The sequence below is a fragment of the Cyprinus carpio genome, chromosome B11 (assembly GCF_018340385.1).
Source record: "Cyprinus carpio isolate SPL01 chromosome B11, ASM1834038v1, whole genome shotgun sequence".
Taxonomy (NCBI): domain Eukaryota; kingdom Metazoa; phylum Chordata; class Actinopteri; order Cypriniformes; family Cyprinidae; genus Cyprinus; species Cyprinus carpio.
Window position 1 is genome coordinate 14404777 of NC_056607.1, and position 72089 is coordinate 14476865.

At 36.5% G+C, this 72089-nt stretch overlaps 2 protein-coding genes and 1 long non-coding RNA gene across 7 annotated transcripts in view; 1 reads left to right on the forward strand and 2 right to left on the reverse strand.

Annotated features, from left to right (window-relative positions):
• Positions 1 to 337: 337 nt before the first annotated feature.
• LOC122138910 lies at positions 338 to 5424 on the reverse strand. The gene is made up of 3 exons (XR_006155883.1): positions 4035 to 5424; positions 2495 to 2566; positions 338 to 2243 (listed from the first exon to the last, which is right to left on the reverse strand). It is a non-coding gene; the product is annotated as an uncharacterized LOC122138910 (long non-coding RNA).
• A 2142-nt stretch (positions 5425 to 7566) lies between these two features.
• On the reverse strand, positions 7567 to 34660 carry hdac11 (histone deacetylase 11). Of its 3 annotated transcripts, XM_042734054.1 has the most exons (14): positions 34435 to 34660; positions 33921 to 33981; positions 33577 to 33725; positions 33004 to 33104; positions 31767 to 31793; positions 31272 to 31388; positions 25492 to 25534; positions 24511 to 24587; positions 23696 to 23758; positions 17404 to 17500; positions 15233 to 15411; positions 11121 to 14276; positions 10915 to 10990; positions 7567 to 8565 (listed from the first exon to the last, which is right to left on the reverse strand). In XM_042734054.1, exons 2-12 carry the CDS (start codon positions 33953 to 33955, stop codon positions 14037 to 14039), a joined length of 1128 nt encoding a protein of 375 aa, XP_042589988.1. In that variant the 5' UTR covers positions 33956 to 33981; positions 34435 to 34660; the 3' UTR covers positions 7567 to 8565; positions 10915 to 10990; positions 11121 to 14036. The 3 variants fall into 3 exon arrangements, with proteins under 3 accessions (XP_042589988.1, XP_042589987.1, XP_042589989.1); XM_042734053.1 differs by having other exon boundaries at positions 10915 to 14276; XM_042734055.1 differs by lacking the exons at positions 7567 to 8565; positions 10915 to 10990; positions 31767 to 31793 and having other exon boundaries at positions 11283 to 14276; positions 34435 to 34659.
• A 30335-nt stretch (positions 34661 to 64995) lies between these two features.
• LOC109098853 (IQ motif and SEC7 domain-containing protein 1-like) overlaps positions 64996 to 72089 on the forward strand; it is a 158465-nt gene continuing 151371 nt past the window's right edge. For all 3 annotated transcript variants that reach the window (XM_042734056.1, XM_042734057.1, XM_042734063.1), the window contains exon 1: positions 64996 to 65495. In XM_042734056.1, coding sequence (XP_042589990.1) covers positions 65209 to 65495 — 287 coding nt within the window. In that variant the 5' untranslated portion in view covers positions 64996 to 65208. The remainder of the gene's footprint in view (positions 65496 to 72089) is intronic.

The window sequence follows — 72089 nt, forward strand, 5'->3', positions numbered from 1 at the left end:
TGCGATGGCAAAGCTGCATTTTCAACAGCTATTACACCAGTCTTGTCTGTGTCACATGATCCTTCAGAAATCATTCTAATATGCTGACTTGATGCTCATGAAACACATATTATTATCAATGTGAAGACAACTGTGCTGCTTAATATTTTTGTGGAAACTGTGATATTTTTACAGGATTTTCTGATAAAAAGAAAGTTAAAAAATAACATTATAAATGTCTTTACGTTTGATTAATGCATCCTTGTGAAATAAAAGTATTCCTTTTTTTTTTTTTTTTTATTATTATTTTTTTTTTTTATAAAGTCTTACTGACCCCAACTTTTGAACAGTGGTGTATGTCAAATACATCAGTTGAATCAGTTCGTTCAAATAGTTATTATGGTTGCTTAACCCATGGCAAGAAATTTATCAAAACATAAGGCACTTTTTATACCCACATCTGAAACATCTGGGGCATTTTTGCCCCAAGCCCTGGTACTCTCTGACCTTAATACTGTTATCAGGCCTGCCACTAGGAGGCTAATGATTGACTCCATTAATGTGATACTGAGATTTTGTCTTTGGGCCAGAATCTCCACATAAAAATGTTCCATTTGACGTGAGCAGACAAACTTGAGTTTAAATATAGAACATATCACATGTAGGATGTGCGTCATTTTTAATTTATGAGGCTTTTTCCTTCATTAAAATGATAGTCCACCCAAATAGTTTTTTTCCCAGCCTCATGTCATTCCAAACATGTATTCTCTCTTTTACAAAACAAAAACGAATAAAGTTGATACAGTAAATACATTATAAATGCTAATTCTGAATGTGAAATTCAAGCAACCGCATCGGACAGTTTTTGCTGTAAATTTAACTGTATGTTTTGTTTTGTACATTTAGAAGGCAGATTTGCCCCCTAACATGACTCACTTGCTTTGAGTCCAGGGCAGAAGGCCAGTCATCATTAGACTATCAAATAAAAAACCCTTTATTATACTTGATCTCATTTCAACATTGTCCACAAGATGGATTTTACATTTAGCTCAAGCACTTCGCTAAGCGCTCACATTAAATTCCCTTTAAATAACCCATGACCTGGAATAGTCTTTTATTCAAAGGCACTGAAGGGCAATTTGATATGATCTCATTAAAACCCCCAGAAATATCCAGCATCTGGTAATCAAACTGTTGTGGAGACATTTTCAGTGTTTAACTATTAACTATTATGAATGTCTTGATGAAAAATATGTCGGACTCCCATCTGGACACTGAAGGTGTCTGTTTTTCTCTCTTGCCTTCATTAGATGGGAGGACTATCTGCTCGTTGCTCCTGCTTTTGCCAGATATTGTGCGAGCTGGAGCTGTGTGTGTCTGGAGGGATTATCTTCCTCTGTATTTTCAGTTAATAAAAACAGCTTTACATGCTCTCACAACTGTGTGCACACAAAACAAGTTATAATTTAAGGGTTGCAGGTAAACATATTTTTCATTTTGATTACACTACAACAATGCAATGTATTGCTTTCCTACCAGTAGGTTTTATGAGAAAGAAATGTAAAATTGTTATAATTTCCGGTGTATATACTTTAACAGGTTGAACGAGGTCATCAATCAGAGAGACAATGAAAAACATATTTTTTATGTTGTATTTATATTTGCACATTTTTACACAAGGGAGCACAAGGACATGAATTTTTGTTTTGTGTGTGTGCATATTTAATCTAATTAATTAAATGATAAACTGTTTAATTAATCAAATTAATTGCATTTATGAAAATGAAGATGATTTGAATGATTTTTTTTTTATGGCAGATGACTAAAGCATTGAATAGATATTACAAAATGTGGCTTTAGAAAATCAATATATTTTTATATCAGTGAACATAAGCTTACTACAGTCCACAACAATCCACTTAACAATTAATAAATATTATAACTTCTAATTAAAAAAAAAAATAATAATCTGTTACACTTTTTTAATAACTTCCATAAAAGACTATGACTTACTTTTTTTTAACATTTAAATGAATAGTTCTCCCAAAAATGTGAACTATTATGTTGTTTTTACCAACCTCAATACCTCGCAGAGCTTGAGCTTTGGCTTTTTTGTGTTCTAGATGTTTTTAGTGGGAGCTAACAGGTGGAAACCTTAATGAATTAATCTTAATGTTTTTATCAGTTGTTTGATCTCTCATTCTGATGGCACCCATCCACTGCAGGGCATCCATTGAGTGATGTAAGGCAAAATTTCTCCAAATCTGTTTTGAAGAATAAACAAAATCATCTGCATCTTAGATGGCCAGAAGGTGAATACATTTTCAGTAAATTTGCATTTTTGGCTGAAAGATTCCTTTAAGATGGCATTTCAGTCAAGAAAAGTTTATTAGATTATTAATTTGACTAAATTTCCCCACAAACTTGATAGTCGCTATTCATAAGCACAAAGAATATTATACACTCTAGCAATGTACACAAGCCGTGTTCAGTCCATTTATAATTCCTGACATACCTTCAATTCATTGAGCGGCAGGTTTCAATTTCTGTCTTGTCTTGCCACGAATTCCTCCACCGACTGGAAGAGCTGCAGAAAGACAAGACGACACAGACAATCCCATGGTGAAGCCCCAATTCCTCCCAGTGCAGATGATTGCTGTGATCAACATCTGTATGTATTTGGCTCACTTTTATATCCTGCCATTTCTGGGGCAAAGGATATACATGAGTGTTACACTTATATAGGATATTTGTTCCTCCTTCCATAATGAACTGCACATTATCAGTAACCAAATAAATGTGTGCTGCAGTCAGGAAGTCATGTGATGTATCTTTTCTAGTCCACAAGCACAGCATTGTAAATTATGGTGTGCTAGTGACAATGCTACTGTCCCATTAACACCAGGACTGAAATATCAAAAAAAGTCACTGCAGCAATTAGGTCTTGTGAACACTGAAAAAACATTGAAAAACTGTGATCCTGAAATCTGGGGCTTGTTGTGATTAAGTTGTCAGAACGTTTTGATAACACAAGGGATTACAAAGTATTCACCTTCAGGTTTTCTGTTGCAAAATATCTCAAAACTACAGACCCCTAAAGGGACATGATGATAGAAAAAATGTTATGGGAGAAAAAATTATATTTCAATGCTTTTTGTGTTTGCTGACAAAAGTATTGCGTTTCCCCAAGCAACTTTGCATTGATTCGCAAAACTTTTGTAATGGAAATAAATGCAGTTGGAGGGAAAACTATACATATATCAATGCTTTTGCGAGTGAATGCGAAGTATCTTAGGGGAGAGGAATACTTTTGTGTGAGGACCATTCAAAGTTTGAGCTCAGTAAGATTTTATTTTGAAAGAAATTAAACTTTTGTTACAGACACTTATAATATCATAAAACATTTCTGTTTTAAATAAATTTAGCTTTTTGAACTTTGTGTTCATCACAGAATTCACAGAAATATTAAGCAGCACATTGATAATAAGAAGAAATGTTTCTTGAGCACCAAATCAGCATATTAGAATGATTTCTGAAGGATCATGTGACTGGAGTAATGGCTGCTGAAAATACAGTTTTACCATCACAGAAATAAATTACATTTTAAAATATATTAACATAGAAAAGTTATAATGCAGCCATTGTGAGCATAACAGATTCCTTCCAAAAACGTATCACTTATATTCTCCAGCGCTATTTAAGTCATACCTAGATATGCCTACCTCACAGAGCTTGAGATTTGGCCTTTTTGTGTTCTAGATGTTTTTTTAGTGGCAGCTAACAGGTGGAAATCGTAATGAATTAGGTAATTGACCTCTGCTTCTTTCATCCAGACCTCCAGCCTCAATCTCCCTTACCTAATAGCTCTGATCACATGCATAGTCTCACATTCTTTCATCTTTTTATTAACTTTTCATTCAAATTGGTTGCTGTGCACAACAGTTGCACTACAAAAGTCTAAAACATCGATGAAAGGTAGACAGGGTCAATATAATTAAAATATCTTTCTGACATAAAAAAAATGGGCCAGAGAACAATATGTTAAACAAACTCACCATTTTCATGGAGATTTCATGCTGTATACCTTCAAGGCATGAGTTCTCCGCTCTCTGAGGGAAAACAGGGGCTTTGTGTTTGTGCATCTTGGCTGGTCAGCCTTGTGATTGATTATTATTTGGGTTTTATCCAGAGGTAAGGGCCGTTCACAGGCTCTGATGGGTCTTTAATGATGAAAGCTGTGTCTGAAGGTCTGTGAGCCTGCAGTGCCGCAGTCTCTGTTGCTTTTTCCATCGCAGTCATACCTTCATTTTGGAAGGATCATATTTTCAGCTACAAAAAGGGACGCTGGAAGCCATCTCCACCCAACGGGGCAGACTTCAACAAAAACAATGTACTGTATGTCAGACTTTGGTGTGCTCAAACTGTCTGAATGTCTTTGCTACGAATGGCACCTTTCATTAATTTATAGCTATGGTGGAGCATGTTTGTCTGGCAAAAAAGAAAGGCAGCTCTCTTGAACTGAGCCAACCATCACAATAGGAGATCACGGAACATTTTGATATTTCTCTGTGGAATTCTGCCAAGAGATCATGCTTTAATATCCCACAGCCAACGCCTTTTCTGCAGCTGCAAAGCAGAACATAGTCATTAATACACAGTCATAAGTTGTGAGGCAATGTTACCGTAGTACTCCTCTGGGATCCGGTGAACGGACCCCATACAGGAAAGAAGAAACATTGAGAGGTTAGAAACAGTGGGTTATTGTGAATATACAGACCGTTTCCTAGTATGAGTTGAGATAATAGAATACTGCACTGTGATTTGACAGCTGAACAACCCTTTCTGATGCAAGCAAAAATTGGCTACAACAATACATGAGCAATTGCAACAACTGCTGTCATAACTTGGATTGCAGTTCAGGACACAGAGAGCCTTAGTTGTTGTTTTCCTCGAGCGAGTTCATCATTCAAACAACATAATAACACTCTAAAAACCTAGAGAGCTACTTCAAAGCCTATGTACTGTACTGTAGACAGCATTACTGAAATGTAACTGCATGGGAACAGTGAATACATTAATGATCCTGGTTCCTTAAGATTCTATTAATGCTTAAGTACTTTAGGGAAATAAATATATATAAAAAAAAAAATGAATGCAATTTGTATACACATACAACCAGTCAGTTATTACACTGCCTTAACGTCTCAGTTGTAAACTGTATGTGTTTGGATCAGATCACACAGTTTGTGTTGTATGTTTTTGATCCACTAAAAAGAGCCGACTCATTAGAATCTTTCACTGTGTATTCACGGACTGACATGGAAAATAGGAAATTGTTGAATAAAGTTGTTATTTTTGTTTTCTTTGTGCACAAAATGTATTCTTGTAGCTTAATAAAGTTACAGTTGAACCACTGATGTCACATGGACTATTTTAACAAAGTCCTTACTGTGGGAAGTCGTGGCCTAATGGTTAGAGAGTCGGACTCCCAATCGAAGGGTTGTGAGTTCGAGTCTCCGGCTAGCAGGAATTGTGGGTGGGGGGAGTGCATGTACAGTTTCTCTCTCCACCTTCAATACCATGACTTAGGTGCCCTTGAGCAAGGCATCGAACCCCCAACTGCTCCCCGGGCGCCGCAGCATAAAAAAATGGCTGCCCACTGCTCCGGGTGTGTGTTCACAGTGTGTGTGTGTGTTCACTGCTCTGTGTGTGTGTGCACTTTGGATGGGTTAAATGCAGAGCACGAATTCTGAGTATGGGTCACCATACTTGGCTGCATGTCATGTCACTTTTCACTTTTTTTTTTTTTTTTTTCTGGGCCTTGAATGTGTCAGTTGTGCTGCTATCTACTGTATGTTGTGTCTGTCTATGCAGGGTCAAAAAGCTCTCGTATTTCATCAAAAATATCTTCATTTGTGCTCTGAAGATGAACGAAGGCATTACAAGTTTGAAACAACATGAAGGTGATTCATGACAGAATTTTCATTTTTGGATGAACTATCCTTTTAATTTCATAGGCTCATAGGAGTCATTCATTCAGGCATTGAACTACACTGGTTGTGCTGTATGTTTCTGATTTACTAAAAAAAAATCCTGATTCATTAGAGTTAATTGAATCTCTCGTCATGTAATCAGGTTACAAGAAAAGCTCAGTTCGATTCACAAAAGAACCGGCTCATGGGAATCATTCAAGAATTGGAGTATAATGATCACGCTGTCGATTTAGTAGTGGATTAATGGTGTTGCAAAATTCCATCACACCACAAGTGATTTCTGGTCTCAAAAAAAAGTCTCTCAGCTCTGTCCTCCACCAAGTGCATTTCTGGCCTGAGGAGAAAAAACTGATCTTGAATCTGCCCATATGGAGCAACTGCTCACAGAATCATGTGCTGCGTGGGACTGCAGTCCACATACACACTCGCCTCCTGCAGCCACCTGCTGGTCCGCTGATCATATTGCAGTCCTGATGAATAATGCATATCCATCTGGAGACAACTATCTACAATAACAAAACAGGCAAAACAAGTAAACTGATACTGTACACTGTCATTCACAATTAAAAATAAAAATACAGCTGCATCATTCCATTCTGAGCAAAGATGGCAGATTACAAACCTGCACCAGAAAAGCAACTGCTATTGAGATTAATGCTAACAGTATGGACCTCCGGTCGCCGTGATTTTGCCAAGTAAGATATGTTCCTGGATCAACATCTTTTGTTGATCCTGGATCAACATAACGGTCCAAAAATAGACTTTACCCAATCCCTATCCCTAAACCTAACCCTACCCCTAATTTGTTCCTAAAATCAGTGTGAAATGATAGCTGTTTAACAAGGGAGTAGAAGCACCTAACCCTGATCGTAAGCCTAAAACAGATATTTCCTGAAAAGTTATCCCTCAATTCTGATTGGTTGATAGGAATGTTGTTCCAGGATCAACAAGGATGTTAATCCAGGAACATGTTGTACTTGGTGAAATCACGTTCACCATAGACCTCCATGGACAGGTGGACTATTTATTTTTAATAACTAGTTTATGAATATATCTACACACTCACACAAAAGGTAAATAATTTGTGTGGCTTCTCTTGATAAAAAGTTTTTACTTTGAAGGATCAGGAGTCCTTGGCATTTTCCAGTAGCTGCTTCTGCCTCACGAATGCAAAACACGTTACAATCCTGAGCAGACCGGGGACTTAAAGCTCAAAAAAAAAAAAAAAAAAAAAAGAGTATGTGTGTCACATGATGATTTGATCCTGCTTTTCTCCTTCCCTATATTCTCTTCTCCACACTTTTTGAGAGCTAAGTGGATGCATAGAGAGTTCAAAAGAGAGAAAGGGACAGAATGAAGGCAGAAGCAGAGTAAAATCTCACCATCACTGTCTCGCTAATGGAAATGGTCACTGCTGGAAAGCGCTGTGATGGTGTTGAGAAACATGGACCAGGATTTCCTTTTAAGGGGATCTCTCAGATCCGCTTCTTTTGTAACCCTCCTTTGAATTCATATATACTGTATATATGAGGAACTATGGTAAAAGAGACATAATATTCATTTCTGCCAAAAATCTAACCTGCTGAGTAGACTAGTTCAAACCAGCCTGGAGTGTTTTTTTTTTTTTGGCCAAACTGGTGTTCTGCTGGTTTATGTATCCAAAACCCTTTGAAAACATCAAAATATGCCTGACCATTAATAACTAGTCCATAGAAAAGATGGCTTCATGTATGCTTTGGACTTTAATGGGCATCAAACAACATTTTAAAGAGGCCGTAATGAAGTATTTGTTTCACTCAAGTTCTGTTTGTCTACTGGCATCAAAAACAGCCGTGATCTAGTCTTTACCTATAAATTCCGAATCTTTTAAATAAACTGTCTTTTTTACTTTACAGCAGGTGTCTAAAACCTTTAAGACACCAACATGTATATGTACCTCTTTTTTGATCGGCTAACATCTGCGAATTTTAGTATCACATTTCTCTTGTGCTTTATAATGCCCACTTTATTAAAAAAGAGTGCATAGATTGAGGATGCTTGCATCAGAATGTGCTAAGATAATATTGTGTATCCAGCCTACTTGAAATCTCCAGCATTCAATGTACTTCACTCGCCTTTCAATGAGACATTGTGAGGAGAGGGGGAGAATGGCATTTGATTACAGGCTAAAATGAGCAGCTGTTGAGAGCTCTTCCAGCAGAGAGAGCGACACGAACACTTTGATAGAACTTGCGCATCATTCTTAGAATTGTGCAACAATGTGTAGAATCTGTGAGTTGGGACTTTACTGGAAAAAGTGAATCGCTAAAAGAGGTCACAAAAATATAGTAGTTCCCTGCGGGTGTAGTGACACTAACAAGAAAAACCTATGGACATGTGGGAGAAAACAAGTTACCGTCACATTGTTGGCCAACAGGAAAGTCCCCATGACAGGATTTTAATAATAGCTCTTGCAGACTGAATCTCTGCACTCCAGGTCTCATCCAGGTGCCACTTATCAAGGGTGATGGACTGTCTTTTGAAAGCTGATGTGTGAGAGCTGGCATCAAGCCCAGTTAGAAGGCCCAGCAGTTTCAATCACTTTGACATCAATCTGCAACGACCAACCCAGGATCAAACCATATAAACACAGATGTCATTTTACCAGACAGAAGGCTAAACATAAACTAAAACTTCTGTCACTGCAATATTTGATCACAATATATTTAACAATAACACACAAGACAAATAAATATACACAAAAATAAACACAAATTTATAATGATCAAGGAGTTCTAGATTATGGAATCAATTACCAATTTTCAACCAAAAATGCATCATGGTTTCCACAAAAATATTAAGCAGCACAACTGTTAATCAGTATGTTAGAATGATTTCTGAAGGATCATGTGACACTGAAGACTGGAGTAACGGCTGCTGAAAACTCAGCATTGACTTCACAGGAATACATTCTATTTTAAAATATATGGCTAATTGATTTCTTTATTTTGAAGTGGCAGTCTTTGTCCTCCACACTAAATTTAGCATGGGCAAAAAGCTCAAGAAATGTCTTTTAAAATGACTGACAGCACTTTAATGAATAGGCGCATTTCAGAATGCAATTTAAAAACTCAAAAATATTTCCCTACGGATGTGTTTACCTCAAACAAGAGATTGAATGCACACAATAACTTATGCACCTGCTCCCCTCAGACAAATCTGCAGAATAGCCTTGAATAGTAACAGGGCACCCGCTGCCTTAGCTGAACTGGAAAAGTGCGATCTAATAACACAGTCTAATCTCATTTCCATCTATATTGAATTGCCTTTACGATATGCACAGCTCAATGGGTGTTAGCCATTATACCAGTGGATGAGCTGATCCAGCCTGCAGAGAGTAACATGGGAAAGAGTGGCCTTCCTTAACGGTGTCATCTCGTTCTATGTGGGAAATGGATGGTGGTCAGGTGTTAAATTGCAAAAGAGCAAAGATCTCCCACCTCAGTTCGTCTGGAGAGTGGCCTGTGCACTTTTGGCCAAGTTAACATCTCGCTAAAATTTTTGCCTTGCATCTCCTCTTGATATTGTGAACCAGAGAATAAATTCTGAACTACAGAAGGGTGGATTTCTAATATTAAAAGAATAGTTCACCCCCCAAAATTAATATTTTGTTTATTGACTCACCATTATGTCATTCCATCCCACTGTCATTTTCTTTACTGTGAGTTTTCCATATAAAGAAAGTGGATTGTGATTTACAATGCCAAGCTCTTAAACTGACAAAAAGCACTATAAAAGTACCATAAAAATACTCTATTTCAAGTCTTTTGAATATGACAGATGTGAAGAACAGCCCAACAGTCGCTTAGGTTCAATGATATTTTTTTTTCTTTTGTGGTTGTTATAATTTTTTTTTTGGTGTTGTTTTTTTAAATTTTAATATTGTCACAAAAGAGAGTATGTGTATGTGATTTTGAATCTGGTGAAATGTGTTCAAAGACTACATCAGTTTAACACACAGGCTATTGCATGGCTTTAAAAGACTTGTACAAATGTCTCTAGACTGATTTTGTTTTTTGTCCTTATTGGGGCATGGCAGTAAAAACACCATCTGCTTTCACTGCATAAAAAAGAACAACTTGGACGTTCCACCATATCTAAATTAAGGTAAAATTTTCAGAACAGATCCTTTATTTACCAACACATGGAATTTGATAATGTCCTCACCACATTCTTGAGATCAAACATCTCTTTAACAGCCCCCTGAGACTTCAACAGAGATTGTAGGTTGTTTCCAAAGCTGAATTCAATTCTACAACTGCATATAATAAAGTTCAAGCCATGAGTGACTGAACAGTGAAACTGTAAACTTTGTTTATAAATTAAATGTATTAAAATAAACCAATAAATGCAGTCAGACACATGCGACTGCACAGTCCCGCCAGGCACTCAGTATGAAATATTTAGTATCCAACAACATTGCATTTTCGTTCAATGCCACTTAAAAGTATTCTCAAGAATTCATAGCTTCCCCATAGCCATGCCTAAATGAGTCAAGACCACTCTAGCATCTCTCCTTCAAAGAACAACCAAGTCCTTAATCAGGCTGAAGAGTAAGGAACAAGGGACCCACACTCATTACCTTTGACTATGTAAACAGGGCATAGCAGCCATTAATGAGAGCCTGTAAAACGGTGGCAATGGGGAGTCTGAATAAAGACATCTGAGCTGCTTTTGTAGCTCTCAGACGGACAGCTCACATAACGTCAGTGGGCTCTGGGCGTTTGATCGATGAGTCATAGACACCTCCTGAAATAACTCATGACATCATTGGAGGGTGGAGTACGGAAGGGACATACACACGGTTGGCATACCGGAAAGCTCACAGAAGTGGGTGTAGTTTTTGGCTTTTAGATTGGAAAAAAGTTGTATCAAGTGGAATAAATGGTTGTAAATCATTCACCTTTTGAAAGTATATCCACATCATGGGCATTCAGCTCAACTGGCACTCGCAACGCCAAGGTCATGGGTCTGATTCCCTGGGAACACAACACACATGCTGAAACGTCAGTATAAGTAGATGATATCTGCTTCTGCATTGCAAAACAAACACACTAACAAAAGAGACTCAAAGCAGAGATGATGAATAATACAGCACATTTGTCCCACCGCTCAGCATATGCTTTCGACATTAATCTTCTCCGGTTGTGGCGAGGCTTTCGAACAATAAACCAGCAGGTGTTTGAAGATGTCATGCTGATGGAACAAAGTCATATAAATCATTGAAGTGTTAACAGATATAGTATACAATAAACATAAGGTCTTCGGTAATTGCATTGTTAGACTTGATTTATTTTCCCTGTTCTTACAACAGCATTAAATAAATGTTTCAGGTACAAAACAACATGACAAACCTAATATGAAGACATTTGGCACATTTGTTAGATGTTAACAAAGCACCATCTCTATAGATTTGTATAAATGTATATTACCCAAGTAATTAAGTATTTTTATATATAAAAACAGGTTTAAATAGACAAGATATGATTAATGAGTTACTAATTAAAGTCATTTTATATAAAAAATAATTCAAGACAAAGGAATAAATTGAATATACATGTTTCATAAAGTGGCACAAACCACAATAAGTGCATAAGACGTTCAGTGTTCAAGGTGTACACAAGGTTATCAACCAAAACAAAATGTTACCAATGAAGTAGGCAAGTTTGAAATCCCATTTAGACCTATGCACATGAAATACTCATCAGAAAGTCATTTGTTCAAGCAGGACCATGGTGGTCCTTTTCATGTAGGGATCCATTAAACCGCTAGCTAGAGCTAAAGGGTTCACGTCTTTCAAGTGACCTCCATACGCATCCTTTTACGCCTTTCATTTAGGAGAAAAAGAAAGGAAACAAAAAGAGCCCTACTACGCTCATTAGTGTCCATTACCAAGACCCCTCCAGCACCCGAGTGCAATATGAGACTCATAACCTCAACCCAAGACCTAAAAAAACATTCATAATGCTCAAATTTTGCCATTCCAAAAAGAGTAAACACCTCACTAAGTCTCAAACCATGATACGTGGAACGGGAGGTATCACTGTAAACAAATCACAAAATAAATAATCATTATTTTAGTAGATTTTAAAACTAACATGTTAAAATGGATGCAGTCCTTATCTGCCATGAGCCACACAGAAATATAGATCTGCCCCAAAATCACGCCATTGGCTCATGCAATTTTCTAAAACGTCTAACTCACTCAACTTGCTCAACTTCTAACTTGCTTCAAAGACAACCCTCTGAATACAAGCCTTGAGCTTGAAATAAAACTAAATAAAAGATATAGTTCATTTACTCACCCTCATTATGGGAACAAAAAAGGAGGTACTTTAGAAAATGTTCATGCGGCTCTCTTTTACACAAAGTGGTAGAAACCAGGAGTTTGTGATGGAAAAATATGAGATGTAAAGAAAAGTTATATTCAATGCTTTGGTGTGCATCTTGAAAAACCTTTGCATTCCCAGAGAAACAATATGTTCACTTGCAAAACTTTTGAAGAAACTTTACGTTTCTTTTGGACACCTTGAAAAACTTACTTGCAAAACATTCCCCCAAGAAACTTTACATCCACTTGCATTAGCACTGAAATACAGTATAGTTTTTTTTCTCCAACTTCATATTATTTCCACATATTATCATATTATTACCAGTCTTGAGAGTGATCACAAAAGCATCGATATGTAATTTTTTTCCCTCCCATCTCATATTTCTTTCTATCATGTCCTACTTATGTTCCACATGAAAGAAAAAAAAAGTCAAACAGATTTGAAAAAAAAACATGAGGGTGAATAAATGATGATAAACGTTTCATTTTTTGGTGAATCATATCTTTAAATAAAAGCTTATAATGTCAATAGTGACAAATTCAGTGGTAAATCTGTGTAGAGTAATGAACTAAAAATAGTAGACTATTCTACACCTGAGGTCTAAAAATAAAATCACAAAACAAAAACAAAATCAAAATCTGATAATCTAGATTTCAAACTAGAATTTAGAATCTGAACAAATCTCCTATTTATTCTCTAGATGACAGGAACTATTTTCTTAAATTGTGCCAGACAAGATCGCGGCTTTAGAACTGTCACTGGTAACCAACTGAAGTGTCTCTTCTCCAATGAAGAGTTTCATTTCTTAATAGAGAGAGCCCGGCCTCAGCCTGAAGACATTTCAAAAGCCTGCCAGGTGTAATATGATAGAAAGCACTCAGCCTGACAATGGTCCACCTGCTGATGCACACAAATGAGAATTCCTGCGTGCTGCTAAAACCAACTGGTCACAAAAGCACGTCTTAAGAGCAACTTCCATTTAACGTCACAGAATAATTAAAGGCGTGATAGCAGAGCAGGTCGACACAATGAGGTATCTGTAATGGATCCAAAATTGATTCATAATGCCATAATTTAATTTTGAATAAATCTAATATAGTGTTGCAGCTGATGCAAATTCCTCAATAAAATCAACTCTATTTTTCTTGTGTGGGTCTCAAAGTGGGGATTTCTAGAGGAATGTATTAATGTACAGTATCCCTTAGATTTGTTTTTTACATTTGAAACTGAGAAGAAATCAATTAATTGTGGGCACCAATTAAAATGGTTTACCCAACAATGAAAATTCCGTCATTCCAAACCCATAAAATTGTCTTTCTTTTGTGGAACACAAAATGAGAAATGTTCTTTTCCATATAATATAAACTGAATGGATTTTGAAATTCTATGCTGACAGAATTTACTTTGGGTAAACAATTCCTTTGAAAATGTAATGTGCAAACAAGCATTGCATAAAATACCCTTAAGAAATGATGAAAAAATTAAAAATATTACCCAATTTCAAAATTTCACTCCAAAATTATGACAAAAAATGTTAAATAGTTCAAATCGAAAACTATCCTGAGTCAATCTCAGTCCAAACCACCAAACCATTAGATCCCTGACCAGAACATTATATATTAGTTCTAAATGTTTGCATTAGATAAATGAACAGTGTGTTTGACACACTTGAAAGGTCCAAGATTAGGAGAGTTTAAATGGCACTGAACGTGGCCCCTGATGACACAGATTTGCTCATCATGAGCGGTACATGTGAGGGTCCCACACCCTCTACAGCCTCTTCACCAATCAAACCCTGTCTGTGCAGATTCAGGATGGAGTCAGCAATGATGCGGGCGGTTTTCTTCTGGTAGCCCCCTGACGTCACCATAAGGATGGGGATTCCTCGTCTCCGGGCTGCCCTGAAGATGATCTCATCTCTCTTTATGATACCCTGAAAGGGGGGAGAGAATATTTTAGTATTGAAGTGTTAAACATGGCTTCATATGTAATGAGTAATTTTAAAATCAATGTGAAATTAGTTTAAAAAATGCCACATGTGAGATGTTTCAAATTGGTTCAAATAGATAATGTATTTGGTGTCTTTCTTCAGAGTTAAGTAAAATAAGGTTTACTGTCTTATTTTCCAACTTGAGCATAAGAAAGGTTTTTGCTTAAAACAAGAAATAAAGTCTTAAATTATCTGAAAACAAGTAGTAATGTGTAATGCACAATTTTTTAAAAATTTCGCAGATTATTTAAAAAAGGTAACACTTTAGTATATGGACCAATTCTCACTTTTAACTAGTTGCTTATCAGCATGCCTATTAATAACATATTGGCTATTTATAAATACAGTACTTGTATCTGCATGACCATTTACTACATCCTTAATCCCAACCAATACCTAAACTTAACAACTATCTTACTAACTAGTAATACGCATCAAATTAGTAGTTTACAGAGGGAAAAGTTATAGTTAGTGCTTGCGAGAATTTGACTTACTATTATAGCGAGATGCTATAATTAAGAAAATGCTTTTTGCAGAGTACAACATTTCACATAAACATTTAATAATGAAAATTCATAATGTTCAAGTGAAATACAAAAATTACATAAACTTGCTGATAGCATTTGATTTATGAGGCATAATAGGTCACAATGGCATAGGGTAACCCCATGTGCAGGCATATCAAACACTGTCACCATTAATACACTATATGATATATGATTTTAATAAAAAGTCCTCCTTCTAATATCCCTCCAAATCTTCAAAATGCAGACGTTTTTCAGCACTACTGCCCATTCATCCTAAATAATTGATACAGAAGTATACTGACCAGGCTACAAAACCCTGCTGTCTCAGATCTGATATAGTGGATTGAAAGAAAGAATGAGTGACAGCTGTACCTGTGGGGATATAGCCAGCCCTCCAAGAGGGTCTCCATCAAGAATGTCCGTGCCTGCATTGTATATGATGATGTCAGGCCGTATTTCATTCAGCGCCCCTTCTGAATGGAGCTCCACTTTCTGTAGATATTCCATGTCTTCAGTGCCCCATTCCAGCTCCACTTTTCGTTTAATCGCCCCTGAGGTCAAAAATGAAGAACAAATTAGGCTTTCATCACCTTAACTGCAGACAAAGGGAGGTAAAATGTCAGCAAACAGAATAGATAACAGCAATTCAGAGCAGTTACACTCAAATACTGGACAAAGAAACCTATTAAAATAACCTATTAAAAGGGTTAGTTCACCCAAAAATGCACATCCTGTTCCAAAAGTCATACGACTTTTTATTTTCCCGTATGACTTTCTGCTCTCTTCAATACAATGAAAATAAATGGGGACAAGGGTAGGCCAAATGTCATTTGTGCTATATTTTAAGTCAAAATAATATAATAGCTTTTTAAAATGCAAGTCATTAGTCAATTAAAACTGCTTGATATAATTGGCCACCATTCACTTTCACTGTATGTAAAACAGCAGCCACGACAATAAATATTTACTTTTGTGTTCCACACAAGAAATACCCACAAACTATTTAAAAGATACAGGTTTCACCCATTTTAATAAAAAAAGAATATGTCCTTATAAAATCTGGGGGGAAAGCCACTAAGGATTTTTCTGTTTTTTTTTTTATTTTCTCACTAAATTTGCTGTGGATGTAACTGAAAAGAAGTAACTATTTACTTTAAAAATGTAAAAACTAATGCAAGATGTTCTTTCATTTATTTAAGCCTGGTTTAAAGGCAAATAGAGCACAATACCTTGCCTTCTCTGAGGCTTTTAAGACCTAATTAGTCTCTTGTGCCTTTCCAGGCAGATGAGAGCACTACAAATACACAGAGTCAGAAAACGGTGGTACGTTCTCTTTTGAACCTACTGAGAAGTCACAGAAGGAAAATGGTTTAGAAAAAAAAATGAATGAAAATTTTAAGGCAAGTAAGGCCATGTAAAACTTATCATGAGAAGCCAGGATGTACCTTCAATAGAGCGAGGGGAAGTTTAAGTCAGAATATTATACGTTTATAAAACCTTATGTTTAGCTGGTTACGGTATGTAAATGCATTAATGAAATCATCTCAGGTTTGACAAGTTGTCGCACAGTGTGCATTGAAGCTGAACAGAACAGCAATATTTCTGTCACTTCTACTCAAATGTTTGACAGAGCGAGTTAGAAGAGTGCAAATAACGGATGCGTTAATTGACGAAGATTATAACGTGACCATATCGGTGCCAGTTGAAGCGTGTTGTCAGTCATTCCTTCAAACCACTATGGGCTGTTTCTTTGATATCCAACATATCAATCAAAACATTTCCTGAAGGAAATATCAGTGCATGCAAGGCAGAAAAAGAAGACCAATCTCCATTCAGTATGCAAATGACAATGACATCAACAGTCAATTTGAATACTGTATCATTGTAAGCCAAGGCTTTCAAATGTTAAGATATCTGTACAATAGATTAAGCCCAAAAATAATAAAATAAAATAGAGGTTGGAAACGGATTTGATTTTTTTGTCTTTTTTTCTTCTTCTTCTTTTTTTTTTAATGGACTACTGTAACAGATACTGGCATGTAGATGTGAGAAAATATTTGTATCAGAAGCAATGTTAAAAAAAAGGACCACATAGATATTGTATATAGAAGGTACAAATATTTTCAAATCCCTCTTTTGTTTTCATGCAAACTCCTTTATATTTTATATAAAGAAGGGTGTTAAGGTTACACTAGAAATGTGTATAATAAAATAAGATACAAGCATCCAGTACAAGTACAGTAGCATGAGGGTTGCAGGACACTGCCCCCTGTAGGAGAGCAAAAGCCTTAACTGTCAGAAGGGTGACATGCATTCTTTTATTTCCTTTCATCTGCCTTCACCTCAGTATGCCATTATTTGAGAATGTGTGTAGGTGTGAATTTGTATAGATATGCAAATAACGAGCAAGTTCAGGCTAAATTAGTCAGATAACCATGATCCAAATCGCTTCGGCTTCTCGTATCACTGTGGGACAGGATATCTTTACATAATCAGGATCACTTCAAATCCCCATTTACACACTCAGATGCACATTAACTCACTCTTTGCATATCCATCTCCTGGATAGATGTGGCGATTATAGACATCCATTATGTAAACGCGTCTGTCTTCCAGGAAATCCCTCTCATGGCCGTTTCCCTGCAATATGCATCAAAGAGGAAATGTAAGTTCATATTATGTGGATTCCTGGTTTTGGACTAATAACTACAACTAAGATTAATGTTGCAGCTGGTTTCACTTACTACAGTGCATTAAATATATTAAATAAATGTATGGTCTAGTGGTTAACACAAAAATGATTGGTGATTTTAGGAGAAAATCTGCTGAACTCTACATAATGGATTTTAACACAGCCAAATGTGTTACAATGAGCTGAAATTACTATATTAAATAAGAATATTCAATAAGTCAGCATGCAAAGAATAATAAGGGTTCAAATCTGTGGAAATCTGCAGAACTCAGTGGGTGAAATCCCAGCTTAAATGCGGCAAAAAAGCATATGTCTTGTTTTCCATAAAAAAAAAAAAAAAAAAAACATATATATTCTCAAAACAATGAATAAACCATAAAACAAGTGTGTTTCTTGGAAAGTAAAAATGTGTAAAAATGTAAACGATAATTACAAAATAATTGTATTATTAATTTGTGAATAATATAATAATCTTCCTTTAACACATTATCAAAATGATCAAAATCACCCCCAGTGTCAATTCCACCCTTAATAATAAAAAATATAATAATTATAATAATAATACGGCAGTAAAAGACAAATTTTCATTAGAAAGTTCCTCAGGTAAAATTAATAAACTTGATTTTGCTTTAAGTAAATGATCTTTTTAAAATTATTTTTGTAGAAAAACAACAAAAATAAAACAATTCTTTTTCCATCTCCATGTATCCCATGGTGACAGACGGCAGGACATTTTGGGTAAAGATATGTATTTCACAACATGTTTTTCATGTATTTTACAAATCTGTTCACTCACTCAGCTCACAAAAATCTCGAAACAGCTTGTCAACAATAGTTACTATAATAGAGTGTATTACACGTCCAATGCGAGTGCAACTGCGTTTGTTTTTGAAATTGAGCATGACTGACAGCGAGAGATACGAAGATTAGCTTTTCCGTAGCTCTCCTCTGCTAAGCGTTGAGCTCTGTGTTCTGAAGACATAACATTTCCATCTCTCTTCATTCCATCCTCCTCTTCTGTCACGTACAGCGTCTGGCTATTGTCACTTTTAATTTAAAACTGCTGCAAGGCCCACAACTCATGTGTACGACTCCAGCCCCTTATTCCAAAACAGCCCTGTCTCTCAGCTCACAGCGACCGTTAGCCAATTACGAGACTATGAACCATGCGTTAGGGACACATTCACATTCTCCTGTCTGCACCATCTGTGCACTCAAGCAGCAAAACCTTGCTGCTGGCAAAAAGATATCCATGTAGCAATTTTGAGTTTGGTCCTCTGAAATCTAACAGGCAGCTTACATTAATAATATATACAGGAGTGATTACTGAACATGCAGCAGCCCTTAAGTTGCACTGATAGTCTCTAGTAGAGGTGAACGATTACAGAACGGTAATATTATCTAATGCGTCTATGCTATTATAAGACCAAAGGACAGAAGGTACAGTATTTCTGCATCAGAGATCAAGTCTGCAATCACCTTGGAACTGGAACGCCCAACGGCTTGTTTACTAATATAAGCACATGCTGGAAATGTCAGATGGACCATTTCATTGTTTTCATGTAGATTCACCCTCTTTAGTTCGCTACAGGCAGGTGATAGAGATGCTGTTTGGATATATGAAGATATTACGTTGTCATGAACTATTAAAACAGAATCAGAAAGATGCTAAGAGATGCTGGGATTATTTTGTAAATCCCCATAGTCACTGACCGATAAATTCTGCAGCAAAATAAGGCCTGGAGGTAGGTCTTGGAGGTGAGCGGGAAATTGATGTCTGACGAATTACACAGAATGTGGCCTGGTGAATATTACCCAAGCTCCAGTGGCACTTAAATGGAAGCTTGCTGATATTTCATCGTTAACTAAAAGTATTCAAAATAATTTCTGTTAGTTTACACAAAGTTTTTTATATTTAATAAATAATAAATATAATTTAATATATTTAATAACAGCATATAAATAACACTAAAATAACACTGAATAAGAGCAATCCTTGTATGAATTCAGCTCAGGCCATTTCTTGGTTCTTAATGCCCTGTCACTTCTCCAACTCATCGATACAAATGTCAAAAAGAATATTTTTTCCCTCATTACATTTTTTTAGACAAGTTAACCCCCTTAACAGATACAGTCAGTAGTGTAGCAACTTAATCTGCACATTCACATTTCTGCAGTGACGCGATTTTTCAAAAGCTCTTCTTCTGAAAAGCGTGGTGTGGTCTGTTTGGCCAGCTACCCAGTGTGTTGTGTTTGGCCGAATACCTCAAGCGTGTGACAGAAATGTTACGCCCCTTACCATATTTGGCGAGGGTTTAGGGTGCCATTAGGCACAGGGCCACAGCATCTCCAGGACATGGTGGCGGTGGCAACAATACTACAGCTAGAATAAAAGTTACGCCTTCTTTTTTGCTTAAACATTTGGGAGGTGTTATGAAAATCTTTCCACACAGTGATGTAGACATGTGGGGGAGTGTTTAAATTAGGCATTTTAGGAAGGCCTGGACAAGTCTTAACTTTCATAAAGAATTTCTCTTTGGGTTTGAGACTTTAGCCTTTGCAACTTTATTACATAAACAGCTTATAACAATCCAAAAATAAAGGGAAACTTCTGACTTGACTTTAAGTCATTGTTGGGAATGTAACATTCCAGGGTTGCTAACAACTGCTTTTAGTACTTTGATTCCTAATATGACATCTCATTGTGCAGATAATCCTGGTTATTAGCATACACTTATGAATTCATATATGCAACTGTTGTCGCCTACAGAGACTATTACATGTCATAACTTTAAGCCTTTAATTGGAGCTTTAACGGCCAATGTCTCCCCTCTCGATACTTTCACAGCCGTTAAACCCAGCTGAGACAGCGCTTTCAGGTACATTTATATGCCAACGTGAAGATTCCCACCCTTGTTCTGCTTGTGGCCCTCCATGAATTATTCACCCGGCAATGGTATTGATCTGATCTTGTTGGCTTAGTCGATGAGCAAAAGACTATAATTACAATCAAGCCACACTTAAAAATGCTTATGACAGTTTTATGTGCTACTGTAGCACCAAAATTATCAGGAACAACAGCTCCTGGGTCCATGAGAACTTAATTAATAGGCTGGGCTAATTAGCAGAGGAGGTGACTCATTAAGAAGGAGAGTGCAATAAACTGCAAATTTAAGGGAAGCCTGTTGATTTACACTCATTAAAGGAAGGATATGATGTGTTAAGATTAGTATTCGACTGAATTGGCTGGCTGATATAATGACTATTGTTTAAAAGTTTGGGGTCATTAAGATTTTTTTAAAGAAATTGATACTTTTTTATTCAACAAGGAATCATTAAATTGATCAAAAGTGACAGTAAATACATACTTAAAATAACTTATAATTCAACAATGGGGATTTTTAGTTAAAAAAATATATATAAAACTTGGTTTCCACAAAAATGTTAAAGGGATACTCTATCCCAAAATCCTTGTGGCATGGATGACACAGAAGAGCATACACAGCATACAGTGATAATGAGAGACACAGAGGAGAATGCTGACAAAGGAATTATTGAATAAAGTCATTATTTTTGTTTTCTTCGTTTACAAAAAGTGTTCCCGTTGCTTCATATAACGTCTGGTGGCAGATGGAGTATTCTGACGATTACTTTCATACCTTTTATGGACCTTGACACTGTTATTTACTTGGCAGTCTATGGGACAGTCACAAGCCTCCAGGTTTTCATCCAAAATATCTTAAATTGTGTTCTGTGGACAATCGGAGCTTTTACGGATTTGGAACGACAATTTAATAATACCAATATATATATATATATATATATATATATATATATATATATATATATATATATATATATATATATATATATATATATATATATATATATATATATAACAAATAAATAAGTAAATAAATGAAAAACTTATTGTGAATTATTAATTGACAGATCTGCAACTAACACAAACTTTTGCTTATCGGCAAGAGGGTGACAGCCTTAAAACAGCCAAATATAATTTAATTTAAAATTCTATAGCAGATATATAAGTTTATCACTAATTAAGGCAACAACTGTGATCACAATTATCATTATAATTAAAAAAAATTACTCAATTGTGGTTAAATATATGAATATTTTAACACCTGCTCTGCTCGATTGTAAGAAAGGGACAGGGTTCAAGCGGACTAAATAGAAAGGGACAGGGTTCCGGCACACAGTACCAGAGAGAAGTCATTTTACTAGAAGATCAGTTTATGACATATTGATAAAAATATAATGAGATAAAATAAAATGAAACAGCCATGGTTCACCATAACATCTTATATGAAAACTGACGGAAGAATTTCAGTTCATTTAATTTTTTTAAGCAAAGATATTTCACTGATGAAGGTGACAAGGTGACATATATTTTGCTTTCTTGATTCAAATTATCTTGAAAAACTATAAAGCACCAATATTAACTCACTGAAAACCTGAAACATAAAGAATTACGGATGTCTCAGAAGTGATGAGTGCGACAGCTGTCATCTGAAACTCTTTGTAGCTGATTGCCCATTTAGAGCTCTGCTTCTTAATTCAACTCTTTCCCTCAGAGTCCTTGGTTGTGAGACAGCTCTCTTTTTCATTCTGTTATCTCATCAAGCACTTCCTTGTCTCTTTTGCTTCATCCAGCTCTCCTCTCGCTCGGGTGACCATGACGTCAAACCAAATATTTTCTGCTCACCTTCAAGGTCCCCATTGTCCACAGAGAGAAGCTAGATCACAATGAACATGCATTCTCACAAGTGCTTAGCTGCTTTGGTGTTAATTAGTGTGTAAGCCAGCCTATAAACACACTTGTGACCAAGCAAAAATCAAGATGATAAGGATAAATCAATGACTGGCATATGGCTGATATCCATGTGAAGTCTACATCATAAAACCTGTAATTTAGTGAGAATGATAAAGAAGGTTCATATTTGATTAATGATTGGGATAATTTACAGTCTCAACACTGCACTGGATATGAAATATTCTACTGCTGTTAAGACCAACAGAGTGGCTTCTTACAATATTCATATCTGGTCTCTAAAGGGGTCACATCATGCAAAATATTTGTTATTATTTTCAAATAAGAGCTTGTTATACATTACTTTGTAAACATACTGCAAGTGTCAGAACTGTCACAACTATAATATTGTGAAATATTATTACAATTTAAACTCTTTAATATTTCAATATATGTTAAAAAATATAATTTATTCACAAGATGCAAAGTTGAATTTTCAGCAGCCATTACTCCAGTCTTCAGTGTGACATGATTCTTCAGAAATTATTCTAATATGTATTCTAATATGTATTTTTTAGGATTCTTTCAAGTTCAAAAAATAATCACAATTATGTGAAATATTAATAGGCCCAAACTTTTGAATGGAAGTCTACATCAACAACATATATTTGGAGTACAAAACACGTAGATGGCTGAAGTAATAAAATACATGGTAAATAAATCACTATTTATTAATAAGTTTAAACAGTACTGAAAAATATTTGGCCATAGAAGCCATGAATGAAGATGTTAGGAATCTCTGGTAATATTTAATTATTTTTTTAACATTATATATAATTAAAAAGCTTAACCACCCATGTGTTTAGATTTGCACAGATGTCTTAAAGTAGATGCATAGATGTCTTAAAAACATAGCAAAAAAATACCCCCCCCCCCCACACACACACACACAAAAAACAAAAATAGTCTGTTTAATTCTAAGGGCAAAAAAAAAAAAAAAAAATGAGTTTGACAATATCTTACTTCTTGTAAGTTGGTAAAAGAACTAAACTACAGAAAAAGCCATTACCTCATTACACACTATAAGAGCATGTACAATATCATAACACACTTGACAGCTCAAAAATGTAGCAATTCTAACACTGAGTAGTGATCGCCATGGCAATCATCCTAATGACACACTCAACAGCCAACACTAACGGAGTCATGACAACAAAAGAAAGCATGTTTCAGCTACAGAAGGGTCGAAGCTGTTGCATACAAGTAATCAGAGTGCAGAATCATTGATTTTGCCTCCAAAAAGAGGGTATTATCTCGTCTACGGCGTCAATTCCATTGACTGACAGAGTGGAGTTGGAAAAGGACTGCTCACCTGATGGGCGTCTAGATCGATGATGGTGGCCCTGGCAACTCCTTCCACCCTCTCAAAGAGAAACTGCAGAGGGAAACACACAAGGGAGGCAGTTAGGTTGTGCCTGACAGAGGAACAAATTGCAGAGAGGTTTGTGGATCTCATGACATAGCAACAATCTGAGAGTGGAATGAATGTGGAAAACAAGAAATCAATGGATGAGTTTCAGTAAAAAGATAGTACAGAGATGCCGAACATGATATCTGTACCCATGAGTATGTGCAGGAAACTCAGAGGCTGGATTGTAAAAGGTTTAATGACATGTTTATGCAAGAAATCCGCTTATCTTTAATCTGTTTATTTCTTAAAACAGAATAAAATTATATTATTTCTTAACAATACCAAACGGCAACTGTACTGAATATAATAAGCAAATCCACAACCCAAAAATGCTCATTTATAAAGTAAAAATGTTACAGCAGGTGAATAAGAGTGGTAAAGTTACATTAGTAAAACAACACTATATTAATCACCTGATTTAGTTCCTTGTGCAAAATTCCTTTAGTTTACATATATTGCATTATTTTTCATATTTAGTAATAAAAATATATTTTTAAGTGAATTTGGATAAAAAGAGTTGAGTAAAATAACTATTCACTCAGCAATATTAGATTTTGACATTGGTCATCAGAATTTCAGTCAGCAACTGGTCAAGGATTTTAACTGCCATGTTATTCATAATTCATTCATATTATTTACCACTGTTTTAGAAGACTAATACATTTCTTATAGAGGCCCATTTTGCAATCTCTAATGTTTTGATGCAAACATCTCACCTTGATCGCTAGTGTGATGTCAGCGTAGGCACAAAAACCTCCTCCTTTGTCACTGGAGCAGTGGTGGAAGCCTCCTCCTGCATAAAGCAGAATAGAGCCTTAAAAACAGCTCAGTGCATAAAAATGGCGTCTGTATTACAGTGCCATCAGAAGATTTCCATCTGAATGTTCCCACAAAATGAGGTTGATTGAAAGACTAGTTTTTAATTAGGATCGTATTTATACATTCAGGCAACAGATTCGATCTGTCCTCTCATGACCTGCCACATTTAGCCTCATTAAATGACTTTGCACTCCGGAAGCTCCTCTACAGGAGCGGGCCGGTTGCTGATTAGCATTTATTGCTTATTCACACGACCCCGCTTGCTGATTCACACCTTTCAATTACTGTGCAACACCCTCCAGAGAACAACAGGTGCATTTGAATGAATAGTCGTCGGTTGTCTATTAATGTTTAGCAATGCAGAGGCAAAGAGTGGCTCTGTTTCTCAGCGGCAAGAAGGAAATGGCTGAGCTAGCAGGAGCCACGCTTTTTCTCCCACTTTCTTCAGAAACGAGGATGAGAATAGAATAGTGAATTCAATGATACATAGCCATCTTTGGGGGATTTTGAATGAAGTAACCAAGAGAACAACCCTGTTACATCTTAATATTAAAGAGTCTAGGTCCACCAGTGGAACATGACTATTTGAAAAATATATTTTAAATAATAATAATAAAAATATTATTTATTTTATGTAATTATTACATATTATTTGCCCCCCCCTCCCCTTTCCACTCAATGTCAGTTGAATGGTGACAAAATTAGAGGGAATTTGTTGTGACTAAGTAATATCAGGATGTTTGAGAATCAATAGTTTGTCTGAGATGAAATAAAATATGCAGGGAACACAGCAAATTCATAAGCCACAGTAGAATGCACTTATTCTCTTGGCAATTGTTTTTCGAGTGATGATTGGGAACATTAGAGAGAGAACTCACCCACATTTATTGCCCATCCTCGATCCATTGCCAGCTTTCCAGCCTAGGTAAGAAAAGAGAGAGAGAGAGAGAGAGAAGGAGAGAGAACACTTTACTTTCATGGTTTCTGTGGTGTATTTGGGATAATGTGTATATATGCATGATGAGCAGTCATTGGTTCCTATGCCTGGGAAGAGGGTTTTTTAAATCACGTGATGTAATTTGCACCCCGTGTGAAATGTGATGTAATCAATATGTGATCTGAACACCAGTAAAGTATGTTTGATAGCATTTGGTTGCTGGCCTCGTGAATATATAACAGGATATTATCGATGTGTGTTATGTGTGAGAGTAAATGGTGTTTGTTGGAAGATTGGATGAGTATAAACCGGAAAATGAGTCCTGGTCTGCATATATTGAACGAGCGGAATTGTTCATGATTGCAAATGATGTGGATGATACGAAGCAAGTAGCGACTTTTGCTTAGTGCTGTGGGAGCGTCCACATATGGATTACTACGGAATCTGGTTCAGCTTGCGAAGCCAAAGGATAAAACGTTTGAAGAAAATTGTGAACATTCTGAAGGCCCATTTTGAACCAAAGCCGTTAATAATAGCTGAGCGTTTCCGATTTCAGCGCTGTGTTCAAAAGCCCCATGAAACTGTGTCCCAGTATGTTGCTGAACTGAAACAATGTGCATCTAAATGTGACTTTGGTGCAAGTTTGGATGAGTCTCTACGTGATCGTTTTGTCAGCGGAATCCGAAGTGAAGCATGTCAACGAAGATTGCTTTCGGAAGACACACTCACTTTTGCACGGGCACTTGAAGTTGCTCACAGTATGGAAACCGCAGATCGAGATACGCAACAGCTGAGGAAAACAGAGGATTCAGCGACAACAGTGCATAAGGTAAATGCAAAGACTGTTTATAACCAGAGACAATGCTATCGTTGTAAAGGGAAAAACCATAATGCAAATTTTCCAGCTGGCATTTTTCCCCTATCGAGTCATCAATAAATGAACAGAAAAACAGAATTCTGTTCATATGCCGGATGAATCAAAAGCAGAGTAACTTGGCGCTAAAGCTGAGGGAGGATACAACATTATCTGAACTTCTTTCATCTCTGATTATAAATCCTTTCAACTTCACACAGAAGTTCTATGCATATACAGTCTGCTAATGGTTTAGGAGGGGTTTTGTGCAGCTTTTTACAGAGCCAGTGCAGTTCTAATATTTAAATACACTCAGTTTAGTCATTTATTTTAGTTGTTAATGCTTTCCTTATATATTCTTTCCTTTATTCACATATCTGTCTCTTATCTAAGTTTTGCATTTCTGTTATTATGAACATAAGGGAAATCCAATCTATCGAAACACATTTAATGGCAGAGGAATAACATTGAAACGTCTTTAAAATAGAGCTTATATCACAGCAAGGGTTATCCATTTGTCTATCACAGATAAGACCATCTTCCAAGAGTGGCGCATTCCAATGAGTTTTGCAATAAAAAGAAAACCTGATGCTGCTTTGTTGAAATAATAATCAGATTTTCACTCGTCTTTCAAAACAAGACCAGAACGTGTTTTCTTTTATCATTTCTTCTTGTCAAAAGTAATCTAGTTGCCTCCATGAGTCTTTGGAAGCTCTGAGTACTTAGCACTGCAGTACCATTCAGAGCGGTATAGCCTTAAATAGGTTATGTTGAGGGACATTTTCCATAATTTCTTTTGTATTTTTTGCTTTTTTTATTCCTGATACATACATACTGTACATACATACATATACATACATATATATATATATATATATATATATATATATATATATATATATATATATATATATATATATACACACACACACACACACATACACATACACACACACACACACACACACACTACCATTGAGGTCATTAAGGTTTTTTAATGCTTAGAAAAGAAGCCTCTTATGTTTACCAAGGCTGTTGATTTTTATTTCATTTGGAAAAATATTGTTACAATTTTAAAATGACCATTTTCTGATTTAATGTTTTAAAATGTAATTTATTACTGTGATTGCAAGTTTTTTAGCAGCCATTAAACCAGACTTTAGTGACACATGATCCACAGAACACAGAAATCATTCTAATACGCTGATTTGATGCTCAAGAAACATTTCGTATCATTATCAATGTCCTGGTGAGATTTTTTTTTTTACAAACATCTATTAAAGACCTTTTACAAATACAAACAATGAAAAATAAAATAGAAACTATACAATATTATTTCTGATTTGTGTTGCTTATCTATTATGAATTTGTATTGTTACACACTCTGAGATACCAACTAATGATAATTTTAGACCAGTTATCTGTATCTAGAATTGATATACAGCCCAGTTCACTCATGAAACTCTCCCCTAAGTGCATTTAAAGCTACTTTCAGTCACTCATGAAGTAGAGTGCTACACTGAGAGGAGAACTCCACACATATATGAACACACATACACACACACAGTGCTCTTGAGCTCAATCCCTTGGCTGCAGCCAGTGCATGGCTTTGCATAAGGAGAAGGTTATCAGTGAGCCTAGAGCCCTGAGCTGCTTCTAGGAGGCACAGCTCAGCTCAACTCAGTTCTATCTTTCCTTTTTAACTTTCTCCTGCTCTCCCTCTCCTCAGGGTTTCTTTTGATAGAGTATCCATCAGTAAAACTGCATCAAAAGTTTGAGTCTGCAATCATTTCAATCAATTCAAGGACCAGAGTGCATATAAATTTACTCATGATTAATATTTTATTCAAATCATCCAGTGCTCTCAATGAAACCGAAAAGGCAACATGGAAATATGTCTATACAGGCCTCAACAAAATATGGATTTTTGGGCCAGTAGTTCACATTCAGTTCAGCTGATATACAGTATAAATACACACAGAAATGGAGAAAAGTGCACCAAGGCTGCATTTGTTTGAAAAAATATACTAGACACAGCAATATTGTGTAATATTACTGCAATTTAAATACACACTATTTCAAAATGCCATTTATTCTTGTAATGGCAAAAACTAATTTTCAGCAGCCATTATAAATGTATTTTTTTAAGAAATACTTCATGCCAGCTATAATGTATCCCTGTTGTTTAGACTTTTGCTGGAATATGATGCAATACATTGCAAAACATTATTGATTTATTTATACCAACATTTTCCAACTGATGCAAAGACACTTGCACACTTTGACAAATCCCCACCTGCGTTTCATTTCACTCCCTAGACCCCTAAGCAGTGTACAAGTATATAGTAAACACAAATCTACAAAACATTGGGACATTGATGACTCAGTTTCCTGGGACACGATTAGAATCCGCTCTCTCACACTGGCTCTGGGCCATGCTTATTTTTAAATGTATCCTCTTCAGAATCTAAACAGGGCTCATATCAGTGCCATTTCTAGTCTAACTACCTAAATGACATCACGACCGCTCTGAGTGAAAAGCATCAATTTATACAAATATCCACCGCCACATTCTGCATCTCTAAACTCAAGCTCGACCGCCCTATTTGTAACTGAAGTAGTGCAATTAAAGCAAAGACAAGTGTGCACATCTGATCTCATTCATAATCATCACATTAAAACTCTGATAATAAACAAATCCACAACAACAGAACAGAGATTAATGATACGAGTCTGCCCATTATGATAATTCCTCCCAAACGCCCACAATTACACAGCGGATGTTGTCTAACCTTGAACTTCCTTGCTCACTACCTAAGACGGGGACGGCCCGCACATACTCCCATGTTCCCCGAACCAGAACCACAGCTCCATCCAGCCTGTCGACTGCTGACTGAAATGGCAGTCAATTAGCAGGCCGTGAGAAGGGCTCAATGGGAGGTATAATTATGTTCTCGGGCTGAGAGGGACGTGTGGAGCACACTCATCGTGAGTTCGTCTGCCGCACAGTGCAGTCTGTCAGAGCGCAGATGTACTGTGGAGAACACCTGGCATACCGCAAAGTAATTTACTGCAGTCATTTACATCACTGGATAACAGGGAGGATAGAAAGTAGGGAAGGACGTCCTCGAGATGGTACTGCTGCTAGAAGATTGACACCAACATGCCTTAAAGGAAATTCCTTGGTTCAGCTCAATCAACAGCCTTTTTGGAATAATGTTGATTACCATAAAAATTCATTTTTGGAATAATGTTGATTACCATAAAAATTCAGCTTGTCCATCATTTTTTTTAAAAAGCAAATAAAAGTATATGCCATAAAAAAAATCTGGGTTAACATGATTTTATACTCACAGTGCATTTAGGCACTTACAAGTTTAAACAGAAAAAAAAATGAATAAAATATAAGTAAATTTTTTTTTTTTGTTAGCGATTTTTTTTTTTTTTTTTTTTTTTTTTTTTTTTTTGTCAAGTAAAAATTATTTAGGTGGTAATACAGGTCACATAATGCCCAGGTGCTTCAATTGTTTGCGAAAACATGCCATTAAATGTATTTTTGCTGTGTTGCATTTACACAGTCTCTATTGCTTCAACAATTTTAGATTCTGTTCGAATCAGTGAATCATTTTTAAAGGAACTGGTTTAGTTGTTCTGAAGTTTCAAAAAGACTCACCCTGCCATTACATTAGCATCACAGCAGCGATTTTCCACAAGCAAGCACCTCTCACATTTTCCTGAGAAAATGTAAATCTCAATTAAAGATAAATACTGTGATACACACTTCTTGGTAAAAATACCAAACGGTCTTGAAAGTAGTAGCAATTCTCAGTTGTGTTCTCATTGTGTGCAAATAAAATATTTAAATACAACAATTTAACCATCAGAAAGCATTTCCTACAGAGAAAACTGTCATGGGCTGAAGTGCGCAAACATCCAAGCAGGTTATTAAGATTCAAAAACAGAAACCTCCTTAGAGAAATAAAACGTTGAAAACTCATAAGGAATTAAAGTAACACTCTCAGCCTTTGTTATTTTTTTTCTCTGCTTAACTCCCAAGCAGAAAAGCAGCAAGTAATGTGTCTGCTTCTATGATAGCTTCAAAAGAGGCTGTTAGTGTTAATGTGGTTGTGTTACCTGTGAGAAACTCCTCCGAGCATCTCTATCACAGATGTTCAGAGCCTTTCCTACCGGCTGTTCCTCCCCAGGTTATTTCAACTTATGCCAATGAGAGGCCCAAACTAGGCCCTCACAAACAACTTTCTGTCACCAAATGTTCCTATTTCCTAGCAAAACTTTGAACAATACTCCATGGAGCTGAAGCCTGAGCAAGATGATGACTCACTGTATTACATTCTCCGAGCAGTATAACACCTGGTGTTGTACAAAACCTACTGAAAAAATCCTAAAGCAATGTGTACATCATTTCTATTCAAATTTCTCTGTGCTACTTGCTTGCAGCATAAACAGAGCATTAGGAAAAAAAAACTGTTAGAGCTTGTAGAATCTAAAGACCTACAGAAACAGACGAGATGGATAAACTGAAGGATTTTCTTTTGACTTTATATTTGATACAGTATGTAAATATGTATAATCTATCAGAACCTTATTTGTATTGTATTGATACAAAGTCTTGCTGCTGGACAATAAAAGGAAATTGGGCTGCTATAAAACTTTAAAATCTTGAAATATTTTTATTTCCTTTTGATTCTTACGAATGAATTGTATGCTTTTCTGATCATAATAGTCCCACTGGGGACTATGTTTTCTTTTAAAATAGAAAAGGTCTCACAGTCTTTTCCAAAGACCTTTTTGGCATGTTTTAATCTCCACATATACATTTCTGGGTAAAATGGATACTCAAAACCTACCATAATGGTTCCTCCCGTTTGTGTTCGCAAAGGTTTTAGAACTTTGCGCTGTACCAGGAAGTTGGGCAGGAACAGGACAGGTGGGATTTCTGTGATGGTGGCAACCACCAGCGACCACTGAGAGGGAAGAAATCACATGCACATTTTCTCAAGGTAAGCGATCGTGCTACTCTGGGTCTAAATTACAATTACTTATTCTAATTAACAAATATTGTGACTTTTTTTTTTTTTTTTGGATATTGTGAAAAAAAAAAGGATGCTGTAAATACTAGAAATCAAAACAGAAAGCTATAGGGAGGGATGATGGTGGATTGTACAATACATCAGGTTTCCAATCTTGCTCTGGGAGTGAAAAACAGTTGATGCAGATGGTAAAATTTAGTGGAAATGCAAACTGGTGGCAAAATGTTAAAGCAGGATAAATAGACTGTACTAATACATATTACAGAGTGAAGAAGTGTGAAGCAAGATTTGGTCACAGTAGAACTCAGATACCTCTCTGGATCCCTCCAAGATAGCGTTCTGCATGCATTAAGGGAAAGAGAGAATACATACACAGAGCCGATTTAAAGGGTGACCATGTAGCTGAATGATAAGCCTTCATAAGTGAGCAGAGAGTAGAGGGACTCAGCTACATTACAAGCGACAACTGAAGCAAAACATGCATCACCAAATTTAGATTCAGGAAACTCGAACGCCTAATTTAAAGGAATAAGTTCACCCCCAAATTAAAACTGTCATGTATTTACTCACCCTCATGTGATTCTACGTGCATTTCCATGAACACAAAATGAGAAATTCTGAAGAATCTTCACAGTTCTCTTACACAACGGATGTCTTAAAATGCCATAGTGCATTACGCCATTCATTCTAGCTAAAGATGGGTAAAAATATCGATTTTCTGATTAATCGTGATCTTCATTACAGCAAGCTCGATCGGCAGCATTCCCGTATCGCTTTTCAGCAGCAACATGTCTGTACGGAATCCAGAGCACCAAGGCAAAAACAATTGAATTTGATATAATAAAAACGGGCAATACGCCGTAAAACAAGAAAGCATAGAAGTTGTACACAAGAAACTATTTAAAGTTTACTTCGGCATTCGCACTTGAGGGCAGTTTTTGGTAGTTGATTATTATACAGCTCAAAGTTCTGGAACAACACAAGGATGAGTAAATAATTACAGAATTTTCATTTATGTGTAAACTGCTCCTTTAAATTTTCCTCACTGTGCAGACTGCATGATGGGGCAGCTGACTCATGGGTGCTTTAGAGCCTTTTGGCAGACTGCAATCTTTGCAGAAGACTGCGAACTGATTGATTTGGATTGAAATAAAGGCCTGCTCGGAGTAATCCAGTGCAATTTGCTATTGTACACTTCCTCTGTGCATCACTGGCTCATTGCTGGTGAGATGAAATGAGAAGTCTAGATGTCTTTTTGATAAAGTAGGGAATGTCCGCACAGTCATAATGGGGCTATAATACAGGTAGATTAAAATTGATTCTTCTTTTGGCACTGATCTAATAGAAGGTCTACAATAAGTACATTTGCATTTTATTGCAAGCCGGTTTGAGGTAAAGGACAAACCAATTAGAAAATCAGAATGTGGCTTTTATAATTGGCTATTTGTATTGCTTATAGTAACCTTTTGCCATCAGTATATGGAGTTATGGGTGCCAGGAAAAGAAGTGATAACACAGGACATGGGCACAGCAGACACTGCATCTCTACCTTGAGTCTGTTCAGGTAACGCGCAGTGTGAACCACAAGAAGATCCGCCTCACTGGCCTCCCGGGCTAGAACAATGATCTCATCGGTGATGAACTGCTCCTCTGGAAACAAATCAATGTATCATATGAAAGCAACAACTAATGTGAACACAAATATCTGACAGTATCTGACAAATATCTAAAAATACATGGTGAGCTGTGGTAGCTCAGCACATTTTCAACTGTTAAGTGAACTAATGAGGAAAAAGAGCTTGTGCTGCTGACTAGTTTATCTGAAGAGTTGCCAGTGTTACACTTTGCCCCTGACCTTGCAGCAGCAGCTGAGAAGCCAACATCCTCTTGCTCCTGTTCCCGAGGGGAGTTCAGCTTCCCTCATTATCTCTGCCTCACTGATTGCTCTTCTCTCTATCCTTCTCTGCATCCCTCCACCTATACCTCCCCACCACCCTCCAATCCTGAACTGACTTGCAGCTCTTTGATTCCCCAGTTCTTTTTGTATCATATTTCATAGATCACCTTACACACTGGTCAGAGTGCCTGCCTGGCAAACTCCACCTGCAGTTGTGCTGCACACCTTTTAAGAAGCGAATGACCTTGCCCCATTTGCCAGCGTCAAAGGGATGCAGCTTTTCCAGACCCATGAAGGTGATGTTGTACTCTGGGGAATAGACAATAGGCAGGCATGTCGCAGGGACCTCTGCGTAAAGTTCAGTTTGGTGAAAACTGTGGAAAGATGAATATGTAACATTAATGCAAATAATCATGCTTGTGTGCAGCATATAAGAGAGTGTAAACGGTAATTGTATTAATGTCTGGAGGTATTTTGCAATAACAGTCATCTGAATTTACATTATCCTTCATTTCATATTACAAATGTGGAAAAATTACAGCACGTAAACTTTTGAAAACAATACCTACCCTTTCTTTCCTCCCGAATCTTCTTTTTTTGACATTGTGGCCACAGCATACCAATTTTCAGCTTGAAACACATCAAAAAACAGCATTAGTGGACAATTTTGTCACTATCTGTGTGGCACTGTTTTTCTGTGAGGACTCTGTTAAGCATTTACTGCGTTTTATGGTTGTCATTCGTATACAGATAGCTTATATTATAATGCCATTATTGTTGCCAATGATGTACATACATCGTTATTTATTTACGTTCAGTATTATAAAACTTATCCTTGACGTTCGCAACAGCAAAAACTACAAATCCCAGATTGCCTTGCCTGCTTTGCGCAGGCGCGCTAGTAATTTGGAAGACGCAACTGTGCAGGGAATATTTTCGCATTAGAATATCCTTCCCGAAGTCTCCGGATAAACAAAATGGACTTAACGCGACGTGCAAAATACTCGTTGAAAGATACAGCCGGACCCTTTTGACTTGCTTGGAAAAAAAAATTGCTGTAAATGTGAAAGCGGCACGACTCACCTGCTAGCCATTTTATATTTCTCTTATTTCTACGGTGAATTATTCGTCGTCTTGGCGTTTTTTATTAGTAACAGAACACTTGCAACAATCCTCTTAATGGATAGTATTGTTGTTTCTCTTAAACATTTGCAGACAAGAGGATTGTGCGCATATTTAATCGTCTGCTTGTAGTTCCTCCCTTCCTGAAGGGCAGCTGCGCTCCTTACGCACGCGTCCCTTACTACGTCATACTGACAACAATGCTGAACTCTAGAATTTATAAAACTAGTTTTTGTAAGAGTTAAACGAGATGAATACGGACAACATAAATTCATTATTCAACAATAATCCATCAATAATATTTATTAAAATGACGTTGGTATAAAAGATCATGAGAGACAGTATTTTGTTCGTTTTCCTGGGCATCAAAGAGTGAATCAAGGCACCTTGGTTATTGTACAAAATAAATAAAAAATAAATAAAAAAACATTGAATATTAATCCTATTAGAATATTTTATATATATATATATATATATATATATATATAGATATATATATATATAATATATATATATATATAGTAATGATATGGTTTAATGACAGAGGAATTTGACCTTTGAATAGCTCACATCAACAACAAGACATGGGAAGTGCGTTCTCCTCCTTACAAGACTATTTAATGCTTAGTTGCACTTTAATAACTCACTTTTTTTTTTCTGCAACCCTCCATCTGAGAATCTCTATTAGCCAATCCAGCTGAGGACTACAAAACGTGGTGCTGTTATTTAGGGCCTGTCAGAAAAACTAATGGTCTCATTTTTAATCTATGCATTTGCATTGATGCATATAAGCATAATTTCAATAATTTATGAGAGATGATGAAACTTGTACTTCACCTCATTTATTTCATAGGGTAAATATGTATCCTAGTTGCTGTCCCTAGAGTTGTAGTTACTAAAAATATCTGTTTGTGTAGCCCTAGTGCAGTACTGACGTCATCAGCCCCCGTCTCAGAGATGAAGTGAAGCTGTATCCCTTACTCACTAGCTGCTTTCTTTCAGCTCAGAGTAACCCGTGAGTAAAAAATGCCATCAAGCTCTTACTTAAGAGAATACAATAGATAAAAGAGAATAGATGGCAGTGCCCTCATTGCTAGCAGTTTTATCAGTATCCTAATTCCTTCACAGGCTGTGGTAATCTAAAGGCACCCACTGCTAGCATGTAATGTAATGGTTCTTCGCACTCCCCACAAAGTACAGTCTCACTGTGGCTGTTCTTTGAAGCTGAGGCAGCCTATGGCATGGCCTGAGTAGCTTCTTTCTATAATGGAATATTTTTGCATAAATTGAGACTTATGTTTTTTTTTTTTTTTTTAAGAAACAGAGAGTCTAGAAATATCTTCCCCTCTGCAATGAAAACCGACCCGGTCCTTAGGTGAATTTAATTAGTACACTCATGACCCCATCGTAATGCAGCGTGCAAACTGGTTCATCTGCATTTCTCTCTAAAGCTGCACATTTCTGCCCCCCATCAAACGGTTCTGTTGGTTATGTGAGACATCCTGTTTGGTCTCTTAAAGAATTCCGTCTCTCTCTCTCTCTGCCTCACCTTACAAAGAGTTTGATGAGTCATTCAAAGATGCACATTTTTCACATTGCGCACAGAAGCCACAATAAAAGTCCTTGAAAATGACTCTCAGTTATAGTCAGAATTCTGCTTTAATAAATTCATTTTAAACAGTGGATTTAGATTAAAGTTTTCAGATTCATTCATGGCAAAAAGCATATATCCATATCCACGAGAAAGGAGTTTCCCAGAAAAGGGCCAATAAATAAAATCTGATTAAGCATTCAATAGTGAACAGAAAGCACATTTTTTTCAAATTGTTTGCCTTCTTGAAGGCATATTTCATGCAGAGTGAATTAAAAAATAAGAATCGGTATTTACTTACCCTCTTGTGTTTTTTTTTTTTTTTTAACAGAAAAAGCATTGAATGTTTGATTGATCTTTTAATGAATCTTTGCACAGCTTTCCATATGACTTTCAGAACACAAAGAACCATAAAAATAGTTATTTTGACACTGAGTCGGGTTGAATTGCTATTCACAGGAAATCTTGCCTTGCACTGGCATGTTGCATTTGGTAATGAAACACAAGAACCAATTTTAGTATGGCATTTTAAAATGTCATTTTAGGATCCATGATGTCAAACCTTACATATCAAATTTAGTATTATTTTCTTTCAATTCTTCTGAAAGACAGACCAATTGTATGCTAATACATTCAAGAAACAATCAACGAGAAACTTTCTGAAAAGTTAGATTCATTCATTTAAAGTGATACATTGTTATACCAATTTACCACACTTCAACAGATGGAAATTTTGAAAATCAATCGGCTTAAGCAAAGTCTGTTTCTAATACCTATAATTGATTATCTTTTGATTTCTAACCAGAGCGTTTGTCAGAGAAGGATGATTGTAAAACATCTGTTGCACTCTGTTTTGTCATTTGTCAACTTGCTGGAGGCAAGCAGACACTTCACCTGGCCACCGATACCCGGTTGATCAGTTTCCATGACGACAGTCAAAGAGAGATGACTGTCCATGTTATCATCAGCGGCTTGGTTCCTACAGTGGATGTTCCAGGCTTTGTGCTCCTTTGTTGACTGCAAAGGTGTGGACAAGCCGTTCTGTGGAGCCACACATGTTGTTTTCTGAGATACTGCTGCTGCTGCTGCTGCTGTATACCATTCCTCGAGGACTCTCACAGTGAAATATTGCTAAAGGTGACCAAAAAAAGTAATAAGTTTGTGGGAGTGAACTCTGCTCATTTTAAGATCTTTAAAGGAAGTAGGGAATAACTCTCATACCAAGGGCTGGTGCAATTAATATATGAGGTGACATAAACATCAAAGGTTGCCATCGGTGCATTGCATGGAATATGAATCCTTTGTTCTCCATGTTCTGTCTGGAAGCTCTTTGTGACAGAGTTGTGTGATAAATGGCTCTGTTTAAAATGTAGGGTTTGAAAGCACCAGGGCTAGGAGGAAGATAAAGGAAGGTCTTCCTGTAAAGGTATATGATGGCACTGGTCTGAGAATGTTCCTTGGTCTCAGACTCAAGATTAGATCATTGTACTCCACAATCTGACAGTTAAAGAGTTAAAGATCAGCTCGCTATATGTGATTGTCATTCTAGAAGGGCCTGTTGGGATAAAATTTCAGCACAGCCAACTGCAGTTCCTGAGAATCCTATGAATTAGTTTGACCTTGAATGGTTTTGAATAACAAAATCTAAAATAATCCGGGTTTGGCAATTCATGCTTGGTTAATAGAACCTGCTCTTCGTTTTAAGGCACTGAGGCTTTGTTTGCTAAAGACAGCCAGGGAATAATTAACTAGTTTTTTTGCTACCATTTGTAGAATATACAAACGGATGCTACAAAAATAAACAGGGGTCCCTTGAGGCTTGAGGAAGTAATTATCTTACGATGATGTCATATAAAGGTGCTAATTATTTTAGACCATGTTATGCTACAGTAGCTTTATTTTCTCAATTACTTGGCTATGCTAAATATGTTATTTTGAAAAGTTTATGGAAGACTCTTTTGGGGATTTGTTTCATGTATGAATTGAGGATACTATGTCAAATATGCTAGTTTTAAATATGTTACCCATATATGTAATTAAAAACTGAGATTTGCATTTTCATCACATTCTGGGGCATGGAAACTATCCTCGGTGGGCTTGACCTCATCTTTAAGTAAAAGTACTGTCTCTCTGCCGAGTGAAGGAACACTTTGATTTATGTTGAGCAATACTAAAGGGGATCATGAGATTTTAGATAGAAAGCTCAGCTATCTGCAATCAAATCCTCCCCAAGGTCAAGAGTGACAACATGATCCTTAAGTAAACATAGTAAAGAGCAGGTGGGATTTGGCATGCTTTTTTGGCATTTTGAAAGAGTCTGTTATGTCAACCACAGACACTGAGGGGGGAAATGTTCCTATATATATATATATATATATATATATATATATATATATATATATATATACACACTCACACACAAACATCTCAGTGGTATGTGGTGATCTGAAGCAAGGAGGCAAAGTCCTCAAAGTTGTTTTTCTTTTCTTTAAAGGGCACTTATTATGCAAAATCTACCTTTACATGGTGTTTGGACATAAATGTGTTGGCAGTGTAATGTCAAAAATGACTCTTAGGCAATCCCGATGCTCTGTGTTTGGATGTAATTCTTCATTTTCACCCAGCATCTGAGCTGCAGAGGACGCTGTGGATTACTTTCATTTTTCAAGGTAATGCGACTCAAAATCTACCTAAATACATGCATCATTCCAGAGTCCCTTGTGAATGTCATGTTGTTATAGTGCTTAGCGTTTAACCGTATTTGTGTGCGTACATTAAGTATATTTTAACTGATCAGTGCCGGGCTTGTGAGATTAGTTCACGCTGTTTGTAGAGCGAGATTCGTTCAGGAGCGCGGTCAGCCGGCTCGGTCAATTGATCTGCGCCAATCCTCTGAAACATCGCTCTGTTTCTCCCACTTTCAGTGCATTTGGCTTCCCATATGTATGGCTAAACACCAGTTCTCTCGCTCTGTTATGTTGCTTCTACAGGCTGTTTATTGCTGTAGATATGCAGAGAGATGTATACATGACGCCCTCTTCTGGAGACGGGGCGGGAATATGCAGCTCATTTGCATTTAAAACAATACACTTCAAAACTACCTCCTCTCACTTGACTTTCCCACATTCATTCTCAATTACCCCCCATCAAACTCACGGCACACTTTTGGGGGTCTGTTAAAACTCAATGGGCTCAGGGGAGGCAAGACAGGCGCAGACTCCCGCTTTAACTTTACCTGCTGGTGTCCCTGTTGGATTATGTTTCTTTAGAAAAAAACATTGATTAATATACTTTTTAATGTTATATTTTATAATATTGGTGCCGTTTTATTTTTGTACTAAAATTTTTTTTTCCATCTTGTATTTTGAGGAGTCACTTCCTGAAATAAATACTGTTAATTCAGACATATACTACTCTGTTCTCACACTGTTTTTTGACAACTATGTAGGAGGAAAGTATGCGATTTCGGATGCAGCCAGTGTTTTATTTACAGAATGACCATCACCTACCACTACCTATTGGTAAAAGGTCACAGTGATGCTGTTAAGTCGGCACTCTTTGAACACTGCTCGACCAATCAGTCAGATTTATATAGCAGAACTATAGTTGTACACATTTAATAGGGTGTCCAAATTATCAGGAAATTCCTTAATATTGCAATTATTCTCTTTTGAAATAAACACACAGCTACTGGAGGACAGCGTCACCCTTAAATAATAACCCACTGCCAACAAAAGTAATGGAGATTCAGTCCTTTTCATAAAATAGTCCTCACCGCTTTGCTAAGTTAAACTCACTAAAATTTGAACAGCCAAAATCAGAGTGGTTGATATCAAATGCCACAGGCTGTCACAGACATTTGGAGCATTTTGGAGCTGGCAGCTGGTGCTGGGTAAAGTCCAAAGCTTTGTCAAGAGAGCTTCTGTCCTCCCGTCCCAACCCTGCCTGTACCAAGCCCTGAACTCTACTGCCTACTGCAAACACAATGACATGTGATCATGAAACAATGAGAGCTCTCAATAAGGCTTGTCCACACTCACAGTGTCTGAGCTAAATATTTGCTCTGCAATGCTCTGCAGTATCCAAGATAGAACTTGTGGATATGATTTTGTTGTTGGCACTTTGTGCTTAATAGATTTCTCATGTTGATTACCCTTTTCTGTGTGGTGCTGTCAGAATTGATTCTAGGGGCTTAAGGTTTTTTCTTAGTACTGCAATCAATTGTTTCACTCTCCTAATGATTTGCCTTTTCTGTGATTATTCACAGCAGTGGAGTCAAATGTCATTTTCAGTCTGTGTTTTTCTTTTTATTTGTGAAAGAATATAATGAAATATTTGATTATGCAGAGGATATTTATGTTGTTTACCTCAAAAAGACAGTACACCTCAGTATAACATATAAGGGGTATGTTTTCAAGGGTGGAAGTACAGTCTCCCTTAGCAACCAAAATGCTTTCAAGCCTGTGACAGACACATAATGTCTGTCATAATCATGAAAATGATGTCATGCACATACATATTACGGGTTCATTAGTACAGGTGCATAATGTTTCTTTACAAAGTGACATCACCAACCACTGGCCTGGATAATACAGCATGTTTAGTTGTTTTTGCGGATTTGTGTGAACGGGGATCATTTTCACAAAGCTGTCATCTGTTTGGTAAATGGGTACGAAATTCTGCGAAAAGGGAGGATTACTTTACAGCAGCAACAAATTCACAAAATTCTGCGAAAAGGGAGGATTTCTGCACTGTTTGTTCACTGGTTTGCACTCTATCTGCCATGTGCCTTCGCTGCTTTTATTTAACCTTATTTTTATTTAATTTTTTTCTATTATGTATTTTTTACATTTCCTTATTGTATAGTTTTATTATATTTTATATTTGATTTGATCTAGATTTTTAGGCTCTACTGTTAGTGTTATCTGTATGCACCGGGGGTCTGAGAGTAACGCAATTTCGATTCTCTGTATGTATGTACTGTACATGTGGAAGAATTGACAATAAAGATGAATTGAGTTTTGTTTTGTTTTGAATTGAGATATTGATTTTAATTGTAATTGTGATATTTTTATATTTGTATTTGTATTTTGTGTATGTCCAACAACCCTGAATGAAAAATAAATCGCAAACAGAGACTTTTATTGATACCCACCCCCCAAAAAATGGCATACAACACATTTCAAGCTGTATCAACAAAGTTTTTATTTATTTTTATGATAATATTTCAGATTTAAATGACTGGTTTTGACCAAACTTTTTCCATATATATATGCTAGTAGATAACTAGCTATAGAGAATAAATTAAATGTACTTGACCTATTTAGGAGATGCAGAGAAAACTTGGAGCTGTAAAATCAAGTTAAGAGATAGTTCTAACAACTTGGGACAGAGAGAAAGAAGTTAGCATTTCCATTACTATCAATCTATGAAAAGATCACAGCCCACCTACACTGTCGGATGTTAAACAAATGAGCAGTAGCAAGGGCTAAAACACCTGCCAAATGAGCAAGTATTCATTTAGCTAGGTGGGTGTGTAGACATTGTTACACCTCAGCGATGCATAAAACCCATATACAAGCACTACTTAAAATGGCATTTGTCTCACCTGAGTGATTTGTAGTGCTTATCAGTTGTTTTAAACATTTTTTAAGTTGAGAACATGGTGTTCTTTCTTGTAGCACTGGACATTTGTGGATGTCCACCTTTTCACAATACATCAAACAAACAAGAGATATGGCCAGTAATGAGCTCAGTACCATAGAGTAGGTGTATCCACTTACAGCAAATGAGCGGCAGGCTGTATTGAGGATGCAAACAACACTCATGAGCACATAAACTTCAGGTGCATGATTTTATTAGTGGAATTACAGGAATGGAAACCGATTCATTCATTTATTCATCCACCCTGTGTACTATGATGAATATATGGCAATCTCTCATAGGAAAACATGGCAACAAAGCTCATCATGTGTTATGTGCATCTGTGTTTACTCGCAAATAATACTAAAGTGAACTGAAGCCCTGGTTTTCATTGTACTGACTGTATCATTGTTTCATTGCACAACTTATATCTACTTGTTGATGACACAAAGGCCTCCATGTAAAACCTCTTGATATGTGAGTAATTTCCACTACTTGTAAAACTCAAGTGGTTTATGGATGCATGTGAAGTGCTGTGCACTCGATGTGTTTGGAGGCAACTGTTTGCATTAATTAAGGTAAATGTATTCACTGAGCTTAAGTTAAAATGATCAGAAATTAATACTTTTACTCAGTAACAATGCATACGATTGATTAAAATTAACAGTTTAAATATAAACAGTTGTTTATAATGTTATAAGATTTTTATAAGATCACAGTTTACGCACACAAACACACAAAAAAAATGTCTTAAGCAGAAAATCAGCATATTTCTGAAGGATCATTTGACACTAAAGCCCAGAGTATTGTCTGCTGAAAATTCATCATTGCCATCACAGAAATAAATTAAAATGTGTTATTTAATTTTAAAATGTAGCTATTAAAATAGAGAACAATTGTATTGATATTTACTGTATCATTAATATTTCTTGTTTTGGAAAGTGAATAGATGAGCTATGATGACAAGAAATGTTGTTTATTGTATACACATTATTGAACTTTTCCAAATAACAATATAAATTTCAGTAAATAAGTTCTATAAAGCATTGCTGGTTCATTTCTTGCTATGCTTGTTTGACTCGGAGGATATCATACTGTAATAGAAAAGGTGTACTGAGATGCACCGAAAAGTTATTCTACCAAAAATTCAGAATAGGAAGTCGATCAATCAATCAATTCATTAATTTACTTGAGTTAAAAATCATTTTTACACTCAAACACCTTACCAGCCACATACATGAACGGACCCGAAGCATTCAGATGACAAACAAGCTTCCCACAATTTAAATGACAGACTGTTCCTCTTCAGCACAACACACTCACACTTAGCAGGAATCCATTCTTACACCATAGTTTTCTGTGAGTCCTTTAACACAATGGCTTATTTTCTGGGAGCTGGGGATTTCTCTAATATCTTTCTGAACCACTATGAGAGTAATGAGTTCTGCTGTGTGGGTTTGTTAATAACAAACAGGAAAGAGTAACTTTCTAAATGACAGAAGCAAAACTGCACAAAAGAAGATCTCAGAAAAGCACTAGGTGGAAATCATTATGCCACAGTTTTAGGATTCAGACCTAAAATCTTCCATTATCTGCTGATTACTGCAAATGTTTTCTTGCCAAATTGGGGCCCGAAGAGATTTCTCTGCATAAATACAAAATGAAAAGCGTGTCAAAGAATGATTGAATTAACAGCCTATTGCTTGTGAATATTCATGGATATCAGAGAATGAATTTTATTCCGCAAAAGTCTAGTTATGCCTATTATGAGCAGAATATAGATTCTACTGTGGTCATTATCCATCAATGCATCACCCACTGCTGTCACGCTTTAACGACACATTTGACCTTGCGACCGCCTCTTGGCTTAAATCTATTTTTTCTCATCTCATTTTTCCATATCATTTCAAAAAATCAATTCAGTTTCAGTCTATGAAGTGGAGTGAAGAGTCATTGCTGTACACTACTTTAAGTTTAAATCTTATTTATTGTTCTCACCCACCGCACCGCTTTGTTTACCTGGAGTTTCTCTGGCATGGCCTGCATAATTCATGAGTAATGTGTGTCACAAATCAAAGTCTGCAGCTTTTTTAATGTGCCTTTTTCCATTCTTCGGTGCTGTGGTATGTGATGGATTCTGTTTATTTTCCGTTGGAGTCGTTTGACTGATGGGCTGAGGGCTGTACTTTGTTATATGTTGGTGGTAATGTGGTACAGCTCTAATGGCCCAACTCTGAGAGAAATTGCCTTATTGGCTCACCTGCTGATTGGAGACTTGGCTAAATGATAGATACGTTTTTCTGAAGAAAGAAATTGTGTTTCTAAGAGCCATTGACATGCCATTTGGTGCATTACATTAAAGCTTCATATCTTAGTATTATAAGTCACACTCTAAATGACACATTCTATATTATTGCTTTGTTGATGGCAACCACAACCAGATTACATGCTAATGAATCTTATTGAGCAGGATTTTTTTTTTTTTCTGTAATTAGAGAAAATAATACTGAAATCAACATGTTTTCCCACCAAGTAATAAAGTTTATTGCCTTTGGTGGCTTACAGTATTTCTTTAATTATTTATTTATGTCTCATTTCTCAACTTTATATTACCTGTTGATGTTTTTTTTATGTCCTGAAATGTCATTGTTTCCATACAATGAAAGCGGTGACCAGAAGCTGTCCCTGATTCCTGTACATTTTCAATGTGAAAAAGAGCAGCATTAACTGAGTGGAGTATTAGCTGAGTAAATTGTAACAGAATTGTCATTTTTAGGTGAACTATCCCTTAAAAAGCAGCGTTGTATTGTAACCAAAAGCAAAAAGGACAGCACTATTCGTTTTACATTTATATCAGACATAGGTGCATCAATGAAATATCTTGCACATTGCCTTTGTGATTGATCACTCACTTTCAGTAAAAGAAAGTGGAAGAGTGAAAGAGGAAGATTGTAATATGAGAAGAGAAGGACAGACAGAGCAATTTTCCTTGTTATTAATGTTTGTGAACAGCGTTTGGAAAAAAGTGTGCACTTCACTGCTGACAAACGCCTTTTAAGGCCGTCAGTGCTTTTGTTCTCATCCCTGCGATTGATTTCCCCATTGCAGGCTGACCATGCGTTTAGTTCCCTGTGCCTGTTATAAGAACAAACCAATCTTTCACTGGACGAATTGCCACCCCCATGTATTATACGGATGTAATCCGTCAATCTCATGCAACTGTTGTATCTCAATTGAATCCAATCCCACCACAAGCTTTAAGTGAGATCATCCAGTTTGGATTCGTGGTCAATAACTGAAAGGAAATTGGCCAAGATCAAAACAACAGCTGGTTGGACTGCTGGCCACAAATATGCAGGCTGCAGGCATTTTGTTCAAAAAACCAAATAGATTTGTATTGAGTTGAAGCACACTTCATCTTGTAGTATGAGCAAGTGTGGCCCTTGATTTATATGACTGATGTGCATTGGGTTAAGGTCAACTGAGCACTTGCTGTGGCCTGTGATGGCTGGCTTCATTTGAGACCTCTGTGATGTATGAATCACTATCGGCACTGAATAAATAAAGGCTAAAATATGTACACTTACATTCTAAACTCCTTGACAGCGAGAGCGAAAATATTTTTGGTGCTTTTCTATCTTTCCTTTGTTCACTACAGAATAGCTGAAGGTCATGGCATTTTCATCTCCATGAACATATAAACAGAATTTCAAAAACACACAGATCGAACCTCCATAATGAGCCCTCTGTTAATGACATCTCACATTCACAAGGACACATAACTAAATATGACATTGCTCAAACTCACTTAAATATCTGAAAAGAATGTTTTCTAGGCCACTATACAACTCTCAATCTTATGTAGTTCTCAAGGCCACACTAAAGCTTTCAAGCAACACGTATTTATATCCAGGATCCATTATAAAGTGGAATATGAGAAAAACAGTATAGCTTTCAATCTTATTTATTTCTTATGTCCATTCTAAAGTGGAGTGTGATATGAGTATTGTTTTTTTAATAAAATACATACAGGATACTTTTATAAAAATTAAGATACTTTTATATGTTTTTTATAAAGCTAAATTAAGATACTTTTATTCAGAAAAATATTAATTTGTGTTCAGAATCCGTGTAATGACAGAATTTTCATTTTTGGGTGATCTATCCGTTTAATAAAGTATCATTGGCTTATTATGGTTATTGTGTATGATTTATCAGTAAATTAAAAATAAATAAATAAATAAATAAATAAATAAATAATAATTTTCCTTTTTATTATGGTTATTGTGTATGATTTATCAGTAAATTAAAAATAAATAAATAAATAAATAAATAAAATTTGCAAAGTTTAAATGCGTCCATGTAGTCCAAAATAACCCCGCGTCAGGGAAGCAAATCAGTCCCCCGCAGTGGAAGGCAAATCAGTGTAAAACGGCCCCGGTCTTTCAATCTTTGTATTTCAGTCTTCTTTCTTTAGAAATTTGTGATGTTTGACGTCAGTGACTGACGATGACTGACGTTTTTTAAAAAGGGAGGAACTTGTATGCCTACTGTACATGTGGGTGTATTCTAGTTACTGTAAGGGAAACATCCCAGTAGATTATTACAGTCACAGTGCTCAATGTTGAAACACAGTACACTTAATCAGATTGTGGTAATTAGTTAATTTACATATTCACAGTGACTAAATTATATAGACTGAAAAAAACAGTGTGCTCTCAAGGGACTTGGATGTTGCTGTTCTTGTACATAATTCGCATTTAATTTGGCTAAATGGAGTGTAAAGAACTCTATAGGTGAGAATGTATCTCAGTATAAAAATGCATTCAGAATCAGATAACCTTGATATATAAGTGTGAAGAAATAATCTCCTTAGTAAAAAAGGCAGATGTTATACATGTACACTAAGTCTGTGAAGAAGAGCAACAATATTGAAACATCCTGCTCACCCTCATTATACTGAAATACTGGCTCATTTAGAGAATTTTTTATGCAGCTAAAATGAACTTTTTTTCTGTGGAGGAGCAGATGAATGTAGTCTCATTTATGAGACTGTTTATCAGTTTTGAGGGCATGAAATAATGAGGCAGGCAGATTTGCCAGTTAGTTTTACCAAAAAAAGTGAGTGGAGTGACAGCTGACTATATTGGGCCATAAGTCATTTTTATTGTTTACTGTATTTGCAGGAGTGGATTTATACTAGCAGGCCTTCGGTAGATGGAATAAGAAACTTTTGTCTTAGAAGTGCATTATTAATGTCTTTAACAGATGTATATGGATTTTATTCTGCTTTCACAACAAGATGCTAAACAGTGAGAGTTACTGTTCAATTACAAGAAATGACTAATTACTTAATTTTCTCTCTAGCACACATTATATAACATTTTTCCAGTGGCTTCAATTCATCAACTGTAGCTGCTGCTGTGTTATAGAACAATATTTGTGAACTTAGGTCAGAAACTTGAAGACATCTTTGTCTGAACAGCTGAGCTTGTAGTACATATTAAAACTGTTCATATCCTCGGAGGAATTTAATGAGAACCATTCATGTGTACGCAAGACAAGCACTTTTACAGAACTTCAGATTAACTGAGTACTTCACAGACAATTCTTCTACTTTTTAATCATCTTATCAGAGTCATGTGTCAGATACCTAATAATCCAACCAGCCTGGGTTACAGTGATTTAAACACTTTCTCCTTCATGCCCTGATTCCTGTCAATGGGTTCTCTCCGTTTGGCTAAGCCAAATTAATGGGCAGCAGAGTGTAATGGGAATGGCTACATGACGTTAAAGGATGGAAAGAGCTCAGATGGGGGCATCTTCTGATGCATCGACACTCAAAATTGATTCTGTCGCCTTGTTTTCAGGCATCTGACAGCTCACCAATTGGCTAATGTGCTGCATGTAAGTGTGGAGATGGACCCTGCTGGTGGGGGAGCCTCTAAGTGGGAGGTTATATTGGAAATGAATGTGCTTGCAGGAGCACAAGGGGACGTTCTTTGTGAGTTTGAGCTTAATGGTTAAGCTTAAGCAAACAGTTCACAAAAATCCCAGTTGCAATGCTGTCAAGCATCTGACCGTGCCTTAGAAGTAAATTTTATTGATTTCTTTTTCTTTCTTTGATAATTTGTGCCTTGTAAAAAAGAGTTCATCCTTATCACCTTATAATGTAATTAAGATACTGTTATTATCTTAGATATAAATGTCTAGAAGTTTAGGTGTTTACTGAATTGCAAAAATGAAGATTCTGTCATCATTTACTCTTCCCAGTGCCATTCCAAACTTGTAAGACTTACTTTCTTCTACAAAACACAAATTAAGATATTCTGAATGCTGGTAACCACACTGTTTTTGGTGACCAGTGACTTATATTGACTGGATAAAAAAAAAAAGTGTTCCATAAAAGAAAAGAAAAAAATCATACAGGTTTGGAATGACATGAGAGTGAAAAAATGATGACAGAATTTTCAGTTTTGGGTGAATTTAACATATCTAGATATATGCAGAATAAATGGTATTTACAGTTTACTTAAAATGTTTACATAAAATTTAATTACAGTATATACTTCAGTTTTTTTGTATGTATCGCTGGTCTTCTGTATTATTAGATTAGAAATAGAAATTATTTTTATAATTCATTTATGTTGTAGACCCAAAATAACTGCTTTTCAAATGGCTATTGATGTATATTATGATATGACCAACATTAAGCTAAAACTATTTTAGTGTAATTCTCTGTTAAATTTATCTGTTATTTTATGATTAATATCATCATTATTGTTACAGAGGAGGCTCCTCCACACCACCAGAGGGAACTTTCTCCCGAATATTGACCGAATATTGACTATCTGGACATCTGGACTTTGGTTCCCATCATCCCTCTCACCTGGGACTGACCACACCCACACACCTGCATCTCATTACACCCACACTATATCAACCACACACTCACATCAGCTCCTTGAGAAGTCTTGATTTGTCTCGGCTGTCACTACTTTCAGTGTTTTCCTATTGCATTGCCTACCTGTGTTAGACCTCAGACTGTTTATTGTTTCCTGATTGCTCTCTGCCTTCCCCGGACCTCGGTTTGTTTGCTTGGACTGTGATTGTTTGCCGCCTGCCTGTACCTTCTTCCTGTTCTCTGGACTCTGTCTCTATGGCCTCGACCTTAGCCTGTCTTACGTTTCTATGTCTATAATAAAGCTGCACATGGATCCGAACCCTTCTGACTCGTCACAACAATTATATTATTCCCATAAATGTATTACAAAAAGTCTATATTAAATAAATATATTATACAAAAATTCTAAATATTTTCTGATGAATCGCTTTGTTTTGACAGGTATGCATGCATAAAGCAATTTCTCAAAGGTGTGTGTGCTCACTTCATACCTTTTTAAAGTGAAGTTGCATTTTTCATCAGGATTAAACTTTTCAGCTCGCATGTAAGTCAATGCATCATCTTCATTTAAACAATCAATATTAATGGGATTAACAGGATTGTCATCATTTATTCATACATGTCATTTTATTATATTATGAAATGGCATCATTTATCTGATGCCATTTCAAACCTGTAAGTCTCTCTTCCCTCTGCATAACACAAAAGATGATATTTTGAAGAAAGAAGGTCATACAGGTTTGGAACGGCATGAGGGTAAATGACAACAGAATTTTCATTATTGGGTGAACTGTCATTTAAAGTTATGAATATCTGTTTTGGAGTCTTGGGTAGTCCTGTACTAGCCACACATTTAATCATATGCCTCAATTGCTTATCCAGGTCTTACAAGTATGAAAATACATTTCTTAACCCCCTTTTTTCCACTCTGTATGGGAATTTGGAAAGAATCAGTTCCGTTGAAATGGCTACATTGGCTTCAGCATTAATTTCACAAGCAAATGCACTGAATCGTGTGCTTCTTCTGATCTGTGCGATGAGCAGCTTATGAAATGATAATAGAAGCCCTTCTATATAAATTGCAAAAGCTCATATATGATAAAGACCAGGCTTTTAACCTCCCTGAATGAGGAACAATCTATAACGGAAACATTTGTCATGCAGTGTCATGGAGTAATGGAGATTGACTGTTGATTCACATTAATGATTGTCTCTCTCGCTCCCTTTTTGCGATGATACTTGCATTAAGATTCAAGGTCTGTCATGATGGTGGCTGCCATCCTTTTCTCAGTTGGGGTTTAAGACATGATTGTTAGGAGGAGAGAAGACCAAGTGGATTCACATGCTTAGGTTTTCTGATGGCAAGAACTACGCATGCCTGACAGCAGGCATTTGCAGAAATCTACCTCATTTCCTGAGATCTGGAGGGAGCATCAGCCCTCATTTACTTAGTTGGACGTGGTGTCAGATGGGATGAACCAACTCAAATCGCTTTTCGTCTCATTTAGAGATCAGAAGAGAGAGACACAGAATGGATGAATCTTAAAACCTTGAAGGCACTCTGCAGAGAGGCACGTGACTCATCATATCACCTGCTTATCTCTCAGAGACCCCCTCTGGAACCGGCTGACAAGGTTTCAGTGAAGAACAGCCTGAAAACGGGCTTAATTAGGCTTGCTTTGAGGACTTTTAACAATGGTGTTATCAACAATTGCAGCGCTGGTATGGATCCAGGTTTCCCAGTTTCTGCTTGGTGGATCTGTATCTGTTTGTACTAAATTCCTTCCAGGCATCACCCTCAGAGAAAATAAGTGATATTGTATAACATATATTTATGGAAAAATACTAGATATAGTTTCAAGGACAGCTTCCACACATACGATGGACTATAAAGATCCACACTTTAAATCTTAAAATAAAGATAAATAAACTCCTGTATTGTTCTTTTTAATTAGCTGAGTAAAACATCACTATTGCTATTACTCATAAGGCCAATTGGGGAATTGAACAAAGAGCTTACATTAGGTATTGCATGTTATTCATCCCTGTTTGAACTGCGGTCATTAATGGTACCTCAAATCATGTGGCTTGTTGAGGAGGGTTGAGCTATTATTTTTAAGTAAGTAATTGTATTTTAAGTAATTGTATTACTGGCGTATGATAAAACAGCTTAAGTATTTTTATACACCTATATTGAAGAGAAGCCAGCCTGGTGGAATATTTATATGTAAAAACTTAAATATTATTAAATATTATTTTAATTTTAAATTTAGATTCAGTTAAAATAACTGCTTTCTATTTTAATATATTTTAATTAAAGTAAAGTAATTAAAGTAAACAGAAATGTTATAGACATTATAAATGACTTTACTGTTACTTTTGATCAATTTAATGCATCCTTGCATAATAAAAGTATAATTTCTAAAACCTTACTGAGCAATAAAAAAAAAAGTAAAAAAAATTAAAGGATCATATCATATGACGATGCTAAAAATAACATTGTTTTGTGTTTATGTGGTTTAAGATTCAAAAACACATTATTTTCCACATACCGTTCTGTAGTGATTTTTGCTTTCGCCAACCTAGGGAGGTGAAATAGTGTAGTGATGTGTACTCGCGTCACCAAAGACGTTATGATATTTGGATCACGTCACTTAAGGTGTGGTTATGAGTACATCACATAAGAAAGATTGGAGTGATCTCTAACTTGTAGAACCTCTTCTGTATCATCAACACAAGGAAGACACAAGTGTAATAAAATAGATTTTAACAAAAGATAGACAAGAGTAATCAACAACTATTAAATTAATACCATAAATGAAATGAGAATAAAGTGCATGAGATGCATAAAATGCAAGTGATTATGTTGGGTGTTGCAATGTCAGAGCTACGTTATCTGGAAAGATAAACTGTTGCTACTCTGAAAGAAATAAGGTGAAGAACCCTATTATGCATCAAACAAATACATGAAAGGTTTGCTATAAACTGCAATCACCTGGAGCACCAAAGGGTCCTAAAATCTGGAACACGCAGCTGTGGCCCTGGAGTAGGTGCAGAAGGTCCTTAGCCTGGAACACGCAAGCAAAGGTACCATGGAGTGAAGGTTGGCTGAGTCTATCTGGGCTATGGACTCAGAACTTGGTCAATCTGCTTTGTCTCTCTAGGCTGGAGACTCAGGACGTGCTGCATCTGTTGTTGTCTCGCTGGACGAAGACTCTAAATGAAGTCAAAACTTAGATTATCTCTTTCGTAGATGATCTCTTTCCTTGCAGGTTGGAGGCTCAGAACATGGTTGTACAGTATCTGTTGCTGCCTCGAAGCTGGAGACTTAGGACTTGGTATCTGTTATTGCCTCTTCCCTCATGGGCCCGAGGCTCAGAATGTTCTTGATCTGTTGCAGTCCTTTCCTTTACATGACTCAGACTCATGATGGAGGTTGATCTGCTATTGTCTCACCCTTGCAGGCTGGAGACTCAGAACGGGTTGTTTCTGTTCTTGTCTCACCCTTGCAGGCCGGAGACTCAGAACTTGCTCTGTTAGTGTCTCTCCCTGACAGGACTCAGACTCAGAACAAGGAATGTGTTTTGGGAATGTACCTTTATCTCTTTCCGATGAGGAGGAGATTGCAATCTGGTGCTTCTCCATTTCCAGGCTGTGATTGGCTGTTTCCATCAGAGTGGGGGGACACGGTGTGGCACACCCTTCTTTCCTCCTGTGGAACTTATTTGCATGGTCTAAAAACACATTTAGAAAAATGTCACTAAAGCTTTACCAATGCATTATTCACTTACCAAACCACAACCAGAATACATTTGCCAATGTTACGAACACATTTAGTCCAAACATGATGGGAAAAGACTGACCTGTCATGCATGCATTCATTTGTCCATTAACAGCTGGGTTTGTGTAAGATGTTGCACTACATCTCGCTGTCACTGAGAATACTTATTTCTCTGAATAAGTATAAGACGTGTGTGTGTTGCAGTTTGCATCAGTTTAAGGTTTGGGAACATAGTTATGAATGGATTTGGATGGAACTCTGTGATCCCTCTTTGTTTCACCCACTGCTGCTACGTCCAGAGGTCCTAAGGAATTTTTATGGCGGTCACAGGCCAAAACCTGAGAAATCAGTCTGGGAAGAAACTGCATTTTCACCAATAGGAAGTCCTGTCATTCCCAGGCTTTGTACCAAAGGTCTTCTTCTTGCCCTCTAAGAGGTGTCTGGCTGTTCCCCTGGCATCTTTATCTGATGGCGTTGGACAGATTGCTTAAGTTAGTCCACCAAGATCCAATCAAAATGTAGCAAACCATTGTTTACTATAGTGGTCAGAGAGGGGGCTCCACCATAAACTGGGCTCTGGAATGTATCTTATATATGCACAAACAAAGACAGGAAAAGGAAAACTAGAAATCACATCAATTGACCCCTTTAAAATGGGTATTTGTAAAGAAGACATTTAAAATAAAAAGTCAGATTGCTAAATATATAGTAAAACTGTCAAAACTGAGATCAAGCGATTAACCCTTTACATCCCTATGGTAAAGTGGTCACATAATATAATAAAATGACATGTAGTTATGACATCTACCAGCAGGAGGGCATCACTAACCAACACTACCCTGCCCCTCATGCAGGACAAAACATGTTGACCCAGAAGCACGTCCTACTTGGCAAAATCACAGGCACCACATTCTATTGGCATAGTCATGTGTGAAGTGGTTTTCATCAGTAATCCTTTAGTGGTGATCACATGAGTCAGGGATTCCACTGAGCTCAGGCATTAGTGCTAACACTGTTAGGATTACTCACGACAGAGAAATGATTAAAGTGTTTAGAGAGAAACTGTTGCTATATACTGTTGATTTTTCTAAAGGGCGCAATCCAAGCGTTCTCTCTGACCATCAAGTTAGACTGTAATGATCCTGCAATTTATAAGCAGTCTCATAGTGCAAAATGCTATTTTTATTGAATCAAGACTTCAGTAAACGTATATGGTAATCTGCAGTGATGGTGTTTTTATGCTGAGACCACAGTGATCTTGAGTTTAAGATAAAAACTTGCCTAAACAACAGTCCCCAGGTTGAAAGAAAAGAGACTGGCAGGGCACATTGGCTTTCTGTTGGGATGATGTGAAAGAGCGTAGAAGTTTAATGAGGGTGAGGTGATCTAAGGATCATAAGGTTGAGTAACGGTTCTGCTGTAATTGGCCTATCCTGGATCCTGTGATGTATACTGAAAGAAGACATCTGAGTAATGACTCAACCTTTCTGCAAAGGGTGTGAAAACATGGAGGAGATGTAGTAAGGTGTTGTTTCCGTTTCCCTCCATTACCCAGTTTAAAGTCAGTCTGAATAAATTTATGTCTGGCTTTAAAGGGATAGTTCACCCAAAACTTAAAATTGCCCTAACCGACAAGCCATCCTAGGTGTATATTACTTTCTATTTTCTCTTGTGAACGTGCATATGACAGTTTGCAGAAACTAGAGATTACAGTTCATAAAGTTTAAAATATGTATATTTTTCTCACACAAATGCATTGCTTCGCATCAAAAGGCCTTTATTAACCTTTGTTTTGGGTGAACTATGCTATTAAATTCTGTTTTTAGTTTTCACTTTCGTTAAGTAAATAGGCAATTTTGTCATTTTCTGGCAATGCTACAGGTAAAATATGGACTTATTAAAAATGGAATTATTAAGATTTATATATTAAATAATGTTAAAATATATTAATTTATATATAAAATAATTTAAGCTGATCATTAATAAGCACTGAAACCAACATTGTTCTATTTGTAGAAATGAAATGAGGAACACACACACACAAACACGCACTGGGTTTAAAAAAAAATTCCATCTTGACTCAAAAAGCCCACAGACAGGTATGTTTTGCAGCTGTCTGTCTTTAAGCCACACTCGATCAATATTGACTGACCCAGTGACAAGTGGAGGTCTTGGTGTTAAAAATTAAGCTATTACATCCTACATCCAGACTCGCAGAGAAAATGGTTCGAATTATTGAGGAAGGTACACTGAGTACACTGGCATACTGTTGAACCCACCCTCAACAACACCTCAACCTCCAAAGGTCAAGACACTCCAGCTCATTTTGTTCCTGTCACATTGTACATTTTTACACCAGTATGTTTAAACATTCATATCTCCAGCCTTAAAAAGGCAAAAGACGTAAAGTTTCTCATTTATAGCACAAAAGCCTTCCTTTGTACTTTCTTTTTTTTAAATTCCTACTACAAAAAATGATGGAAGCCTTTTTTCAACCATTTAAAAAAAGTTAAATGTGAGATACAGTTAAAAATGAGAATGAAAATCAGAGCTGTGAGATACAAGGTCGTAATTATCTTTTTATTTGAAACCACCACAGCACAGAAATGCAGGAGGATTTAGTTTAGTGGTTGAATTAATAGATTTGGCATCTTGATACTGAATATGTTGCATTTAATTGTCAGTTAACTGCTGATTTTCAATAGTAATTTCATTTAGACATTACATTGAATAACTTTTTGTTTACTACTAGCGCATGCTGATGGCGTTTTATTCTTCTATAGTAACATGCGTCGTAGCGTATAAATGAAGGTGACCCATACTCAGAATTCGTGCTCTGCATTTGAACCCATCTAAAGTGCACACACACAGCAGTGAACACACACAGCAGTGAACACACACCCGGAGCAGTGGGCAGCCATTTATGCTCGGCGCCCGGGGAGCAGTTGGAGGTTCGGTGCCTTGCTCAAGGGCACCTCAGTCGTGGTATTGCTGGCCCGAGACTCGAACCCACAACCTTAGGGTTAGGAGTCAAACTCTCTAACCATTAGGCCACGACTTCCCCGATGTCATCATCGTACATTCTACACACATGTCGAAGCCAAGTTTATTAGATCCATGTCGCACAATGTGACATGCAATGATCTTATAGGATTGCTAAAATCTTGCTGTGTGTTTTGGACTTTAGCCGTGGTCCGTTCTGTTAAGCTGTGTGTTCCTTTGCCATTCTGCCTGCGTTTATTATTAAATTAAAAGAGTTGGAGCTGCATCTTCCTTCCTACGACACATCGGAATTCACTTTGTCTTTTATTTTGTCCATGTGTTCTTGCTTAATAATAAATGCTCTTCTTTTGATTATTGCTTTTGCCTCTTGTAATTAATTCCGTGATTTTTTTTTTTCTTTTTTATTTCCAGCCCATTTAAAGGCAGCAATATAATAATTTTAAAAACAATAGTTGACTTAAATATAACAACCCAGCATGTTGTGTAAAACATTTAACCCAACCAGTTGGGTCAAAATAACCCTGCATTCTGTCCAATATTTTCCTAGCACTGGGTTGCCAAATATCCCAAGTTGGGTTGTTTTTAACCCAGCATTTTTTTAGAGTGCAGGTGTTTTACCCATATTTTGAATTATGAACCAATAGTAATATTTTCTTCTCTTAGGATATTATCCTTTTTGGAATTGTTTTCTTAAAATGGATCTGTAGTAACCCTAACCTGATTTCAAGTCTTAATCTGGTACCTTCGCCTCATGTTTGTAATTGGAATCAGCATGTGATCTTGCAGCTGATCACATAGACAGACCACTTCAGTGTTACTTGTTGGGACTATTTTGTGGTGATTGCTGTGCATGTCACACCCCCTTTCATTTTACTGTGTTGCTTGCTGTGTGTACTGATGTTAGAGGTAATGTTGCATTTAAAAAGTTTCTTTTCAAAACTTACTATGCCTGTTTACCAGCTTTTAGTTTCCCATTCTTGGTTTTGTTCAAGCTGATGGATGGTACTTCATGGGGATTCTATAATGCCTCTTCTAGTAGAAATACTGAGAATAATGAAGCCATTAACTGGGAATCTTGTGCTGTGGTTCAATGTCTTTTTGCAACCTACAGTACCTATGTACTGTCATGTTTTTGTCACTGAAATGGTCTGCTTAAATGGCTGAAAAACTCATTTTTAGTAACACTTTAAATCCAGTGTGTGACTGGTTTAGAACAAGACCACACTGTTCACGTCCGAGTTCAACGTGGTCTAAACTGTAAAAGCACACCTTCATTGATAATTATTATTCCTTTGGGCTTAACATATATTAGTCTATATTAGTAGCTGTGCAAGTATGGGGATTTATTACATTTAAAAATTACCTTATAGTTTGACAACTAAAAAACAGGTTACAAAGCATGCTCCCTTACTTTGCCACTTCCTAGGCTGATTTGTTCATAGTGTGACAGAGTCAAGTAAAATTGCCATGACTCTGACAACACATTCAATTTTAATGAACATTCTGATAGAAAAAAAAGTGCCTAAAAATCATGTCTTATTCAAAAGGTTTGCATATGAAATCTATTCCTTTTGTGAACGCAAGATTTGGATATTCAAAGCTGCAATTTAGTGTAATTACTGTAATTGCATCAGGGTGTCATTGAGCACAATGTTAAAAATGGCATCATCTCGAACACAGTGGAGGCATGGCTGAAACAGCAATATAAGTTGAAGATAATAGTGATATATAGTTTTAAACTGAGTTGGCAAGTCACAATGAGGGCTGCTACTTAAAATTGAGGTATACATCATTTGAAATGCAATTCAAAAAGAGAATACAACAGCATTAAAAGTTCCTGTTTTGAGTGATTACAGTACATTGTAGATGTAACACAAAGCAAAATGTCTGCCTGCCTGGAGAAATGATTTACTCATAAGCTAATCAGGCAGCTTGATCTTGCCATAGGAGCAGTGTCGGAAATAATGTAGGTCAGCTAACCTTTTAAAAGGTAGTTACGCTACAAGCTACTAAAAAAATTTAGCTAAGCTATATAATTGAAGCATTTGTCATTTCAGTATCTACAATGTGTTCAGTATCTAAAACTTTCAGATGATACAGTATAATTCTGCAATAAGATTTGACATGCACAAAAATTTAATTATGGTAAAAACATTCAATATAACTTAATTTTACAGGAAATGCAACTAAAAGACACCCTCATATCTTAGAACTTTTTTGAACATACAATAAAAGCCACTGGGGTCCATGGTTGTGGGGTCCACAGTTGTTTTGGACCCCACTGAGTTTCATTGTAACATTCTTAAAAATATGTTTTATGTTCTACGAAAGAAAGTAACACAATGTGATGGTGAGGAATGATGATAGATTTTCCTTTTATTTTATTTGTAGTGAAATTATATTTTAATCATTATATTTTGAATGTAATCCCTGTAACCCTTGGCTGACTAAAATACATGGGTTAAAATTAATCATTAAACCATTAATTTGACAAGAGGATTATTTATTTACGTGACTATGTTAAAAAAACGGTTCACTCAATGAAGCAACATATTTGAGAGACAACATTTTGTGTTTAAAGGGGTCATGAACGGCCTTTGTTTTTTTATTTTTTAAAGTCCACTTATAAAGCAATACAGATTTTTGCATCAAAAAACATAATTTACCTTATGCCTAGTTTCTGTCCTGTTTTGACCCCCCTCATCAGAACTCTCCATTTAGGCGTGGAGGATTGTAGACTCTGAAGTAAATGCCCACTGCTAAAATTGGCAAACAGTTGTGTATATTTGACAGCCTACATTCTTCACAGTTGGACCCTGCTTTGGTTTAGGTTAAAAATGCATAAATACTTAATACTGTAATAACAGATAAAGCATAGTGATCACGTAATAAAAACAGTTACACTTGTGTGTTGCAACTTTACTGTCGGATCCAAAATAGTCGGCACAGCCTCATCTTTTAGTTTCAGTCTTTCTGAAAATCCTGTGTCGAATTGTGCCTTGTTTTCGAACAAATCCACAGTAAAATGAAGTGAACAAAGGACCAAGTTCTTTCTGATGTGGTCTGGAACTTTAGTAAAAATAAAATTTGTCTGATAAAGTTTATAATTTGGTTTCCACATAGGCATGTGTTTGCCACTTTTGTCATTTACCTATTATGTGCAGCAATTGGTGGGCGGGGGTAAACAGGTAGTGATGTAGAATCAGGCATTGATCATCTTCTGCAGAGGAGGGGTGTAGTCACACTATTATGTCACACATTCCGTTTTGGCTTTATAAGCTGTTTTTAGACTAACGAGAAGGTTTTGCGGTTTGAAACTTACAGAATGTTTTTATAGCACAGTGACCTCTAATATATTGAAAGATAAAGGAAATTTTTATTTCGCAGTTCGTGACCCCTTTAAAGTTTGTGGCGGTAAAATAAAACAAGGCAATACCGCAACTTTACTAAAATATAATGTGTTGACCAGAAAACATAGAATAGAAAAGCATAGAATATAGTAGCATTATTACAATGCTTTTTTTGGTAGCTACTCCCCAACATTGCTTGGGAAGTAAAACAAGGGATTTTCATTTCATAGCTGTCAGGAAGAAACTAAGTTAACATTACACGGAAGCACACTGAATAGAGCTCAACCACAATTTCTTTAATGCTCCCCACATCATTCACACCCTCAAAACATGTTTAACAGGGTGCAAGAGTTGAGCGACAGTCAGCATCTCCTCTCTGACCTTATATAGATAAGAAATTGGCTTTGCCTTTGCTGAGTGGAAGCTGAGAAGTGAAGCTTGTCTAGGTTTCCCTTCAGAGGAAAGGACAAAATGTCACAGGTCGCAATGACTCATCTCTCACTCACACAGGTCAGTGTCCAGTGGCCGATTGATAAACTAATATGACATTTCCTTGGATCTCTGCTTCAGATATAAACCAGCTGTGTCTAATATCTAAAGGTGTATCATCACTCAAAATATATGTTCTGTTATCAGGTTTACATTGTAGTGCAGAGAAGGACAAAAATGTGTTAACACTCCTTATAGGTGTTTAATCTAGATAGTGCCTTTGACCTTACCAGACAGAACCAAAAGTATCATGTTTTTACATGACCACCTTGTGTTTTCAAAATCACTTGATTTGAATTTATTCTGTCTCTGCAACAGCAGCCGATGAAAACAAAGCATAGAGATACAAGGCTGGGGGAGAAACATGAATAAACATGCCTAACCAGGATCTTTTCTTCATGTTCACTATAGAGGTCAGTAGGGCCACAGAGGCACAAAAGGCTTCACTGCGGGTACATACAGCTGGTTTCCATGGAATCTGTACCATTTAGTTCCTCTTAATGACTGTTAGTAAAATGCAGAGTATGCTGTACCTCATTTTTCATTTTCTCATTTTGTTTATACCTACAGGTCCTCAGACGTAATTGATCCGTGAGAGCGTTTGTGCACAACAGCAGATGGGCAGTGACTGGTTGCATTGCATTCGATTAAGAAGGATTGGCAATGTCTAGAGTGGTCAGGAGGAGAATATAGTACATCTTGCACAGCCCTCTTTTATTAGCAATGCAGATGTGTGTTGCATAGAATGCTGTGAATTCTGTTTTGTGCAATACGTGTTTCAGCAAGATAAAGCATAGCAACATAAACACTCAAAAATGATTTTGGTTCAAATGAGGCAAATCTCATCAGTGTCTCTGAATAATTCTCTACATTCCACATCAAATGAGTCTTCCACTGCTAAAGAATTCAATGCACATAAAAAGACAGAGACTGCAGTAACACGCTAATGTGCCAGCAGGATTGATGTAAGTCTGTTATGTGAGTCTGACAGCTGTCTAGGCAGGTTGCTGTAGAGTAATAGTCTAAGTGAGGATTCAATTAGGCCATAAACAACACAGATAAACTTAAAGTTAACTTAACGGCATTCACATCACATTTTACTTCTGTAATTTGATGTATTTCTAAATGATACGGGGTAAATATGTAGGACGGGGCTTAATTTTATTCATCAGAAATTGATTAGATCATAAAGGTGGGCAGAGAGGTCTAATTTACCTTGAGATCTATTTGTTAACATAACACTTCAACTCTATGGTAGTTGCTTGGTTGGTGCATAAAGTCCAGGAAATCATGACCTGGATAAAGAAAAAAGATCACTGGTGAAACAGTAGCTGTGTTTGTTTTTTTGTTTTTTGTATTTTTATTATTGTTTGTTTTTAAAAAAAAAAGATTTGCACAAAAAAAAAATAAATATATATATATATATATATATATATATATATATATATATATTGCAAAATGACAGCATTTCCATTAACCATTAATGTTATGCAAATAATATGTCATTTAAAAATAAATAAATAAAATTTCATCTTGGAATAAGTCATGACAACAGATTTTGGTAGGTTTACATATATCACAGCCACCACACTAGCCATTATTTTTAATCAAAGGAGACATTGAAATCAATGGCAAAATTGCTTTTTGTTCAAATAATGGTATATTTTACCATCAAGGCTTAAACTGCCCAGTCAGTCGTTATAAGATATGTGGTTGTCTGAAAAAAAAAAAAAAAAAAAAAGAGGTATTGGTGCACTGTTAAAAAAATAAAAAATAAAAAAATAAAACCAACTTGTAAATAAAACAAAGATTACTGGAGTCCATTTTAAAGGAAAACACTATCTTAGTCTTTCTACTTTAACTTCAAAGTTTCATGTTTAATTAAAGGCATTATTTGCTGTTTCTGTGCAATTCATTGTGAAATATTTAACCATACTAGCAATTGCTGTTTCTAGCAATTGTTTCTACAATATTTATTCCACTGTGAAAGAAAGGAAAGCTGTACCTAATACATAAACTGCAAACTACGAAAATACAAACATAATAAATTGTGCACAATAAAAGGCTAAATAGGATCAATTTATTTATTTTGGTTTCTTTTTGACTTACAAGCAATAGTTAGGCTCAATTTTTAAAAGCGATTTAAAAAAAATACATTTTAAAAAGAACACGTCGTGAATTAGATATTGAATTTTTCTGTTTGCATCTCACTTCGACCATAAAAAGCATGACATTATCTATCTGGTTCAGGCACTGTTGGACTAATGTTGTTGGCCTGCATTCACTGCAGGCCCATCTGCCAGACAGCACGGGCTTATGAGAAGAAAATTGAAAGTTAAAAACGCTTTCCTCTTTCACTCCACAGACAATGAATGGCTGTAAATATTTAAATGTAAAAAGAGTCAAACATGACTGACAGAAAAGCAGTTTTCCCTGGCAATGTCATGAGGATATTCTGAAGTGTTTTGTCAGTTTCACAAAGGAGCACCGGCTGCATTTAGTTTCTGTTGCCCCATATCAGTATGCCCTATAGATGCAGCACTTTGGAAATGCCATTGTGCATGTTAAAATGCACACCATTACTCGGAAGATCAATGCTGTTTCAATAAAAGGCACAGTAAAAACACTATGCCATTAAGGTGATTATTTCAGTGCCCTTGAGCACCACTTGTATACAGTATATCTAGAGTAAATGTTTGAGATTTTGTTCATTTAAAAACAAAATTGTGATGCAAATGCAGCCTTGATGAGCGACAGATCCATAAAAGCTTTCGAATATGAGCGGCTTTAATGATATTCACAAGAATAATACTGTTGGAAATATGGCTGCTCTAGTCTTTTACTTTTGTTATCAAATGCAATTAAGCAAGTTTTTTGTACTCAGGCACAAAACAAGTGCACTCACATGATGCTGTTGTAAATGCTCCTCCATCTGAATGTCAGGCTAATGAAATGTTTAAGAATGAGAACTCTAGCTGAGTTGAAATTACTCAGAGAACTGAAGAAGATGATGGCATAAGATGCTCAGGCTGAGAAGATGAGGGTATAGACAGGGAGAGAGATCGAAGGGGGTTAGACGACAGCTTCCCTTCAGGCTACAGTCTGTTTGGAATCAGACAGAGGAAATACACTCAAAACATCATACACTGAGATGCAGCAGTCAGTGTTGCTTCTCAATGATTGAGACAGCACAACAGCAAGGTTGAAAAAGTTATTCCTGTTTTGAAACTGAATTGCATGCCATTATAGCTGTTGCTTTCATTCACTATGCTGAAAATAAAAGTTTCACAATTTTCATCATAGAATTTGCACATTTTAAGAAGCTATAGAATAATTTGCTTTTCCTAAGAGCTGTCCTTTATTTAGAATTTTAAAATAGCCAGTCCTAATAATTTTTTTTTTTGTTATTCTTGTATGTAAAGAATATGCAAAAATAAGTTATTATTCTTGAACGTTCTCCTAAGGTTCAAAGTATCCATTTTTTTTTAAATGTTTTAAAAACTTTTTTCCCATTTGATCATTTTGTTTTTTGATCATTTACAAATGCAGTGGGACCATTATTTTTGAATTTCCTCTAAACATCCCGAAGTAGCAGCATTTAAAAACAAAGTTTATTTAAAATGTTTAAAAAACATTCCATGGATGATGTACAGATAATGTTTTTGTGCTAATGTTTTGAGAACATTATTAAAGACCAGATAACTTTGAATGAGCATGAATTAATCTTACCGGATGAATATGTGTTCAGAACTTTGAGAGAACCCTAGAACGTTTTGGGATATACTGTTATGGGGATATCCCTACCCTTAACAAAACAACATTTAAATCTGAGTTTGTTTTGCAAAATCTTTTTTTTTTGCAGTTCCATTTGGTGACATTAGTGCAGTACAAATTACAATGCTTTAAGTCTGCATTGGTTTAGCCGTGTCTGGATCAATGCAGACTAAGCTCATTGTTAGGGTTGGTGGCACTTTATGACCTTATGTAATGTTATAAATGCAATGCAGAGGGATCCAGCTGTACAGTTTAATATATTCTTTCTTTCTTTTTTTTAATTACTGGAAAAGGTACTTTCTCAAAGGTGACTGGTCATAATGAGGAAGAAGAATTTTCTTTTGTGTTTACAACACAGCCTTTCCTTCCCTAGCTTTAATTTTCCAAACCACAAAGTAATCTGCTAAAAAAAGAGATGAGAAACAATCTAAAAGTTTGAATCAAGAGATGATAAATGCTTCTAAAAATAGAAAAATACACTCATTTTTGAGGAAGGCAGACTGTCTTACAGTAAAACTCAGCCCATCCTTGTCATCATTGCAAAGGTTTTGATGGAGACAGCGTCTTTGTGATCAGAAAGGATAAAATGTGAATTATGCACATTATCTGGTGTCTCTTCCTCATTAGCAGCACAATGCACAGGTACCGGAGCACCAAACAGCATATGCCTCGGTGCTGTCTGTCATGACAATTGGGAAGATAAACAGTTCCCCTAATCAGTTTTTTTTCCTCTCTCTTTTTGGGCAGCTTGCATATGCTATGCATTCTACTGGACACGTGCTATAATTAGATCCCCAGGCTCAGTCGTTTCTCTCTTTTATGTAACAACTTTAATCTTTCATTGTCATTTGAAACACAGATTGTGGCATGTAACTATTTATTCATCTCAACCAAGCAATACTCAGCTGTAATGAATTATACAAGACAATCACCATACAGACAAATTGAAAAATACATCAAGTAAATCAAGTTTTGGTTTCATTATACCATTGCACCAACTGGCATAAAGATCAATCTTAAATGTGCAGGCATATTCTGTTATTGCCAAAGACAACCACCAGAGGGCACTTAGTGGGACTGAGTCACAGGGAGCTGATTTAACCCACCTTATATATTTTGCATGTACTGAAACAGGAATATAATAAACACACACACACACACACACGTGTGTCTCTGTGTGTGCTGTTTTAAAATATATAATAAAATTAACTTATCTGAATCAAAATAAATATTACACAAAACATCCAATACATTAATCTAAAAGTTATACAAGAGTTATAATCCAAAGATAAAACAAAAAATTGCTGGAGTTTTAAGCATTTATGAATTAATGAGCCCTGTACATTATTTAACTGTAAGTGTGCCAGTGAAAATGAGTCACTGCATGAAAATATTACTCCCCTTTTGGATTCTCTGTTGTGAAGCAGGAGTGGTTTGGATGTGTTGAGTAGTGAACTTGTTTAAAGGGTAGGCTACACATGACATGAGCCACTTTGGCCCTCTGATCTCATGTTGATTTATTATGGGTTTACAGTATAATATCCCTGCTGATAACAAAACAAAACAAACAAACAAAATAAACACTTATAAAGCTGGGGGCTTTATAAAACAAGTTTACCAAGCAAGCCAAGCATATTTCAGTTAGTCTGACTTATTTTGAACCAAATCAACTGACAATAAGTCAGACTAACTGAGGTAAACCTGGCTTATTTGGTAAACTTGTTTTATGAAACAGGCCTCAGGTCTTCAGTTTACTCTATTTAGCCTGGCCAAGCTGGTCCTGTTGGTCTCCCAATAAGACCAGTTTTTTTTTTCCGCAAAATTTTTAGTTAGGAGAACCATTTGACCCCCTAAAACCAGTTAAGACATTGTTTATGCTATTTTTAAAAATAAGGCTCAGCAGGTTGTAACTGCTTTTTATGTAATAATCTACCACGATAAATAGAGATCCTACCAGAGCAAGTAAGCACTGCTTACCTTAACAGTCCTCCCAGTGAAGGGTTAAACGGATTTACCATCCACGGAGCGGGTTAGTTATTGCGGCGCAGCGCAGAGCCTCTGGACGGCGCGCTGCAGCGGACAGGCGCTCGAGCGCAACTTCAGTACTCAGTACTGAGCGCCGACAGCAGTCAGCAGTACCAGCAAACATAAACAATGGCGGAGCGGCTGTAAACCCAGCTCAGCGGATCGAATTTGCCCCATGGACGGGCATTTCGCGTACATCGACATGGAAAACCCGACCGAAAACCCCAGCAAGGCGGCGGAGTACCTGAAAGAGCTCAATAAAATCATCGAAACCCAACAGGAGTTGTTGGAGAAGCAGAAGAATCGGATTGAAGAGCTCGAACAGCAAGTGTGTGATCTTTGTCAAGAGAACGCGTGCTTGAAGGATCAGCACCAGAGGCACCTGGCCACCTGCAGACTGCAACAACAGGGCAACAGTCACCCCACGCTGGGTGCCATAAAGGAGAATGTGATCCAAGAAAAGTAAGAGTCCCACTTTTGCAAAGCTGTCACTGCTTGTTATGTTTGTACCACGCATGAATGGAATATCTAAGAAGGCACGTCAGCTGTATATTTTGCTATTTAAATGACTAGTTATGATCAGTAGTGTTTATTTGTGGGTCTCAACGACAATAAACAGACTCGCTTAGCGGGACGGCTTTGGGTGCGAGTAAATACCAGCACTTAAATGTCACTGGGCGTGTTATTTATATAAAACGCCTTTCTGTGTTAAAGTGACTGTATTAGATAACACTTAGGTAGCACTGCAGTCAGTTAGAAAAGATACATTAAAAGCAAATTTGAATACGGAGTGGTTACGATGCTCAATGCTGTCTAGGTAGGCAGCTCGTGTGGACACACACCCCATGTCGACGGCGTTCAATTTTGACAAGACTAAAATGGGCTTTTGACACTTGAAATTGTTTACCCAGCGTCATTCTGTGCACGTAATCCTGGGTTGGCTCGTTCCGTGTTTCACACTGTTGTTCGTACTTTATCCGGGGTTATTAATCCTGGGTTGTCAGCTTTTGAGATTTCACAAGTACGGGTTAATGTTTTTATTTTCATGTTTATGAGGTAGCTAACGTTGATTGGACAAATAGCCTACGGCATTTTAATAACGGCGTGTCCATCTGTGGAAATGTTGCCAAATAGATCCTCGCCGATTGGATTTAGCCTTGTAAAATATACAGCAAAAATACGGTGTCTTCATTATTTTCAGTTAACACGTTTGCCTTCGCAGTTTGACATGTTTAGCATTTCTCTCAGTTATGGAGACTAAACAGCTTGTGAAAGTTCTGAGAACTGTAAAAAGCTCGTGAATATTTAATGGAGCAAATCTTGATTGGGTTGCCAGTTGCTAAACAACGCAACATCCTGTCAAGAACAAGGGTTTCATGACCCAGGGTGGAAAGCAGCGCTAACACAGGTTTGAAAATGCAATAATCCAGGGTTAAGTGTGGTGTGAAAACACCCTAAAGAGATCTGGCTGAGGAAAAATTATGAAATGAAGCCGTTTTCCTCATCTCTAAGCTGATGAAAGCATCTTTGAGCAAGTGTCTGATTGGTATGGTTCGACAGTAAGAAAGACAGGAGATTTAAAGAATGTAAAATATACTCTCTTTTTAGCAGCCTGTATTTTTCAAATCATTTTTTTTTTAATAACAAAACACAAGACTCAAGAGAATTGATCATGCAACATGTTTTGCAGTCTTTTTATGAGAGTAATATGTGAACTGAAATAGCAAACATTCACTAGTTTGTCAATATTCTTGTCAGCTCCTAATGTATTTATTTGTATAATTCCTTCTCGATTCCATTCATAATACAGTGTTACATCACAGTGCTTTTATTGAAGAAGGCGCCATAAGAATTCTAATCGGCTATTATTTTATTATGTTGACAGTCAGGAGCTCACATAGCTTCTGGTGCCACACTGCACGATATGTTTGCTGGCTTGCTGTAGTGTGTTAGGATTTCCAAGAGGATTCATTGCAAGAGATAAGTGTTTATCTGGCATACTTATGGAAATTTACATGAGTGTTTGGATGAGTCAGGAACATAAATTTCTCCCCCAGACATGTGACATTTTTAAGCCTCATATGGATTTGGATTTTAGCTGTATCACATTAGCTCTTGCAATGCAAATGCACTGGCTGATCACTCATCATCTTTTATTTTTTAGTTTATTTTGCGAATTGTTTTATTCTGCTATAGCAATCAAAGCGGTAACCTTTTAAGAAGATAGGGCTGTTTCATGAGCTGCACTTTCTACAGAACATTTTGTCAATAGCTTGTGTTGTAATTCAGTGCAGAGAGGCAGAAAGTTTGGCTTTCACCTTCACCTTTCCTCTAAGCAGTGCAGATTCTGTAAGATTGAAATACTGTATCTGTTCTTGAGATCAGGCAAGATATGATTAAATTTTATTCCTGGCTCTACAATGACTGAGCTCTGTGGTGTAACATTAGCAATTCATTTCCCACTTGCTATTTGCTTTTTGCATACGCCTGACTTATCTGTGCCTGTTTGAATGTCAAAACAATTTGGTTCATACAGTAATATGCACACACTTCATTTGAGTTTTTTTACCTTTGTGCTGAATGGTTTTCGCTGGTACGGTTACAGTTTTCTTTTTCACTGTGGTGTTACGAAATCAGTATTACAAATTATTCAACATGTGTCTGTTTTTACCACAGTGATGCAAGAGTTGTATATGGCATGGTACTGTTGATAACATTACAGTGAGCATGGTGTCAAGGATGATGACATTCCAGTTTTTAGGTCTGCTTTTTTTTTCTCTTTTCCTTTTCTTTTCTTTTCAATGAACAAAGATCCCAGATTAGCTAACAAAAACATTTGCTGTATAGAGTAATGTAATAATATATACGTTTCAATGGGTTAGCTGATATTATGTACTTAAATGATGCACAGAAAATGCACAGAAAATGCTGTATTATTCTAGCAAAACATCTTAACATCACTATAGTGTTAAATAATGGTGCCTGGTTAGATAACATGGCGACAAAACTGAGAATGGTTTGAAATTGTACCATGTTAAACCAGAAACGCAAATGGAACCACTGAAGGTAGAAAAGTGCTTTTTGAAGTGACAAAGTAAGGTATTCTCAGCAGTGTATCTTAAATGGATGCATCATTGTGATTGCCTTTGATGTGAATTCATCTCCTTTTTTTAGTGTCTCAGTATTGAACTGAAAGCCCTTCTAATTTTGAGGATTAGAGAAGATCAGCTGCTCCAGTCTTTTCAAGGACTCTGGTTTAACACCAGAGATTGAGGCAAAAGAGCACTCCAGTTATTCTGCAGCTAAACATATTCGAAAGAATAACTGGAGGAGTGAGGAATTGGCATAACTTGAGAGGAACTTGCATGGTGACAAAGCTGTATCTTTGATATTCATGGCAATAGGCCTATGTCTTGAATGCACGCTTCATTTAGATTGCCTGTGATGTGAGGTGCTCGTCCTTTTTCCTCAGTCTCTTTGGTATTGAACCCATAGTCCTTCAGTTTGCAAGGATTTGAGAAGATCATCAGTTTGGATCTTCTCACATCCTCATGATTTGAAAGACTCTGGGTTTAACACCATTGGAGAATGAGAAAAAGACCACTCCAGTTATTCTGCAGCTTAACTTATTCAGCAGAATAACTGGTGGTGTGAGGAACTGGCATTAACTTGAGAGGAACATGCATAGTCACAAAGCTGGATGTGTTATGTGATACAGCAGTACACAGTATCTGAAAACTTTGGATTATTACCAAAAGAAAAAGGGGAAAGATGACATCCCAGGAAAATATAGTGAAGCATGAATTTGAGATACAGTAATATCACAGACACAACTTGACTTGTGACTTTTCATGTAAGATAAATGAAGTGGTCTTCTTTTTTGTGTTAAATCAAGTTGCTTCAAACACAAGGATTTGTGAAGATCCTGTATCCGATCTTTTTGAATGAATGAATGAATGAATGAATGAACGATGCATTTATATAGTGCTTTATTGTGTATTGTTGTACACCCAAAGTGCTTTAAAAAATTTACCTCATCATGATTTAAAGAACTATGGGTTTCACAATGTAGTCATAATGAAGCATGCAAATTTTATGTAGATTGCAGTCACTATAGTTGCCCTTTTTCCTCATTCTCTTATAGTGTTAAACCCAGAGTCATTCAATTCATGAGGATCTGAAAAGATCATCTACTCCAATATTCTTACATCCTTTTGATTTGATGGACTGTGGGTTTAACACCAAAGGAGAATTAGAAAAAAAAGACCACTGTTACTCTGCAGCTCCTCACAGATTGTTAAAATAACATCATTTAGGTGTTCATCTGGATATATAAGACAAGAAAGCATTTTCTAGAGGGGTGGATCTTGCAACTTGGCGAAGCTGTCCAGTAACAGTCCTCTGACTGGTAGCTATAGTACATTTGCACAAAGGCGAAGTTGTCGCTGATAAATTTTGTTTTGTGGCAAAATTGATTACATCAATGCTACATCAATCACTATCAGAAGTTTTCCACAAACACATAATAGAAGGATTTTTCTTGCAGCAGAAAATGGCTTTTTGGTTCGCTAGCTGCCTAAAACAATTCAAGTCTCTTGTGCTATTCATGTCAAAAAAGACAAGTCTTTTTATTTTATTCTGTTGGCACTTTGTGTTTTAAGCATACATGAGTTTGTCGACTTCTGAAGGGGGCTTGAATGCTGAATAGCGAAATCAAAGCTGGAAGCAGCATGTGTTTAGCTTGGCTGGTCTTTCTTGCACCAGTCAGTGGCTCTGACAGGGAGATCGCCAAGTCATAACTGAGCATTTCTACACTTGCAGCTCTGCACTGACAATCTGTTTCCTAGCTCCACCAAATTTTTTTCATGGGCTGGTGCCATTATCGCTTCAGACTGCTTGCAAGAACACACCGTGATTTAGAGTATGGTAGTGTAGTAGGCAATGAAACTTCAGCCATTGATTTGTGTGTTGCTTTTCACCTTAGAAGGGGACTGTATTTGCTATGCATTGTTTCTGCACAATGTTGTGGAAAGTTAAAAGACCGGCAATTTTTGCTGCAGCCGACTGGCCCTCGTGTCACGAAGCACTTTGCCACGTCAGACTACCGGCAATAGCATAGACTGAAATGGCTTGTGAAGAATCTCTTGGTGATTTTTGTATACAAATGTCAGTGTGGAATTATCTAATATTCACAAAGTGATATCTTCTTCAATAGATTTTTGTCTAGGAAGTAGTAGCTGGTTGGAATTTAAAGGAATAGTGAAAAATTGCTGAAATATTTCTCAACCTCCGGTCATCCAAGAAACTGCTGATTCCGGCCAAAATATGAGTTCATAATCCATAAAAACATTCATTCTAGACTTCAGTTTATCTTTGGACACAAATAAGATATTTTAATAATCTGTCTATCCATTGCAAGTCCATCCAACCAAAACTTTCATGCATCAATATATATAAAAACGTTAATCCATATGAATTGAACATCCTGGTTTTCTGAAGTGACTCGAATGCTTCATATGATGAACCAGTTTTATTTTTGAAATTTTTCCGAATTTACATTTTTGGGACAACTATCTGCTTGAAGATATTTTTCCCATTTCTTTCTCAGTAAAGGATTAAATTTTGTTTGTAGTATTCTTTGACAGTACAAAAATTTATACTAGTTTCTAAGCCAATTTTTGGTATGGTACTTTCCTAAAGGGAAATATCACTGTTGCCAGGTTTATATTAGATGAGGAGATGTTGCTCAAGGGAACTGCATAGAATCTCATACCGTTCACTATGCAGTGTACTAACATCTCTAACTCAAAATCAATGGCTGGCAGATGTACAGTATACTGTTGCCAGAGGTGGTGCATATCCTTGGCTGCAAATATACTTTTCCATTCTCTTTGATAGCAAAAGTTAAAATTTTAGTCTGTTAGAATATAAAAGTCAATTTAACATGTCACCTTTATTTTCTTAGAAATTATATAACTAAACTATACAACGCTTTCTATGGAATTGTTATACAAAATATTTACTTTTGTCTAATAATTCCATAGAAAGCATTATATAGTGTCTTTGTGAGAGGCATAGCAAGCAGTAGCATGCTTACAATGTTTGTTCAGGTTCAGCAACCTGCAGCTTGTATGGCTGCAAATGGAATATTGAAATCTCCAGCAGGATGGATAATTAAGTGTATGAATGGGATTCAGAGTAGCCTAGGGCAGAAGCAGAACATGTGCCGGCTATGATGTGTTTTTCCATAAGGGAGTGGCATCCATCTTGGATAGTGGAGACCGGACTAGGCCTATATGAAACCCTTGGGTGGCCGTGTAACACTGCCATTTAAATACTAAGATGAGAGGAGTAAACAAACGTGAGGAGCTGTGAGGAAATAAAATATAGAAGGCATGTGTGACTGGTAAAATTGCTCCCTTGAAAATACTGTATGTGATTGTGTATGTTAAATATGTCATATATAGCTTGAGCTATAAGACTTTAAATCACAGGTAGCTGAGGCTTAAGGAAATATTATGGGTTCAATACAAGTTAAACTCACTCAATAATGCATTGGTGGCATAATGTTGATTACCACAAAAAAGCAAAATTAGAGGTTATGTTGGAAGTGATATATGCATGAAAAATGCATTGAAATGAAATATGAAAATGCAACCATCAACTGATCTGCTGATCTCTGGATATTTGAGTAATATTGCTTTTTTGTGCTATTATGGCTCATGACATTGATCTATTAGTTGCAATGCAGAGGCATGCAATATTGTTTACTGGTGCAGAACTAGTTGCAAATTGGAACTCCTGTCATAAAATGTATGTTGCTTGGGCTTAGCGTTCTAATATTTTGTCCCAGAATTAAGAAACCTCAGAGGATCTGGAAAAGTGAGGAACTTTGAAAAGTGTGCTGCAGATGGCATGTGATTTAATGAGATGACAAGGCTTAGAGTTATATAATGATTGTTAATTCACAGTAGGAGAGTGTCTCTCTATTTATTTATTTGGTTTTAGAAGTCTTTTTATATGTCTCAATGCGCGCTGTGCATATGAAAGGGCTGA

Bases quoted from the DNA above. Each gene is read 5' to 3' on its own strand.
- hdac11 (XM_042734054.1), bottom strand. From the start codon at position 33,955: ATGTCAAAAAAAGAAGATTCGGGAGGAAAGAAAGG. The intron at 24,588-25,491 runs GTGAGTTCTCTC...TGCTTTATGCAG, and splicing joins AGGATGGGCAATAAATGTGG to GAGGAGGCTTCCACCACTGC. The intron at 14,277-15,232 runs GTACAGCTGTCA...CCCCCCTTTCAG, and splicing joins GGCTGGCTATATCCCCACAG to GGTATCATAAAGAGAGATGA.